Source organism: Macrotis lagotis, chromosome 7, assembly GCF_037893015.1.
Source record: "Macrotis lagotis isolate mMagLag1 chromosome 7, bilby.v1.9.chrom.fasta, whole genome shotgun sequence".
NCBI lineage: Eukaryota > Metazoa > Chordata > Mammalia > Peramelemorphia > Peramelidae > Macrotis > Macrotis lagotis.
In genome coordinates, this window is record NC_133664.1 from 68,211,723 (window position 1) to 68,283,811 (window position 72,089).

The window sequence follows — 72,089 nt, forward strand, 5'->3', positions numbered from 1 at the left end:
GCTAACATTGCAAGTGCTATTCTTTAACTCTGAACAAAATGCTTTGGAACTATTCATTTTGTTGGGTTTTCCAATTATACCATTATGGCTGAGATACTTTTTTAAAATTTTTGTATTTTTTAAGTTATCAGCCACATTTTCTTCTTCTTTCTCTACCCATTGTTTATTTTAGAAAACAGAAGAAATACAGAATCCTTGTATCATATAAGCCTAATAAATTGTTAAAATTTTGTTATAATGGACCCCTTTGGCAATATGATGAAGACTATGACCCCTTTTTGAATAATTTTAAGTGTAAAATGCAAAATAAGCAAGTTATAAAAGAAATCAAAGCCATTGAAATATAATTGGCAAATTATTAAACAAGTTCATGGAACCCAAATTACAAACTTCTGGTCTACAGAATTGTCATGGACTGTGAGCATGAAATTAACATAGCAATTAAAACAAATCACCAACTCCAAAATCACCCTGGTGCTGTCCTCAAGAAGTTGACCTAAAATTGTGGCTTTTGGTAAGATGATTTCACTTTTAAAAAATAAATCACTAAAGTTAGGAAATGTATAGTGGCAAACTAGAATATCAGAGTTCTAACTATAGATCTACCCTCATCCTCTTGGACCATTCATTGGTCCTCTTTAGACCTTTGTTACCTTAAAGGCCTTGGATTTGGTTTTCTAGTTGTAATGACCTAGTCTTCTGGTGACTACAGAGTTCTTGAGCTGCTGCAATGTTTCTGAAACTCTTTCTGTTCTTTGCTCCTACCTGCATACTTTTCTCATCTTTTTCTACATCCTAGCTGAGAAGCTGAAGATGTCTGTTTTCTTGTTATTTTCAGTCAGAGGTTTTATTAAACAAAACAATACTATCCCTATCACTAAAAACCCCATAATAATCCCTATAATATATTCTTCTTCAACACACACACACACACACACACACACACACACACACACAGCCCCTAAAAGAAACAAAATAACATCATTTTCTTCTTTGGAGGATTTTTTTTTTATTTTAAATGTTTGATGCCTCTCTAGATATTTGTCATGATTGACTCTTCCTGTTGTTGCAAAAGGAAAGGAAAAGAGAAAGTGTGTAGATAAGATTCAATTAATCAAATTAGTCAAAAAGAAAATTATTAACTATCTTCTCTTTTCTAGACACCTCCAGAAGGGACATTTTATTGATATTCAGTCACTTTCAATTGTGTCTGATTCATTGTGACCCCATTTGGAGTTTTCTTGGCAAAGATACAGGAAGGGTTTGGCATTTTCTTTTTTATAGTTTATTTAGTTTGTATTATTACAATAATCTTGTAAAAGTAAACATAACCCCCCCTCCCCCAACAAAGATAGAGAAACCTCAAGAGAAATGAAATGAGAGAGAAAAAAAAGTATATTTCAGTCTATGTTTAGATTCCATCGGCTCTGTCTCTGGGTTGAATTGCTTTTTTTTTTTTATCTTAAGTCCACCAGAGAAGTTACTTCGATATCTTTTCCCACTGTCACTATTTCCAGCTGTATTTCCCTCCGTTCTATTCCTCTCCACTCCCATTTATTCTATTCTCTCTCTCTCCTTTTACCCTGTCCCTAATCAGAAGTGTGTTATATCTGATTATCCTCTCCCACCTTCTTCCCTCTCTTCTTTCAATTATTCCCCTTCCTCCCCTGTTCCCCTTATCCCATCCCTTTCCTCTCATTTTTTCTCTAAGGTAAGATATACTATTAAGATATACTATTATATATATATATGGTATTTCTTCACTAAGCCATTTCTGATGAGAATGAAGACTCACTTATTTCTCCTTGCCTTCCCCCTTCCACTCCATTGCAAAAACTTTTTCTTGACTTTTTTATGTGAAATATCAGCCCTTTCAACTGCTCTTTTCCCTTCCTCCCAGTGTTTTCCTTTATCACCCATTGACTCCATTTTAATACTTTATTATAGCATTATATTCAACTCTCTCCTCTGCCTTGTCTATATATACTCCTTCTAACTGCACTTATAAATGAGAAGTTATCAGTATGAGTAATCAGTATCTTCTTCCTATACAGGAATACAAGCAGTTAAGCATCATTAAGTTCTTCAAAATTAGTCTTTATTGTTCATCCTCTCTGTCCTATGCTTGGAGATCAAACTTTCTGTTCAACTCTGCTTATTTCAACAGGAAAGTTTGAATGTCCCCTGTTTTATTGAAAGTTCATCTTTTCTTTTAGGTTTTTGTAAGGCAAATGGGGTTAAGTGCTTTGCCCAAGTCCACACAGCTAGGTAATTATTAAGTGTCTGAGACCAGATTTGAACTCAGGTACTCCTGACTCCAGGGCCGGTGCTCTATCTACTGTGACACCTAGCCACCCCTGAAACAGGATGTTCAGTTTTTCTGGGTAGTTGATTCTCGGTTGTAATCCAAACTGTTTTGCCTCCCAGAATATCATAGTCCATGCCCTGAAAGCCCTTAATGTAGATGCTGCCAAATCCTGTATAATCCTGACTGAAGAGCCATGGTAGTTGAATTGTTTATTTCTGGCATGTTTTAGTATTTTCTCTTTGTGTTTTGAAATTTGGCTATAATATTCCTGGGAGCTTTTCTTTTGTGATCTCTTTCAGGAGGTGAGCAGTGGATTCCTTCAATTTCTATTTTACTCTCTGCTTCTAGGATCTCCGGGCAATTTTGCTGAATTATTTCTTGAAAAAAATGAAGCCTATCTTATCTTTCCTGGATCTGTTTTCAAGGTCAGTTACTTTTCCAATGAGGAATTTCACATTTTTTTCTAATTTTTGGTTCTTTTTGTATTGTTTTATTGTTTCTTGATTTCTTACAAAGTCATCAGCTTCCTTTATCTCCATTCTATATTTGAAGGAATTATTTTCTTCAGAAAGCTTTTTTTTAATCCTCTTTTCCAGCTGGCCTATTCTGCTTTTTTAAGGCATTCTTCTCATTTGCCTTGTGGGTTGCTTTTTCCAATTGGCCTAAACTAGCTTTAACATGTTATTTTCTTAAGTATTTTTTGTATTTCTTTCACTCAGCTGCTAACTTCATGATTTAAGTTCATCACCCTCATTTCTCCTCTTATTAACTTTTTTTCTCTCTACTTCCCTTATTTGTTTTTCAGTCTTTTCTAAACTCATTCACAGTCTGAGCCTGTTTCCTATTTCTCTTGGAAGTTTTGGATACAGAAGCTTTGATTTTGTCATCATCTGAGTATATATTTTGATCCTCCATGGGAACAAATTAATTTTCTATAGTCAGCTTCTTCTTTTTCTGCTGTTTGCTCATTTCCTCCTCCTATGAGTGATTTATTTTACTTCCAAGGCTTTGGGGGAGGGTTTGGGGACACACCACTGGGACCTTAATTCCTCCAAAGTCTTATGAGAGGCTCTCTTGCCTGTGCTCTGGTATGTGGATGACCACAGGCCTTCTCCTCTGCCTTGGACCTGTGAGAAGGGTCCCTGCTCAGCTATGGTAGTATGGGGGCCCAGACTGTAACCTGGATCTGAATGTGGGCTAACAGCAGAGTCCTGCCCCAGGGAGAGCAGAGAGAGCTCTGCATTCTCTCCCTACCTCCTTGCAGTCTGTGCTCTGGAAGTTCTGGGTAGCTCTGCAGGTTCCTGCCATAGGTTCCCAGCACAGGGCTGCTCTGAGGCTGGGGCTGGCTGGGGCTGGCTGGGGCTTTGCATTCACTCTGGTGTGGCAGAGTTCTCTCACTACCCCATTCAAGTCAACCCCTGGCGATTCTTGGGCCAAGAAGTCTGGAAACTTCCTCCTCTGCCATGGACTCAGGTGCCCTGTGGGCTGTTTCTGGAAGGCTGGACTGGTTTGCTCCAGCCTGGCTGCACTGCGACATTTTCCAAGTCCAAGTCCTGGTGAAACAGACCTTTCCTGAGGAACTTCTGAGTTGTCTTAGACTGAGAAATTACATGACTCAGTCTTTCTATGGGTTCTGCCCATCTAGAGTTTGGCTAGAGTCATAATTTGATGACTTTTGGAGTATTTTTTTGGGGGGGAGGGGGTTTCTAGGAATTCCTGCCTTCATTCTGCCATCTCAACTTTGCCACTAGGTTGCCATTTTTTTTTCTCCAGTTTATTTTACAGAGGAGGAAACTGTGGCCCAGGGCCACACACCTACAAGCCAGATTTGAACTCAAGAAGATTAAGTCTAAGTGCCTTGGATCCTGGTGTTATACTCAGAAGGAACATTAGTGATCAGGAAGTCTTGATCCCTCTTTTTACAGACAGAGAAAGTGAACCAGGAAAAAAAGAATGAAATTATCTCTCCCTTCAAGCAACTTACTTTCTAATAAAGGATATATAATATACACATATCTAGGTAGATATAAAACATATTCAAAGCAGACTGCAAGTGTAGTAGTAGAGTAGACAATTAGGATGAAGGCACCTTCCATTCTTCTTATTCCTATCATATCTCTCTAGGGCTATTTGGAGAGTAATTTTGAATCTATGATTCATGATTTAAAATCCTATGGTAACATGGAGAAAAAAACAGTATTAGATTTTTTGGAGGGACAGGATTATTGGAAGTACTACTCAATTTCTCATCAGAATAAATGAAAATAATGATGATTATAATGATGGCAGTGGTTATAAATGGTTATAAAATGGAGGGCCTCATTTTTCTCATTTGTAAAAAAAGGGGGTTATATTAGTTGACTCCTAGGATTATATCCAGCTCTAGGTCACTAATCCATTTATATTATGGTACAGTAGAAAACCTGATGGATTTGGAATCACAGAAATTTTGACTCTGGCATTTACTCTCTGTGATCCTGAACACTTCAAAATTGCTATGTGCCTCAATTTCCCCATCTACAAGATGAGAAATCATTTCCAGTCATAATTCTGTGATCTAATCATTTACTCCCATGTTGCACAAATAATAAATGGAAGAAATTGGACTTGAGTTCATGCCTATTGACTCTAAATACATCCTTTTTTGCTGTTCAGGGAGGCAAATTAGCTTGGGTGGAGTCAGGCAGATACCTGGGAGAGGCCACAGCCAAAAACACATGTGCACAGTCGTCCCCGTGATGGCACAAGGTCCCTGTGATGAGGCTGTGCAATGAGCCATGAACTCCCAAGCCACGAACTCATGGAAGTTGGAGAGGCAGCCAAGTTGGCACTGGATCAGCACCCAATATCCTGCTGCTATTCAAATGGAACCAGTCCTCAGACCTGTTGAAGAGGATTTAAGGTTGTTTTGAGGCAAGAACCATCTGATGAGGCTGTGCCCCCAGCCTTCCAAGCTACAAAGAGGGAGAGTAGTCTCCAGGCAGGCAGAACTGCCAGAGATCCTATCACTGCAGATGGATGATAGGCCAACCATGAAAAACAACAGCCCCCCAGTCTCTGGCCAATGCAGATTGCAGGCGCTCCATTCAGCTGGACTGTGGCAGGGATCCTGGCTTGGCCCTGAAATGCTTGCTTGTCCAGGGACTCAATACTCGGGTGATAAGAACTGGAGAAATCCCTAGCCATGTAACGTGAGGGTGACCTAAAGATACTCACAGTCGTTTCATAATGGGTCAGTGGCATAAAAAGAAAACCAAAACAAATAAAAAACAACAGAGAGAGACACACCCAGATACATAGAGAAAGAGAGACAGAGACAGAAAGATAAATACAAAGAGAGATGGAGGCAAATAAAAGAAAGACAGAGAGACAGAAAGACTGAGACAGAGACAGAGATCTGGAATGATGGAGAACAGAGGATCTTAACTGAGAGGGATTTGGGGCTATATTTCAGGAGTGCCATGATATTGGGGGGGGGGGAATTACATCTTTTTTTTACTATAATTTCTTTCATTTTTAATTTCAGAATAAAATGAATAATACTCATGCACTTTAAAACATCATTCTTTGTTTTTTTGTTTTTGTTTTTACAAGGCAATGGGGTTAAATGACTTGCCCAAGGTCACACAGCTAGGTAATTATTACATATCTGAGGTCACATTCAAACAGGTCCTCCTGACTCCAGGGCTGGTGCTCTCTCCACTGCACCACCTAGAATCCCCTTACATATTATTCTAAGAAGGGGATCTATAGGCTTCACCAAATTGCCAAAGGGGTCCACAGAACAAGGAGAGATGAATAATTTTTGAATTCTAGAACATACTGCTCTCTCTTCATAATTCAACTCAAAATAAAAAAAAAGAAATTCTATCACGAACAAATGTTTCTGAAACAAGAGAGATGGCACAGGGCTAACAAGTGCTCATTGTTTGCCTCATCAGTTGGCACAGGAGCCCATTGGGGCAGGCATTGGGAATCATTGAGTGATAATCTGGGCAGAGTTTTTGCTTTCCCACCAAGGCCAGAGAGAAGCCAGCACAGTGCCCGGGAACAGTCTTTATCTAGGTAGTCATGTTTCTCTGATTGGACTGACTTGGGGTGGGAGGCAGGGAGGGGAAAGAAATGGAGGCTTTCAGGCTTCACTGGGAGCAATTCTGGGAGCCTGCCTTCATCTCAAACTCCATCAGCATACGCTTATATTCATTTTGATTCTTTCTTTAGAACTCTTTCAGTACACTGCAGACAAATGTGGACTAATATTACTTTTTGGCTAGAAGTAATGTGGGAAGCCCAGTTACAGCAGGAAAAAAATCTTTTCCTTTGGGACACAGAAGATAGCTGGCTGAACCGTAAATGGGCAACTATGAAACCACTTTACCAAGAAGGAAAAAAAAAATTAAACCCACATGCACACATGTAGTCAGAATAACCCAACCTAACCAATTTTAAACTTTTGCTTAATTTCATCAATATTGTATCACTGGGATATGCAATAAAAGGTATTTGTGGTCAGAGCATCATTATTGCCCCATCCTATGACCTAAGGAGGCATGGAGGTTCTCTAATCTCTACTAGAATTTTTTGAATCTCTTGTGGAAAAAAAAAGAATTAGATGTGAGTTCACTGCATTCCTTTGGACACATTTCCAATGTTTTTTCTCTATCAGAATTAAAAGAAATCTGGAAATGGGATTGGGTTGAGACTCTCATTACCATCTTCATGAGAGACATAGGCTAAACAAGGAAGATTCCCCTACTTATCCTGAAGTTTCATTTCTTCTCTCTGATTCTGGTGACTTGGAGAAATCATTTGACAAATCTCTACTGGGTTTAGATCCATCAGATTCTCTCCTTAAATTAAAACATGTGATCCCCTTTAAATCATGGGGAAGCCCCTGTAGCAGGAGAGGATGAAACTTTTCTCAGAGTAGGAAGACTCTTAATACCCTCCAATCCACTCTCATTTACTGTTGAGTTAATGTTAGTCTCCTGGTTTACAGTTCTTTAATCTCTTTTCCCTTGCAATTCTCCTGGGTAACCATTAAATCTGACCTAGATCCTTAAGCCTGTGAATTGCCTCTCAATTATCCTGGAACTCCTTCTTTTTGAACCCTTTCTCTCTTCCCACATTCAATATGGTAGTCTACTCCCCACCCACAAAGTGTGTCTTTATCTCGGGCCCTGAGATTTATACAAGAATAGTATAGTCTATTATTCTTTTGATGTAAGAGACCAATTGATACACCATCAAAGAATTGAATGTATATATCTAAAAATATACCTGACATCTGTATATATTCAGATAAAATATATCTGAATGCATATATCTGATATATTAAAACAGTGACAATTATCACAGTAATAGCGTATCTCATACTGAGTTCAAATTAACCATTGCAATTTTGTTCAGAAATAATTTCTGGAATATTTTGGATTTTAAAAGAGTACTATTTAGTTTCTAGATATTTCTGAACTTGCAACAGATCTGGAGAGAGTTTGCTTGGATCAAGAGAGAGAGTTTTCTTCATGGATTTCAGGGGAAATTTTGATGTTTTCCAAGAGATAATAGTGTTAGGGTTAGAGTTGAAAGTAGAATTGGAATTAGGGTTACATTGTTGGGAACATCATGGCATTTGAAAGTATATTTCAGGGATATATTTAGTGTTGGACTATATAATGTCCTGGATTGGGAAGTACTATCTTCCTATTTTTCTACTAAATGTTTTTCCTTACTTTTCAATCTATTCCATAAGCCTGGAATTATCATAGTCTTTTTTGTAATAGTCCACCATGTGCTAGATCTATCTAAAGCAAGGATTTGAAACTTCTCTGTGTCATGGACTCTTTGAACAATCTGGTAAAGCCTGTGTACCTCATCTTAGACTAATGGTTTGTTGCTGTTTATAATAGAAACACTAAGTTTCAATCAAAGATTAGTGAAAACAAAGATGCCATTTTCACCATCCTAGTTTGTGGATCCCTTAAAACTGTATAGGAATACCAGGTTAAGAACTCTTGATGTAAATGATGTTAAGTGTAGAAACAAATCTTCCCTTCTTTTAATGGTGCAGTCATTGCCTGTAAGTCTCATGTCAGGAAAGATGGAAGGCAAAAGGAAAAGGGGATGATGGAGAAGTAGATAGATAAGATCATGGAAACAACGAACATGAGTTTGGACACACTTTGAGTGATAGTGGAGGATAGAAGAGCCTAGAACGTTATGGTCTAGGGCTTTACAAAGAGTGGAATGTGACTGAGCAACAGAATAACATCAATGTAAATGTCAGATAGATTCGAGTATTTAACAGGAAAACATACTTTGCTAATTGTATATGTTGATGGAGTGGGATAATGAGAAAGCATAGGAAAGTCTTGTCCCTAAGTCCCTAAGGATAATAGTTCATTTATTACACTCTAAATGTCATAATTCAGAAAGGTTGATACAAACACAATGGCCCATGAAACAAATGCTTATCTCCATGACACCTGAATAAAGTCTAAGGTTAGATGTATGAGTCTCTGCACACAGTTGTTTCTCAAGAGTTCCATCAGGGAAGCAAATTTATAATAAGGAGAATACAGCAGACCCAGAAACCACCCAACACCTCCATGGTAGTTTGATTTGAATGGACAAGAAACCAATAATCAGGCATGGACAATGGCTGAGTTCTTCAACTCAATCTTCTGAGGCTGCTGAGGAGAAAAAAAATCTAGAACAAGATTACTACAGAGAGGCTGCTACAAGGAGGAGCCCAACTGAAATGAGAGAGAGAGGCCAGGGGCCTCCCAGAAGGTCATTTGGTCAGATCTTCTTTCAACAGAGCCCGTTTGCGCCTCCTTAGCTTTGCTTTGTAGTTCTTTGGCTTAAACCCCAGCCTCTCATAAGACATCTTCCAAGACAAATAGCCATGACCCCTACATGCTTGGTAAGTTTACTAGGTAAGAATGTTTTCTTGAAAGATTATTTTGTGCCCTTCTAGCCAAGAGTTTGTTGGCAACCCCTGAGTCTTCTTAAACACTGAAATCTAATGAAGACTTAAGGTGGAAGCACATGGTCTGTCCAAATAGCATAGTTTAAAACAATAACCAAACCCCTGGCATTTAAAAATGACCCCTCTTTATGGATTATTTATGAGCTCTAATTAATGCATAAATTTTTGTGTCAGTGAATTTGTTCATTCCTTCCCAATAGTTATTTTAAACATGATTTATACAATGGTTCTGGCTGTACCTTCTAAGGGTTTACAAAAGAAATATGTTGTAATCCTTGATAGAGAAGAGTTCTTGGTGATGACATTTGAGAACATGAATTGAGAGGAGATAGATGCTTGAGCATTAATATATGATCCCCATTACCATTTCAAGAATAAAAGAACACTCTGTAGTCAAAGATTTGGAGATATTTTATAAAGAAGAAATGTAATCAATTCTCCACCCTCCAAAGCACTAGAGTAGGGAAAGGTAGAGCACAAGTTTGGCAATCCAAAATGGCAGAAATATTCCCAAATCTCCATGAATTTGAATTTGTTTTGTACTTAGACTTGAACATGGGTGTGGCTTGTGTTCTGGGAACTGTCTTCAAACCAAATAATGCAGCCACACCACAAAGACCTAATTGAGGAAGAGTTGGGAAACTTTCCAAGATGTTTCTTCACTGGAACCCCCATCTTCACTCTTAAAGCTTTCTGGTAGGGAAGCTATTTCTCAACACTAACCTAAGAAGGGCTACTTTTTTTTCCCCTGAGTTCTTCCCTAGAGTCAGAACTGGTTGGTTTCAAAGGGTTTCCCTGAAGTATATCAAACTCTTAACTGTTGATTGAAGTTGATGTTTATCTCCTTCTCCAACAAAATAATTAAACAGAACACTATGGTGCTGTCAGGGTACTTGTTGTGGATGCATTCAACTATATTCATTCAACAAGCATTACTAAGTCCATACAATATATATGGTAGTCACTATACTTTAACTGAGCAAGGGAGGCCTTGATCCCAGTTCTTCTTCTCATTCTCCAGATTTTTCCACTATGGTTTTTTTTTGTTTGTTTGTTTTTAGTTTTTGCAAGGCAATGGGGTTAAGTGGCTTGCCCAAGGTGGCACAGCTAGGTAATTATTAAGTGTCTGAGGTCGGATTTGAGCCAGTACTCTATCCACTGCACCACCTAGCAGCCCCTCCACTATGTTCTAAGAACCTTTTTACCCTAGAAGATTCTCATGCCCTTGGAGCCGCATGCTTCAATGGATTGGTTCCTCCCAGAATCTTATTTTCAGGAAGGTGCCCAGGTTATCTAAGCTTACTTCTTCATTCATCTCTCAGTTCTGCCCCTGATTTGGAGTTCATCATCTAAAAGGAGAATTCAACATAAATTATATACAAGTATGACTTATGGTATTATGAAGGTACTCGAAGCAGATGTAAAAACAAAAGGTTATGACAAATCCAATTAATTAGCAAATAAGTTTTTTAGGTGCCAGTTGATGTTCTGGAGTGTCTGACTCTTCATGATTCTATTTGGGGTTTTCTTAGCTAGGATCCTGGAGTGGTTTGCTATTTTTTTTCTCCAGCTAATTTTATAGATGAGGAAACTGAGGGAGATAGGGTTAAGTGACTTACCCAAGCTCACACAGCTAGTAAGTATCAAAGCTAGATTTGAACTCATCCAGTATATACTAGATAAATGTCAACAATACAAAAAAAGAGGCAAAAATAGTCCCTGACTTCATTGAATTTACTTTCTAATAAGAAATTTAATAGGAACATTATCTATTCATATGTACAGAGTAGGTGAAAGGATGTTTTAGAAGGAAACACACCTGTATCTGAGAAAGGCCTGCAAAAAAGTGATATTTGGGCAGCATCTTGAAAGAGGCAGCAAATCTAAGAGATGAAGGTGAGGAAGGAGAATATTATAAGCATGAATAGGATGGGATAGGAATTCCAAAGATATATGGGAAAGGAAGAAGATAATCTCTAAGACATGGATAGCTGAGTTAGGTAAAGGAAAGATTGTAAAGAAAACATAATAAATTTAATTGTATCTCTCTGGCATCATCCAGTATTACTGAATCTTCAGCAGCATTGTCACCTCATTATGTTCTATGCTAAAAATTAGGCCATGGTCTTCTTTCACCAGAAATAAATAAATAAATACTTTCTTGTTAAGTGATTTCAGCTAAAGTAGGCAGGGGAGCCTGGGGGATATAGAATCAGGAAACCAGGTCTGAGCTATATTTATGTAATTGACTGAAATAGTTATAGAAGTTGTCTGAAGAGCAAATAGACTTTTTCAGATCGTTGACTTATGGGTGATTATGTCCTTTCCCCCTTATATATCATTTAGATTTAAAAAATGATGTGTGAATGTGTGTGTGTGTATGTGTATGAGTAGCACTGTTAAATTTCTCTGCATGGTCTGATACCCAATTGGAACCAACGTTATTCAAAGTTCTAAAATGATGAATAATATACTTGAGTTTTTCTCTTGATTTGCCTAAATCCTGAAGCTCTCTACCCTTCCAAATTCCAACTAGCAACTAAGGGCAAAGACCCTCAGCAAAGACTGGTAAACAAGTTTAATTTGAATCTTCTTGGGCTGTCTCATTGGAATTGAATGGAGCTTCACATTTTTGTTGGCTGTTTCTTCTCTCTCTCTAGGACTGAAAGAGAGCTCTGCTGTTAGCCCTGGCTTCTGAATTATTCCTTCTCTGCTCTGGTTGCATCTGAGAAATACTCTCTTTTGTCTTCAGCATGGATTCCAGTTGCTCAATAGTCGAAGGCTTTATTTTACTTAGACTCCCCCTCTCCTAGGAATTATATTGCTCCCTGGATTTAAACAGGTTTGTCAAGTGTAAGTTATAATAAAAGGTTCAGCCCTAATAACTGCACTGGTAATTATACCTGGATAATGAGGCTGGAGGTCGTGACAAATAAATCCTATTTGAACTTCATGTGCTTCAGGAAAAGAATTGACCCACTGGAGAGGTTGATGAGAAATATAGCATAGCAACCTGTCCTGTAAAGACAAGAGAAACATCTTGTCTTCCACTTTTCTTCTTTCATTTCAAAGAAAAAATCTGCAGGAAATATATTGAGAAACTGAGGTGTAGAGAAAGTATATGATCATATGTAATTGTATAACTAATGAATGTCTGAATCAGTATTAGAACTTGGATCTTCTGGTGCCAAACCTAGTATCGTGTCCAGAAAACTTATTTGAAAAAAAAAACTTATTAAAAAAGCATAATAGAAAAAAACGATGGCCTCATTCACTCGAGTGACCAACTATCTATTTTCTTGGAGTTGATATTAGGTGTTTCTGGTTGTCAAGGTTGTTAAAGTTGGATTTTCTACTTGTGAACAGATGGTTTGGGGCTTAGACCACAATGGTTTACCCTTTGCATTGTATTTAATCCAAGAATTAAGGACATTTCTATCTCCATTTTACATATAAGGAGAGAGAGTTGCTCTGCAATTTGTTCCAGGGAAGTAAAACCAATGGAAAATTGATCTATAGGTTGAATTGAATGGGCCAGTAGGGTTTTGTTCCTATACTGGATTAGGGGGTTGGTGGAAGTGTTAATGACATGGAAAGAAAGGTGAACTGAGTGGGAGCTTGGGATCACTGAAAGCAGAAAGGAACTTTCAAGACTATCTATCTTCTACATATGAGGAAACTCAAGCATGACTCAACAAAAGTCACACAGAGTTATATGGAACAGGTGGGAATTTATCCTAGGTTCTTTCATTCTAGTTTTGGTCCTTTTGCCACTGTTCTACGGCCTCTATCTTATAACCACCAAATGCCCCATTTTGTAATATCAATAATTTTTCAACTTTTTTTTTTTAGCCCCATTCAAAGAGCATTATGGTTTCTCTAATTTTAGTTTTAAAGGGAGGGAAACAATCCAGTTTTACATCCACCTCCACAGAGGTATGCAAGTTGTATCTCTCAACTTCTACTCATTGTTACCCAAGAAAAAATTTCAAAAGTTCATCATTACAGTATTCAAATAACCCCCTCCTCACTCCGAAAATTGCTCCCATCTTAAACTGTCCTATCTTACCTCAGAGTCGCTCGCTACACAATGTTTGATCCCATTTGATCTAAATTCTCCCTGAAGTCCTAGTGAGCTCCAAGCTCTTCAGGTTTCACCTGCCAATGTTGGATGACTCTCAAAAGGCCTCCTTTGGCATTTGATTAAAATGCAACCCTCACCAGCTGGCATTTCTCCTTTAGGGGCCCGTGGCCAGGTGTTGGGGTCCTTTGTCTGAAACACCTGGCTTTAGCCAGCTTGCCAGGCAATCACATTTTGGCAGGGAAAACAAGTGGCCTCCCCTCAGACCTGAGTCTTTCAATGCCAGAAGGAGGGAAATAAGGGACAATGTGACTCTCAAATGGAAATAAAAACATTCCTAATTTCCCATTCTAAACCAAGAGGAGGTACCACCTCTCTCTCTCTCTGCCCCCTCCCAGGGGAAGAATAATGGAATAGTAATAGACACCCCTTGTTCTTCAACATTTACATTATGAAGATTTTGTAGAGAAAAATTAAATAGTGATTTCCTCACTTAAAAATCAATTATATTTATTGAACAGCTCATAGCACAGTAAATTGTAACAGAGCTAGAAGAGACTAGATAAGTCTTGTCCCATCTTCTTGTTTCCAAAGAGGGAACTGAGGGCTAGCGATCTGGGAGGGCTTGCCTAGGCTAGTTCAGAGCAGAGTTGGATCCAAAACTTGAGTTCTAGGTCAAGTGGATCTTCAACTGGTGAATAATAATAATTATTATTATTTTTAATAATAATGCCTAACAGTTATATAGGACTTATTCTGTGCCAAGTCCCTTACAATTATTATCTCATTTTATTCTCACTATAACCCGGAGAAGTAGGTGCTATTTTTATCCTCATCTCATAAATAAGGACACTGAGGCAAATCTTTAGTGACTTTCCCAGGGTCACATAGGTAGTAGATCTCTGAGGTCAGTTTTGAACTCATGTTTGTTTTTTTACTCCAGTCCTGGAGCTCTAGCCTCAAATACCAAACTAGACTGATATAACACAGGGAGACAAATTATTTCAATTTAGAATCATAGAAACATAGAGGTAGAATGACCCTGAGCATTCATCTCAAGCATCCCCTTCATTGGATGGGATGAAACTGAGACCCAGGGAATTTTTAATGACTTCTCAAAGTTAAACAGATCATAAGCATCAGAGAAGGGGGTTGAATCTGGATACTCAATGAACTTTTAAATTTGCTAAGCCCAATGGGTGGGAATTCAAGAGGGCAATGATTTTATTAAATAGGAAAAAAAGAACTTTCTAACAATTTGCTGATATTATCTGATTAGGTAATAGGCTGCTACCTAAAACAGGGGGCTCCCCATTCTAGAAAGGGTTTGAACATGTGGCACAGGATTTGTAAAGGGGTTTAGGTAGAGGGCTGGATGGACATAATGGTTTCTAAAATTTCTTTCAACTCAAAGATTTTGTGGTTCTTGAAATATTTTTGAATTAGTAAACATTACTGTTACTATATATATATATATATATATATATATATAATTATAATAATATATGGCATCTTCAAGTTTTCATTTCCCATTTGACTGTCACAAATAATCTGGGAGAAAATGTTACACCCCCTTTTACAGATATAGAAACTTAGACTAAAGGTCATGTAACTAGAGTCTGCAAGCAGAATTTGGATTCAAGTCTTTCAGTTTCCAAGTTCAAGAAACTCTACTGTCCTAAGGCCCTCTAGACTGTAGGGAGCATATTAGAGAGAGAGTTAGAGATGAATAAAAGAATTACTGTGTAGCTGCAAGGTGAGCTTTGATAGCATAGATTTGCAATGCACTTAGTGGGGACCATTTGGTGACTTCTAGTGGTACTTAGCAAATTAGGGCTAGGAGTAGATGGGGGTTGGTGACCGTAGGTTAGGGATTAATAAAATAAAAAGAGAAGGAAGAAAAGGCGAGCAAGTGCTTGAAGCATCCTAGGGCACATGCTACTACTTCATTATATCTTGGCTTCTGGGTCCAGATCAGAGGCACTCCTAGGGAGAAATTTGGCATCACAACAGAGAGCAGGAGGCGGAGAGCTATAGATGCAGAGAGAGAGAAAGACAAAGGAAGACCTGCAGAATCAGGCAAGAATTAGGGGGTCACCACAAGATCATGGATCAAATTCAAGGAAATTTAACATATTTATTTAATCTCTGCTGTGCATATGGTACTGTATTTTGCCAGAGCCAAAACCCTCATAAAGGCTCCAGTCTTTAGGAGAATAGGAGACATACACAAAAGATCCAACTCTCCAAGATGATAGAAAGAGGGTAATTCTAGCATCCTAATTTTAGAAGACACCTCTGAGAGCATCTGGGGTGCCCTTTCATTTTACAAATAAAGAAACAGAGGCCTAGAAAAGTTCAGATTTATCCAAGGCCAGAAATGATAAGTAGAAGAGCTTAACATTTGAACACGGATCTTCAAATTCCAAAACCAGGGCTACTTTTCCTACACTGAACCAATCTGTATTAATACTGATAGTTTTTTCACTCATAGTTTTCTATGCCAATGAAACTCAGAAACCCAAACCAAAACCAAAATAAAATAACACAAGTTAAAATACACAGAAGATAGAAAAACAAAGTGGTAGGCATTTGGCCCAGGCTCCTTCCTGGAAAAAGGTCAGGACAAGTAAGCAGGGCAAAAATTAGGAGGAGAGACAAGAAACTCATTTTAGAGGTCAGAGCTTTGGAACATGCAGACATACAGGAAAATGAGCTCTCTAGGAGCTTAAAAGGCCAAGTCAAATCAAGCAAAGATGAAGTCTGATTCAGAGCAACAGGACTAAGGCAGACATGCTTGGCAAGGCATATTTTATATGACGTTAGGGCAGTAATCAATTCCCAAACATCACTAACTGTGGGATCTATATAAAGGATGGATACTCTTGAATGGAGTACAAAGTGAAGAGACTATGGGGCAGCTAGGTGGTGCAGTGGATAAAGCACTGGCCTTGGAGTCAGGAGTACCTGAGTTCAAATCCAGCCTCAGACACTTAATAATTGCCTAGCTGTGTGGCCTTGGGCAAGCCATTTAACCCCACTGCCTTGGGAAAAAAATCTAAAAAAAAAAAGAAAGTGAAGAGACTGAGAGAAAGCAACTTCCAATACTTATCCAAATATTAGGTAAGTAGCAGTAATGATGAACATTATCCTTCTTAATGTGATATTTCATAAATATATGCACAAATAAAAGAACTTAATTATTCTTTTTAATTATTATCAATGGTTAATAATTAAATATCTTAATATTTTATATGCTATATCTTTATGTATAGCTTAATAACATAAGAATTCATATTTGTATAATATTTAATATGATAAATTTGTATATAGCTTAATAATGATAAACATTCACATTTGTATCATTTTAAAATAGGAAAAATATTTTCCATAGACTAATATTCATGATAGTGCTTGAAATCTATAAAAAAGTATAACATTATTGTTATTGCTTGCATTATTATTGAACTCTACTACCCATTCAGTCCTTTGTGAATTCAGATGTCTGGAGAATTGTCATCCTGGAATCTCTCTGAATCATCCCTCACTCTATTTGCAGATATCCCCTTCTAGGTTTATAAATCAAAAACCCCTGGATGGAAAAGAAGGAAGGAAATCAACATTACTTTAATGTTACTTTACTTTAAAATTACTATATGCTAATCACTCTACAAACCAATTTACAATTGTTTTTTATATGATCCTTATGATAATTTTGAGAGATAGGTACTCTCATTATTTGCCATTTTAGAGATGAGGAAACTGAGACAGAGGGTCATTCAACTAGTAAGTATCTGGGGATTTGATTTTAATTTAGATCTTTCTAACCTTAGGTAGAGAAATAGAGAGAGGAGAGGGCAGGGAGGGAGAGATTGTTAGTTTATTCAAGAGGAAATTCCTTAACACAAAATTTCTAGGGTAGTTATCTGGAGATAGAAACACGATACAGATTGATAGCTTCTCTATTTAATACTTTTTTTCTCTTCATGAACTTGAAGAGAGATTGGAATCATGCATCTTCTCTCTCAGACACTAGAATCTCTCTTCCTTCCAGTACTCCCCAACTTCATTCTTCCCAAAGACACATTGATCTTCACTGATAAGAAGAGAGTTCCATATAATTCACATTTTTAGTTAAGGATATCATTATTGTACCAAAAAATGATCTCAGAATCAAACTATTTATAGCAGAAATAGCCAAGGATGGGCATAAGATTGGGCTGATGATATTTGCCCTTCTCTGATTTCACCTCCATCCCCCTACAGGTATCAGGCATGGAACAACAATTGGGAGTGGCTACTTTTGCACACAGAAAACCCATTTTAGCCCGTAATTAAAGTCAACATTGCAGGGAAAATTCAACTTCTCAGCTTCAAGATTTCAAGTGCTGAAATTTCATAGAATCATAGAAGATCTGTTGGGGAGCAGCCAATCTGGTGAGTCTGAATGAATTAGAATGGAATATATATTGGTCATTATTTCATAGATCAGAGGTTCTTAACTTTTTTTTTTGCCATGGTGCCCCTTGGTAGTGTGGTGAAGTTTGATGGTTTCTTTTTTAGTATAATGCTGTTGAATTCATAAAATAAAATATAAAGCATTACAACAGATAATTATAAAATACATATATTTTTAAAAATGGTGGACCTTGGATTAAGAATCCATGCCATAGACATTAGGAATGATTATCTGTAATACCCATACTAAAACTTATTAAGATGAGGCACCACAGCTCATTCATTGCTGGTGGAATTGCAAACTAGCAGAATCATTTCATAGAGCAGTCAGACACTATGTAGTAAAAGACAAAAGTCATCATACCTTTTGATACACTGTCATTATTGGGCATACTACCCCAATGACATTTTGTATTAAAAAAAGAAAGACTCCATATTTAGAGATTTTCATAGCCTCAATATATGCGATTGTCAGAAAACAAAACAAAGCAAAAAATCAAAAACTGAAGCAACTTAAAAGTCCCACAATAGTGGGAGGAGAATGTTTCAAGAAACTGTGATATAGTAATATAATGGAATCCTATCATGAAAGGTGAGGAATGCAAAAAATAATTGGAAATATCTTTATGAAATAATGCAAAGAGAGAAAAAATGGAATGAAAAGAGCTTGATTGTATTCAGAAAAGAAGAATTTTCTTGGAGACTTAGAGTACGAAGAGACTGAAAAAATCTTTGATATTTTATGCATTGATGGTGCCTTTTTTTGAAGAAGGTGATGTTAATATATAATTTTATGTGTATACTATGGAGAGCTTCTAGGGGAAGACACTCCCTTTTTTCAATTCCCTTTAGCAACTATTCTGCAACTTACACTCAGAGGTTTGGAACAGTCAGAGGTTAAGTTGCCTGGGATCACAGAGAAAGTAGAGCATATCCTAAAAGTCTCAGTGCAGTTTTAAGCTTGAAAATTGCCCCAAGATTTCTGGGACATGCCATGCATACAAGGTGTAGGACATGAACTCAGGAAGTACATAGAGACAAAGCTTGATCTTTCTTTGTGTTGCAAGCACACTTTATTCCCTCCACTACACTGCTTTTCATTCAGTAGCATCAATAATTTCCATTAAGCAAGTTTAATTATTTGTTTTGAGTTTAATGTTAAATGTCTAAGTAAACATTTAAGATTTTTTTTTGAGGCAGGCAGGGTTAAGTGACATACCAAGAATTAAACAATAAGTGTCTGAGATCAAATTTGAACTCAAGTCCTCCTGACTCCAGAGTTGGTGCTCTATCCATTGTACCTTCTGGTTGCCCAATATTTCATTTTTTTTAAGAAAAATTGTGTGATTTTGGACAACTTTTATATACCTTTCCAGACTTCAGTCTGTCCATTTCTAAAATGTGGATCCCAACATCTCTTCTAAGCTCCAAAGTACTATTGAATCTAGGATGGCCACCCTAAGGAATACTTTCCTACCAGACATTGCCTTTACCCATGTTAGATGAATACCCATATTAAATGAACACTGTTCTCCATAGATTGCAGGTGGGCACCAGGAAACCTGGCTCTGAGACAGGTGGCACAAACAAATTTCACTGGCATCTCACTGCAAGTCCAGTAGCCTACTTTTAAGGTTATTTGATTCTTGACATTGTATAATACCACATGTGTTTTTTTTGCATAGACTAAAAATAGCCCTAATAAGACCTCAGCATCCAAGACACTGTTTTTTGTTATTTCTTTTTCCAGAACTAGTATTTGCCATCATATTGCAGAGTCCCATGATGAGCTTGTTACTAGAACAGAGTTGTAATAGTAGCCATGCTAGTTTTGTCTCAGCTGGGCAGGGGGATTTATTCTGAAGAAATCTGTTTGAATGGTCCTTGGTGTCACCTACTTGATTAAAACCTTGCCAATTTTGCAGGTATGCCTCTTGTTTTAAAGGGCTCAGGTTTATTTTGGGGGAATTTTCACTCTCTAATTCATAGCCCTAATCCAGAAAATCTGGTCATTGCCCAGGGTTCTGATACCAGCTCATATTCAGAGAGTCTCATAATTAGAAACTATCACAGGGACTACCCTGTAGGCTAACTTACACCTGAGGAAGGATATCCTTCTGTATCACACTTTATATAAGTTCATCCCATGGTGATGATCAAGAACTCACTATTTCCCATGGTCCATTCTATTATTGGACAGCTCTACTTACCAAAATCTGTATATTTACAACTTTCACCTTCTAATTTTATCCTCTAAATTAGTTGTTCTCTAAGTTTGATCCAGGTACCCCTGGGGGTTCTTAAGATCCTTATAGAGAACCTTCAAGGTCCAAACTATTTTCACAATAATACTTGCATTTTATTTTCTAGTATGATAAATATAGATAGCTAGAACCCCCACAAATAAAAAGACTTCTGGGAGGGGATCCTCAATATTTTTAAGAGTACATTGGAGTTCTGAAGCCAAAAAGTTTGATAACTGCTATTATAGAACCAAGTAAAATAAAACTAATTTCCCCCCTCATTTAAGCTGTTAAGATTCTCAAAGACAGCTGTCATATCCCCTGAAGTCTTTTTTCTTCAGGTCAAACATCTTTTGTTTCTTCAACTGACAAGATTGACGTATGACAAGATAAAGGTCCTTCACCATCCTGATGACCTGCCCTGTATTATCTAGTTTCTCAATTTCCTTCCTAAAACATGGGGTTAATACCAAATACAGATATGGGAGTGACTTAAGGCAGGGATGGTATAACTATCACCTCCTTATTCCTAAAGTCATTCTACTTTTTATGAATGCCATGTCATACTGTTGACTCATATTGAATGTACAGTTCAATATGCCCTCTCCCCTGTTTTTTTAGATAAATTATTGGCTAGCTATGGCTCTCCTATCTTATACTTGTGAAATTGATTTTTTTTATATTTATCCCACTTAAATCAAATCCTATTTACATATTCTAACTTTTCAAGATTCTGACTCTAGATATTTAGAATTGGTTATCTCAAGTATATTGGGATAATTAGTTGGCACATTGGATAGAGTCCTGGGTCTGGAGTCAGGACAATATCTTTCTGAGTTCAAATCTGGACTCAGACAACTACTAGTTTGTGACTCTAGGCAAGTCACTTAACCCTGTTTGCCTCAATTTTCTCATCTGTAAAATGAGCTGAAAAAGGAAATGGCAAACTACTTCAGTATCTCTGCCAAGAAAACTCCAAATGGAGTCATAAAGAGACAACAACCCATGCTATTATTAACTGCATCCATAAAACTTTGTTTCTTTGGTTGTGATATGTGTTATTTATGCCTTTTGCTAAGTCCATTGATAAAAATGTTAAGTGACTTAGTCAATCATTTCTGCATTCTAACTGCAACCCATATCACTCCTTTAGCCTGAGAGACTTTGTCAAATGTTTTTCTGTCTAGTCTAGTAACCAAAAAGAGAAATTAGTTTAGCCTGGCATGATTTGTTCTTGATCATTATGGTCACTGCTTCCCTTTCTAAATCTTCATGAATAATCCCTCCAATAATATGTTCTTGAATTTTGCTAGGATGCCCTTATATATACTCAGGTTACATAATCAATTAAGGGTAAAAAAAACATGTAAAAGAAATGGAAATCACAATAAAGATTTTGGTAAATTAAGGCACCTTCCAATGTGCAAATTTCCCTTGTTTTTTACTTCCAGTCACAACTAAACAGACTCGGTAGATATCACCTTCTACAATCCCTTATCAACTCCTGTGGTATCCACCATCTTATATGGATGCCATATCACTGTTCACAGATAATGAACTCTCCATGATGGCTTTTTCCTGTAGTTCTACACAGCTCCTATGAGTAGCATCACTCCCTATCATGACTCCTTTTGCAGTTTTGCACAACTCTCAGAGGGTGTTGTCAGCTATTGATTACTCCTCAGGTCCTGTCTGTCACTGTTTGTTGTTCCCAGCAATTTCAGAAAGGAATTCTGAAAGGGTTTTCTCAGTCTGTCTCCTTATGCCCCAGTGCTTGGGAGGTAGGGTGGTGGAGATAAGAAATCATTTCCTAAACCCTTACTCTGTCAGACCTGTGCTGAGCTCTGCCCATAGAACTACAAGGGAGCCAGATGGAATTTCTCTAGTCTTTCCAATAAATTTACCTTTGATTGGTGGAAAACACAGAAAGGGGAGCTAGAAAGTTGAGTGGGGAAGGGTCTAGGATGCCAGATGCTTTCATGTGGACTCCTCTTTCAATAAGGCTATTTCCCTGTGCCACTACCTAAAACTAAAACTTTTTCAAGATCAGGAATCTCCAAGATGGCAAATCAGTTGCCAGCACCAAGCTCATATAGGGTGATTGCAAATTTGCTGCCCTTTCTTGGAAAGGAACTTTTCTTTTCAATTTATTTTTCAAATGAATACTTTTTTCCTGTTTAAGAGCAGTTTTTCCAAAATTATTTCTTCCATTCAGAAGAAATTGGATATACTAGGTTGGTTTAAATCACCCTAAACTATTACCAACCTTTCTCTGGTATCCTTTGAAGTCCTAAAAAAAATCTTACCTTCTATAAGCTTTTCCCAACCTCTCTGGATTCTTCTGTTATTTCCGATTTATGCACTTTGTATTTTGCTTTCTACTTGCTTGCATGTTGTCTCCCCATTAGATAATAAACTCCTTGAGGGCAGGGATTGTCTTTTGCCTCTTTTCCCCCACAGCCCTTAGCAAAATGTACAACAAATAATAGACATTTAATAAATATTGACTAATTTATTAAGTTCCTAATATATGCTAAAATCTACTTATTGTACTAAAAATCTTGGGATATGAAAAAAAGACAAAATCAGTTTCTGCTTTTGAGGAGCCCCATATGATGGAAAGGAAAGGAACAGTCAGTTCCCAGACCTTTACTAGACTGGTAAAATCCAGGAAATTGATCTGACACCCTTTGGAACTTTTAAGTATTTTTTTCAGTCTCTTATACAAGATTTCCCTGAAATCTGTTTTAACAATGGCCACGATACCCTTAAAATCATGGTAGAGGAAGTCAACAGACCTGAGAAAATATCACTACTCTGGTATTTTTTAATCTATGCACAGAGTCACTCATTTTTAAATTTGCCATTTTAGATGGTCCCTGAGAGCTTTGAGAACCCTAGTTCTCAGTCAATATGATCTTGGTTAAATCCTTACAGGCCAATCCTGCCCACATATATTGCAGATTTCTCTTTGCTTCTTTTACAATTTTTGTGGGTAACACTTCAGTCTAAGGTCACACTGTATCAGAGTTTGATAAAATTAATAAATAAATTATTCAACATATTTGGACAGAGACTATCATAGAATGGCAGCATCATGGTCCAATCTATAAAGAGCTGATAGTAGATTCAGGAAGGCTTAGATTCAAGTCTCGACTCTGACATATTCTGATTGTGTAACTCTTCAGTCTTACCCCCCTCAGTACTCAAAACCATCTTTGAAGATTATAAATTGAAGGAAAGTGCTGATCTCCATTAAAAGAGGAAACTTTTCTCTGGGATCTCATTTCATCCGTGAAATAATGGTTTCAGTTAAACCTAGAATGAAGGAATATTCTTATCTATTTATAAATAGATAGATAAAACTAGATAGCCAGTCTCTGCAGAGGTAATCACTTATTTTAAAGTCATTAAAAAGTGAACATTTGGGGCGGCTAGGTGGCACAGCAGAGAGAGCACCAGCCCGGGAGTTGGGAGTCAGGAGTACCTGGGTTCAAATCCACTCTCAGACACTTAATAATTGCCTAGCCGTGTGGCCTTGGGCAAGCCACTTAACCCCATTGCCTTGAAAAATCTTTAAAAAAAGTGAGCATTTATATAGTCTTGTCATTTCATTTGATCCTCATGATAACCTAGTTATATAGGTGCTATTATGAATAGCTAGATGGGTAAAGCAGATAGGGCAGCAGGTCTGGGGTCAGGAGAACCTGAGTTCATATCTGGCCTCAGACACTTATTAACTGTGTGACCCTGAAGTCATTTAACCCTGTTTTCCTTAGTTTCCTTCTCTTTAAAGTGAGATGGAGAAGGAAATGGCAAACCACTCCAGTATCTTTGCCAAGAAAACCCCAAATGGGATCACAAAAATTTGGACACAATTGAATGATAACAATTAATAGTCTTATTTTTACAGATGATGAAAATGAAGATAAGGAAGTTTAAGTGACTTGCCTAGGGTCATATAGAAGAAAAGTGTCTGAGCCAAGAGTCCTGACTCAAAATCCAATATTCTCTCTACTATACCATTTAGCTGTCTTAGATTTTTGAACTATAGTGGATCTCAGAGGACATCTATTCCACATAAATATAAAATATAAGTATTGTGGTTTGTGTTTTTATAGTTGAGGAAAATGAGGTCCTCCAGATTAGCTCACTTGATCTGTTAAAACATACATATCCAGATCACATCCATTGAACCTCAAGGAGGTGAAAAGTTCATGATGGAACCAATTTTTTTTTTTTTTGCTTATCACTATCATTATCTTAGTCTGAGGCCTGAGTTAGGAATCCCTGGTATTTGCTACTTAGAGTTCAGTAAGCTCCTACTTTGCTATTCATAGTGTGGTACCCTGAATTCTATCAGGGTGGCTAAGATCTAGGGGTGTGTTTGGCTCCCATCACTGATACAGGTACAGTGAAAATGGATATTGTCAAGATTAGATAACTAAGCTCTTTGTTGAAAAGCACAATTGCCAGGTCCATATGGCAGCAAAAGTAGATCATATTTAAAAATCCACATCCTGGTGGATTAAAATTGAGTTCTATTTTGGACAGTCTACATTCCAATATCTCTGATTTCAAATAGTTCTGTACTGGTACTTGTGCCCCCACTTCATATTATGAAGATGTTATGACACAGTCAGCCAAAAAGTGAATTTATATAGGATGAGTTCTTTTTTTTATTAATTTCTATTACAAATTTGAATAGATGTTCCTAGAGAAAAGAAAATGTACCATGAAACTCCACACTTCAGTTGTGGACAACCCTATCCCAGTCAAGTCTAGGATTCTTTCTTTGCCATTAACTTTTTATTCTATGCCCCTCTATGCATACACACACACACACACACACACACACACACACACACACACACACAAACACACACACACACACACAGAATTTGTCTAGGCCTCAGAATCTCCTATCTATGCACTCAAAACTCTTAAGATTTATTTCTTCTTTCTTCTTTTGTTTAAGACTTACTCTCTAAGTATTTAAAATGTCTGCTAGAACTACACAACTACATCTCTCCTTACTAGGGCTCTTGTCATCTAATGCATGACACGGGCCAGGTTAGGAGGAGCTGGATTGGTCTACTGAAATTTGAAAGTGTCTTACATTTGAACTGAAGGTTAAATCAAATTAGTGTCCCAGTGTATTTCTAATTGTGGAATTCTGTAACTGGACTTCCTTGAAAACATAAACACCTATATTCCCAAGTCATCGTCCCCAAGGTAAAAATTGCCCATGGGAGTCTTTGAGAAGAAAGCTCTTTCCAATAATGTTTGAAAAATAAGGTTATATTTTATATTTAGCACAATATTACCAACACTGCTTTACTTGCCCTTGTCCTCTTCTGAACTTCTTTCTTCTCTGTTCTGTGTATTTTTTCCAAATGTTGCATCAAGAGTTATTTCTCTTTAAATTAGCAAAACAGAGGCAGCTTCCCCCCCCCCCCCCCAAAGCCCAACCTTTTGCTTAAGGTCCAGATTTTGAATTAATCACCAAGTTTTTCCCACCAAGTAGAGCTCTAGAGAGCAAGTCTGTACCCTCTGATCTTTTTTTCTCTCTCAAATCTATTTCCTTTTTCCAGCCATGGTTCCATGGATGTAAGTCATACTGATCTCCTTGCAATAACCTTCATCTAAAGATGAATGAATGATACTCTCACCTTTCCCATTTTTTTCTCCAATTCCCATTTCTGTATGTTCCCCCAAATCACTTGTTTGTTGGAAAACCTATCTCTCTAAGCTTTGTTTTTTTTTTCCTAAAAAACCCAAGCAAAACAAAACTCAAATCAAAATGAATTTCCTAAGTTTAGGAAAGTAAATATAAAGCTCTCATAATTAAAGATATAAGAAGCAAGTAATTCAAGATAGTTCTACATTCTTTAAGGAAATACTATTGGGGTAAAAGAAGATGACACCTTCTGAGCTAAAGATCAGGAAAAATCGAGTTAGCTCGATCCCAAATTGCACAGGGACAAGTCACTGGCTCATCTATGAAGGACTTTAAAGGTCACCAAGTCTAAGACTCTCATCTTACATATGAAGAATATAAGACTGAGAGAGGTTAAATGATTTCTCTGAGTCAGCTAGATAGTACAGTGGTAGAACTCGAGGCTATGTTTTCTTGAGTTCATATCTGAACTCAGATTCTTGCTAGTTGCATGACCCTGTAAAAGTCACTTTTTAATGCTGTAAAAAGAGCTCTATTTGCCTCAGTCTCCTCATCTGTAAAATGGAGATAATAATAGCACCTTGTTTTTCAAAGTTGTGAGCATAAAATAAATATTTATAAAGGACCTTATAAATTTTAAGTGCCATGTAATATCAGTTTTATTATTGTTGATATTATTATTGTCTTGTCTAGGGTCCCATAGCTAGTAAGCATCCGAGGTAGGATTTGAACCCTGATCTTCCTGATTTCAAGTCTAGTGCTCTGACTTTGATTACAAGATGCCTTTCATTAGTCCATTAAGTGGAACTAGGTCAGAACCTGATCTGAAACCAAGCTAGAATCTGAGCCCAGAAACATTCAGAGTAAATGCAAAGTGAAAGTAGAGGCTTTGTGGGATAAAATTAGAAAAGTCCAACTGGTTTATAAAGTGAAAGTTTCAGAAAACATTAAGGAAGACTGTTATCTGCTCAAAGGGAAGTGTTGCCTACTCTTTCATGGGTGGTAAAGCTGTTAATGTTTAAAAAACAAGGATGATGAGTGTTTCCTTTTAAGATCTCAGTTTTAGCCAAACCTAGAAACTGAGATAAGGTATCCAGGGGACCAGAAGATATAGATATAATAGTCACATAGGTAGTCTTTGTCAGGTTTGGGGGTTCAGTAAATGAGGATGTTGCACTTTTGCATCTTTCCCCATACTCCCACTAAGTAAGGTTCAGGATGAGATGGTTGATTGGACCGGTTGATTTAGGGGTAGCTAAACTCAGCTTAGAGACCTAAAAATTTAAATTTCATCTTGGAGCTTAAAACTGGATCACAAGTGAGGTAACCAAGATGAAATAAGGCAAAATAGTGTTATACATTATAGAAGCTAGTGTAGAAGTGACTTGCCCAGCATCACATGTTATGATTTGAATCCAAACCTTATATTTTCATACCTAGTTCTTCTTCCATTGCACTAGCTACTTCCTGTGCACTGCATCTCTTTCTCTTGAGCTTTCTCTCTCTGTCTCTTTTTCTTTCTCTCCTTCTCCCTCTCATTCTCTTTTTCCTTCCTTCCCCTATCCCTGCCCCACCTGAGAAAATGAAGTCCAGAAAGGTGACATTATTAACCTAAAGCCATCCAACCAATTAGCAACAGAGTTCAGACTAGAAGCAGATCTATTAGTCCCATATTATTTTACCTGCAGTGAACTGACTCTTGATTATTAAAACTCTACTAGGTTAACTTGTAAATTTAGAAAAATATTGTTAAAAAGTCTTTCAGGGGGGCGGCTAGGTGGCACAGTGGACAGAGCACTGGCCCTGGAGTCAGGAGTACTTGAGTTCAAATCCGGTCTCAGACATTTAATAATGACCTAGCTGTGTGGTCTTGGGCAAGCCTCTTAACCCCATTGCCTTGCAAAAACTAAAAAAAAAATAGTCTTTCAGATCAACCAAGATATACAAAAACAAAACAACTCACCTACACAAAACAAACCAAAATCCCGCTAAAGATAAATCCTTAAAAATACAGCATCCAATTACGCAAGTTATTTCTATGCCTGACTCAACAGATGCACTTCCCACTCTGTTATTCTTGGAACCAGATGTTGAGGGGAGAAGTGTCACAGATAAAGAAAGATGTGATAAAGATAAGGGACTGCAGGTAGTATTAGCAAATGATTTACATGTTTTTGTATGGAATTGATTAACCTTAATATTAAGGATTCATGAGTATGTTGCCTTAGTACTCTTCTATGAGTGCAGTTAGCTGTGATTTCTTTTGAATAGGTAGAAAATCTTTGAATACAAAAAAAAATGATCATCTTGATACCAGACTGGCAAAGAGAATTTCCAAACTCAACTCATTTGGTGTTAGGATGACAGATGTCCGCGGTCAAACCTGTCCTTGGAACTCTACTTGATAGGCTATGTCTCTTCCAACTTGAATTCTTCTGTCAGAGCTTTCAGGAACCCAGGATCATCTTCATGTTATGTTGTGAAAAAGGAAAAGAATGGAAGGGAGAGGAAAAGAAAGAGATAAGGGAAAGGATAAAGATCAGGTGAGGGGGTGACAAGGAAAATGAGGAAAGAAAGAGAAGAGGAGAGAGAAAGAAATGAGGAGAGGATATCAGAGAAGAGGAGAGGTGAAGAGAGGAAGTGAGAGGAGGGAAAAGAAGAGAAGATATAGAAACATGGATAAACAATGCTGAATGATGCTTTAACAACTTTACATAAATATTATTCATTCATATTTACCTGGAAAATGTCTTTCTGGGAAGAGATTAGAAGTTGTACTGAAAGGGACTATTTTCTCTTCAGAAGCTGAGTTTTCAGAGCTTATTCCTTTTAAAGTTTATATTATGATGCTTAAACTATTCATGCAATTTCTGATTTTTATGCTATCTGAAACTTATTCTATTTCTTTTTCTTCTTCTCTGGCAGGAGGAAACTAGCTGAACCTTCCTAGATATTGTCCTTCCCATCTTAGTAGTCTTCCCTCATTTTCTCAGTTATAACAAATGATCCTAAGTTGACTCCAAGAAAATATAGGCAACTTTCTCACCAAGATGATTTGACTAGTGGGAGATCAATTCTCCCATCAGCTGTAATGAGCATCTAAGTTATATGTGGTTGGATCACATTGGTGGCTCTCTTAGCTGATGCTGATGCAAAGGGGTACCCATTCCAAGTATTCAGTATGTGATCATTTCTTTCTCCTCCTCCTCCTCCTCCTCCTCCTCCTCCTCCTCCTCCTCCTCCTCCTCTTCTTCTTCTTTTTCTTCCTTTTCTTCTTTCATTTCCTTCTTCCTCCCCCTCTTTCTCATTTTTCCCTCCTCTTTTTCTTCTTCTTCTTCTCTCTCTCTCCCTCCCTCTCTCCCTCTCTCCCTCTCCCTCTCCCCCATCTCTCTTTCTCTGTCTCTCTCCTATTTCTCTTTCTCACACATTCATAATTATATAAATGTATATATTTACATGGTTTTGCATATACATATATGTGCAGGCATACCCTGTTTTATTGCACTACTTTTCAGATACTGCATGTTTTGCAAACTGAAGATCTGTGGTAACCGTATGTCAAACAAATCTCCTGGCACCGTTTTCCAAAAACATGTGTTCACTGCTCACATCATGTCTCTGCCACATTTTAGTAATTCTCACAATATTTCAAACTTTTTCATTACTATAACATCTATTATGGTGCTCTTTGACAAAATAAATAAACAAAAAAACTATGCCTCTTTGTGGAAAAACTTGTAACGCCCCCAGTGGCCAGGGGTCTTATAATTATTCAGTGAGCTTTTATTAAATGTCTATTATATATTGGATACTATGCTAAGGTCTGGGGCTATAAAAAAAGGCAATAGACAATGCCTACCCTCAAATATCTACTGGGGGAGACACTATACAAACAACTATGTACAAACAAGCTATATATATAGGATAAATAGGAAATAATCAGTAGAAGAAAATGGGCTGGAATTAGGAGAGATGTGAGGAGACTTCATTTAGAAATAGGACTTAAGGAGATTATCTATTCTATTATATACTAAAGGATGATCATTAAAATAAAAAAAAGGAAAGAAAATAATCGCTCCAAATTTCCTGTGTCTTGGAAGACAAATTTAGCTAGTGATCAGAATTGTACCAAATTTGTAATATTATTTCTTATTTGTGGCAAAATATATGATCCAAAACAAACCCATTTTTTTGCAAGTCAATGGGGTTAAGTGGCTTGCCCACGGCCACACAGCTAGGTAATTATTAAGTGTCTGAGGTCGGATTTGAACTCAGGTACCCCTGACTCAAGGGCTGGTGCTCTATCCACTGCACCACCTAGCCACCCCCAAAACCCCATTTTTTAGAAGACCCATTCTGGTTGATCAATTCAACAAGTAGTTATTTTGTTATTTGGTTCTTAGTTATTAATTCCTAATTCCCCTTTAATATCCTTCCCTTTTCTTCCTCCTCTTTTAGTTTGGATCTATGATTTTATTGGCATAGGAACCTCTCAAGGAGGAAACCTTCTGTCAAGCAGACCTGAAACTATTCAGTTACTTGCTGTCTTAGAGTTTCCTTGGGACACCAATTGATTAAGAGAGTTTTCTAGGTTGTGGGTAGAGTTGTGTCAGAGGCAGTAGTCTGAAGCACTCTTGTCTTTGTATTTTGTTATTCAGTCCTTTCAGTTGTAACCTATTTTTATGTGACCCCATTTCAGATTTTCTTGACTAAGACACTTGATGAAGTGGTTTGCCATTTCTTTTCCCAGTTCATTTTATAGATGAGGGAAACTGAGGTAAATAGGGTTAGGTGACTTACTTACCCTAGGTCACACAACTAATAAATGTCTGAAGCTGTATTTGAGCTCATAATTCTGAATTCAGACTCAGACTGAGACTCCAGACCCAGTGCTCTATCTACTACACCATCTAGCTATTATCTTTGTACAATTCATGTTTAATTAGCTTTATACATGTTGTTCCCCTCTCCCAAATAGACAGTAAGCTTCTTGAGGGCAGGGATTATTTCATTTTTGTCTAAATCCTAATCATTTCTAGTTCCTAGTAGTGTCTAGTAGGTATTCAATGAAAACTTGTTGAATTGAATTGAATTATTATTCCTCTAGTATTTTTAGTCTATTCTTTTAGGTTGAGATTCACCCACAATCCTCAGTATCCTGATCTTCATAGATAACATGATGCTTTTCTTTAGGCATTGTGGTATTGGAAAAGTTTCCCTAATCAAAGAGTCAGAGGACTTGGTTCATTTAGGGATAAACCATTTAGCTTGGGAAAGGACTTCAGAGATCATCTAGTCCAATCCCTACCTGAATTCAATTAAATTCAGTCAATGCTTAATATGCACCTACTATGTACAAAGTCTCCTGAACCTCAATAATCCCCTCCATGGTAATAGTTGACAAGCATTCACCATTCCTTCTTCTGAAGACCTCCAATGACAAAGAACTCACCATTCCATGGCTATTCAAATGATGGTTCTTTTCCTAACAAGCTGTGGATGATCCTGGACAATTTATTTCACTTTTCCCAAGTTTCAGTTTCCCCATCTATAAATTGGAGATCATAATACTGCAGGATAGTTATAAGGATCAATTTATTTTGCACATTTATATAGTACCATAAAGTGACATATAAATATAATCTTACTATTGTGGCCTAAGTTTCTCCCAATAGGGTTATCAATCAGTTAGTCTATACTTGAGTACTTTGATTCTTCAATGGATTTGGTTCAGAATACATTAGATTTTTAAGAAATCTGGAATTCTTTCCAGAAACTAGCATCTTCCATTTGAATTGACTCACTTCTTTATCTGTGCTAAGTTTTCAAAAAATCTCTTTCATAAATTCATTTACTTCTGAGGGGCACTTTCTTTGCAAATGAAAAACTAGTACATAGTTTTTTTAAAAAAAAAAGCTAAAAACCTAGATACAGCCTAGTTAAATTTCCATTCCCCAATAACCATCTCTGTAGTCAAAAACTGCTGCGAGTTGGTAGAGCCCCCCCCCCCCAACCATGGGAAATTAGCCTGGGAGGTTTAGGCAAACATGACCTATAAACTGGGGGGATTGTCTGAGTGTCGAGTTTCCAACACTTACCCTCCCTGTAACCACAGGTTTTCATAGAACAAGTGATGACTCAATCCCTAACCCTCTCCAGCTAGATAAATTGAGTTCCAATTACATTGGTACAAGTGCGTTGTCTGGACGGGACTTTAAAAACCTGTCTGCCCTTTGTGGAGACAGAGGGCCCGGCTTATCTTTTAATGGCCTTAGTCATCCTATGGAAGTTACGTGAACTTGGTTGGCTTTGAATGTCAGACTTGATTCCAATCTCAGAGTTGGCACCATGTCATGCCTCTGAAAGCCATCCCTCGGGTGGGTGGTTTCCAGAATGGGAACGGGTATGTCGGAACAGGGAAGTGGTACGTGTGAGACCAAATCCAATGGCCAGGTTGTTGACGACAAGATGGCATCATGCATAGCTTAGATCCTGAGATACTCTCTCACAACAGTCCTGGGAAAGATTTTATTTCTTGGAATGCCCCAGTTCCACTTAAGGCAAAATATACTGACCACTTCCCACGTAAACTTTTTGCAGAGAAGCCATTCATGTACTTTTCAGTGACTGGGAATTGAAAACGGACACACTGAATGAAAACCAGGATTCTGGATCTCTTTTTTACTTGTCAGGGAAGCCAGGGAAAATAAACAAGCTCTGAATAATCTAATATTGCAACAAAATGAACTGCATCCTTTCCTTTCTAAGATGTCAGAACTCAGAAAAAGAAGCACATCTTTTCCACATGGAAAGCTCAAATAATTCCAAAGCTCCCAACAATATCAGTTTCTTCATCCCCATCCTCCTTCAAATTTGGACTGCCTCTACCATGAGCACATACAAAGTGATTCTATTTCACATATTGGTGTGGCCATCATTATGTTGGGGTGTGTGCATAATCACCCTAAAGGTAACCATTTCCATGGAATAAATTAACTAATAGCAAGTAGACTGTTGAAAATGTAGTCTTGAACCAATCTTCCCCTCCACCCACTTAGTCATTGCCTTGCAGGCAAAAACCTGCACAAACACAGAAGGAGGGTGCTGCTCAGGCCCCCTACTTATGTGACTTGGCCCTGTCACCTTGTCAGTTTGTTGGGGGACCCCCCTGAGCCGGCAGGATTCCAGCTGCTTGGAAGACTCGCTTTAAAAAAGAATGTGCTGGAAAATTCCAGCTCTTCTTCCCTGAAAAACAACATCGGGATAAGTTCTCCATCTTGGCAAGTCCTGAATCTTTCTCCTTCCCCGTGAGAGTCAAAATTATTGTGTTAGGTCCCCTGGAAGAGGTTCTCCAAGCCCCACAGGAGTGGAAGGAAAAAAAAAGGTTTAGGAGGCCCCTGAGAATTATGGTAGATGAAGTCAAGAAATGAAGTATTGCCATGGCAGCATCCATCAGGAACGCAGATGGAATGATTTATATTTTCCACAAAGATGCAATGGGCCACAGTTTAGGATCTTGCTGAGAACCTGTCTCTTACTATGACATATAATTTTCAGAGATGCTTGAAATCATTAACCACACCCCATGGCACTGTCAACTTTTAGATGCAAGGCTTAAAAGAGAAGTATTCCATGGAGGGGTGGAGTGGGTTAGGGAAGGGATAGTATGAAATGGTCTCTCTATAAGACAGTCAGAGTTCTATGGTATCCGTCCTTTAAAAAAATGATATTGAAATACAGCATTATCTCAAAATATCATGGTATGTCACCATAGACCTGTCATTCCCAGTCCTGTTTTTATAACATTCCTGAGCATCTCCTATTGACTCTTGAGAGACTTTGGAATTCTCAAAAGTAAATATATTTTGCTTACATGGCAGGCTTACAGGTGAACTATGGAGCTAAAGTTATTACACATCAGAACTTATACACATCCAAATAGGTGTTATCCCCCCCCCAAAGTAGTCAACCTGGGAGACTTCTTACCATGATGCCCTCAGCTCTTTGAAACTATCTTTTTGAGGAATTATGTCCAGAGTCTACCTTTAACTGGAGGGTAAATCATTATTCTTCAAGCATAGGGTGGATTTTAGAAAACAGAATTCAAGTCTGGTAAACATATTAGGTGGTTGATACCAAAGACTCCTACAAGGTGGGTTCCTTTGTGTAGCTCTGAAGATGAGAACAAATGGACTTGTTTTAAGTTGGATTGTTTATTTGTTTGTTTTGTTTGTTTTAGTAGTCATTGAAATAAAAACTTAACAATTTAAGAATCCTTTACAATAGACCTCTATTATGGATATCTAAGAAAAATTGACCTTGGAATCAGGACTTTTTTTGCTATGCTAAATATCATCCTACCAGTATACACTGGGGCAACCCCACTATGACCACTACTCATGTGTATGCAAGCACACACACACACACACACACACACACACACACATCTTGATACTGGACTTATAGGCAAAGAAACAGTATGTTTTAGTAATCCTTATTTGGTTTGCCCTCTCCCATTCTGGAGAATAACAACCGAAGAACTGATGGGATCCCAGAAATCAAGTGAAGGTGCTTTTTGTGAGCCAACTGTGAATTTCCTTTCACCCTGGTTAAGAGCTATGTTGATTTAGGAGTAAAGGGTACAGCTGCTCTGACCTCCTGATCTTTCATCTCTAGAGGTCTAGAAGGAATTTAGGGAAAGAGATGGTAAGTATGATCACTATTTATTTTGATTCTTTATTATTTATCTTACATTTCTATATTAACTGTTTCCTTTGCACTATTATGACACCCTATTATTTATATTGTAAATGGTCACAAGGTTCATAGGAGAGAAGAGCTGGAGAATCATTACCTAAGGACTCGAAAGGATCACCTTGGGCCATATATATTTGTGAATGACATATACAACTTTGTGAGGGGAGGGCGTCCAAGCTGTCAACAACATAGTTCTATGAGGCCCAAAAGATTAAGAAAGCTTGCTCAATAGAAACTGTTCCTTACTTTGATAGAATTTAAACTATATAGAATAATGCAAACAAGAACAGAGCAGTGGTAAAGAAAATGTATAATATTTGCTTTAGAAAAAACATCTCACATGGAATTATAATACAATGAACAGGTGAACTGAAATTAGGAAATAGAATTATAGGAATTGGATTCAATAAAAAGCCTTTGTGAGCAATGACTAGAAAAGAATGAAGGTGTTATAAGATTTGGTCTGGTGCTTTTTGAGACCACCATGATGGTCTTGCTTTAAGGGGGCATGTGGCTTATGGAATCAATGCATGGAAACTATTGTTGTAAGATTAGGCTGATGGTGGGTGGCTAGGTGGCGCAGTGGATAGAGCATCACCCTGGAGTCAGGAGGACCTGAGTTCAAATTTGAATTCAGATACTTAATGATTACCTAGCTGTGTGGCCTTGGGCAAGCCACTTAACCCCATTTTCCTCGCAAAATGGTCTTAAGGCCATCAAATATATAAAAATATAAAAAAAAATTTCTGAAAGTTGGTATATCTGTGTTTCCCAAAAAATATCTTGTCTACCACCAGCTTATTTTTCTCCCCACACTGATAACAATTCCCCCAAAATAATGTTTTTCGATAATTCTTGGTCAGCTGAAATCATGATACAAGATCCCCACTCTCAGAAGAACCCCAGTACCTCCCTTCCAGGAGGAAACCTTCTTGCTAGAGTATTCCCTTTCTGCTGAATGGTCCTGTGTCACCATGCTCCTCAAACAGCACAGCCTTTATGTGAGTTATAGACTTTGTGTTAGTGTATATAGTTAAGTTGTGCATTGGGTCTCTTTTCCTCACTTTGCTTTCCTTCTTTCCTGTAGCCTGTGATTAAAACTTTACATTGAACTGATTCTTATTATTTTTGCTATTCTCAGCACCTGAACTCATTAAGGATTGTTTTTCCTTGCATCTTTGACTGGCCTAAGGACCTTTCTTCAGACATAATATCCAGATATCCAGACAAGAACGTAACCTATTGATAGCTACATTAACACTGGGGAAGGAGGGAACTGGGATCCCTACTGTAGAAAGCAAGGACCCATAGGGGAATCCTATATCCTCCCAGATGAGACTTCCAGAGAGTCTCTGTGTTGGTACCAAACTACCAGAGAACTGTCACAAAACACAAGGCCTGGGTTAATATATCACATGCACAAGACAGAGATGATAATAATTAGATCCCTCAGGGCACTATCTATCAGTCTATCCTCTGTCTATCAATCTGTCTATCTATCTAGAATCAGTCACTACTATTTTATTGTTGGACTATTCCAATTGGATGAAAATTTAAAAAATAAATAAATTAAAAAAAATAAAAAATAAACAAAATATGTTTATAGAGCAAACTCAGTGAAATTTTTCATACTCAGGAAATTGGAAGAAAACTGAATAGTGATATTTTTATTCATTTCATTTGATTTTTTTGCTCTGATGTTATTTATTCCTATTGAAGGACAATTTTTTAAACCTCTAAATATTTCAGTTTCTTATAGTAATCATTTGCCATCTTCTTCTTGTGACTCTCAAAAATGTGAAAATATTTACTTAAAGGTTTTGAAATAATACTGTGTGCCTGCAACCTGAGCTATATTATACACAAGACACATGAGGATGAGCATACTGTTATTACTACCTGATATATATATGTATATATATATATATATATACATATATATATCAGTACAAATGCACCATTGTCTTTCTGCTCCCAATCAATCTACTTTTCATAGGGAGCTGGTGGTTTTACTGATGGAGCACTAGAACTGGAGTTAGGAAGTTCAAATTTATTGATTTGAATACTTAACTGTATGACCCTGTGTACATCAGTTTTCTCACTTATAAAATGGGACAATAATGACACCCACCTCCAGGGCTGTTATAAGAATCAAATGAGATCATCTTTGTAAAGCATTATATAAATGATAGATGTTGCTGTTATCATTCATCTCAGAGCTATAGTTTGGGATTTGTGGATCAATATAAGATATTCCTGGATTAAGTAGGATGAAAGTTTCTCTTGGTCAATTTTTTAAGACAAATTCTACTGAGGAGAGGGATATAGAGAAGCTTGAGTGATGATAGATAAGGAAGAATTCATCTGGGATGATACTATTAGGAGTATGGAAGTATCTCCTGGTAGCTTATTATTTTAGTCAATTATTCTGAATGGGATGCCCAAAGACTGTAAGAGCTATTGATCTCCTCTACATTTCATCATCCTGTCATTACCCCATCTTAGCCTTGGCTCCATTCTTCTTCATCCATACACAAACGTCCTCACATCTTGGCATCTACCACAGGACCACTTCCCATTCTACAACCTCCTCTATCTATGTCTATCTCTTCTTTGCATGTGGAGTAAAGATAAATGAGAATTCGGTATATAGTACTGATCTCATTGTCTCTGGATACTGTGTTCATTGGTTTGATTGAGAATCTCATTGTTTATTGTATTTAAAAGTGAAAATATTGCTTCTGTTGTAAGAGTAGAATGAAAAATTCCAATGATGATAATTGTCTCAATAAAAATATCCATTGCAAATTCTTTATCAGTTCTTTAACAAAAAGATTTAAACTTTTACCTTTATGTGTTCAGGATGTAGAAAACCTCACTTAACTTTGCATAGATTGTTAATCTAATTTATCTAACATAAGATTCAGTGAACAGCATACACTTTTAATGTTCAGTTTACTGACTCTTAATTCCTGATGACATTTAATAGTTATACTTGGATATCTTTGTTTTCAGAGAACATTCACATTGATAATCAAGGAGGATTGTGGGGAAGGGTCTCTTTCTGTTAGCAGGTGGTTAGTGTTTCTAGGGATTTTGTAGTCCAGGAAGAAAAGGAATTGGCAGAAATTTCACCATCATTGGAGGTCTTCAAGTAGAAGCTGGATAATCACTTGCTGAGATATTACAGGTGGGATTGAATTAGGGGTCCTCAGAGATTCTACAGTTCTGGACATGATTAAAAGAGTTTAAGCTAAGGGGTGGCTAGGTGGTGCAGTGGATAAAGCACCAGTCCTGGAGTCAGGAGTACCTGGGTTCAAATCTGGTCTTAGAAACTTAATAATTACCTAGCTGTGTGACCTTGGGCAAGCCACTTAACCCCATTGCCTAGCAAAAACCTAATAAAAAAAGAGTTTAAGCTTATTAAGAAATGGATGCAAATTCTCTGTAAAATTTCTAGACTGGGATGAATATTATTAAAATATTAAATTAATATTAAATATTAAAAATTATATTGAAGGTTGGTCCCATAGTAGCAAAGTAAAGACTTTCATAGAATGTAAGGGGCATGGTGAATGAAGAGAAAGGTCAGGGGTAAAAGCATCAGAGGGGATCCAAAATATTACACTGGAGTTTACTCACCAGAAAAAAAAAAGACAAAGCAGAGCTTTAAGTAGAAATTCTGGTGCCTAGGGTAAGTACTATAAAATGATTCTTGGACAAGAGGCATGGAAAGACCCCTCAAATCGATATTTTTTTGTTTTTGATTTTTTTTTCTGTTTTTCAAGATAATGGGGTTAAGTGACTTGCCCAAGGTCAAACAGGTAATTATTAAATGTCTGAGGTCAAATTTGAACTCAGGTCCTCTTGAGTCCAGGGCTGTTGCTTTATCCACTGTGCTACCTAACTGCCCCCGCCCCATTGATTTTTAAGGCAGATATTGGGGACTGGGTGAGGGATCTCAGGGAGACACTTCAACGTGTAACAGGAAGCCTGGAGGGATGGAGTCCACTGAATGTGTAATTCTTTCCATACTTCCTGAGAAAGTGTTCTGCTTTGTAGCTTTATATCTTAGATATATTTTTGATTCTGGGTAATTTGGAATTTGGTTTAGCTGTTTTGTCCTTTTTTTTTTTTTTTAGGTTTTCGTAAGGCAAATGGGGTTAAGTGGCTTGCCCAAGGCCACACATCTAGGTAATTATTAAATGTTTGAGACCGGATTTGAACCCAGGTACTCCTGACTCCAGGGCTGGTGCTTTAACCACTATACTACCTAGCTGCCCCTTGTTTTTTCCTTTTTAAGATAAACTAATTCTGTCAGTATTTTTTAGACTTCAGTTAGTGTTGGTGTTCAGTTGGTCCAATTGTGTATGACACTGGAGTTTTCTTGGCAAAGAGACTGGAGTAGTTTGCCATTTCCTTCTCCAATCCGTTTTATAGATGAGGAAATTGAGGCAAATAGGGTTAGGTGACTTGTCTTGCTGACCCTGCTTAATTGTAGCTATGTGTCTAAATAGGAAAGTGGAAAATCCAACTATCTGGTACTCAGTGGAATTTGATTTGGAAAGGAAGGTTATGAGGAGGGGGTAATTTTTATTGTGTGAGCTAACTATGTGGTGAGATGTTAAAAAAAAACAACCACCATCTTATTTCACTATCAAGTTCTCTTGGGAGATGGATACCATAGTCTATATACTAAATTATCCATGTAAAGGTTTTATCTGTACTCATGAGCACAAAGAATCATTTCTTTGAACTGTTATAGAAGAAGAAAGCCATTTTTGTATATCAGGAATGCATCCTCAGAGGCAGGACATCTGAATTCTAATATTGTCCCAGCAGCCTTGTTTGCAAAAGTGCATTATAACTTGACCATTATTATGCTCAGTTTCTTCATCAACAAAATGGGGCAAGTAGTTTCCTCTCTCTGGTTCAAAGGGTTCCTATGAGAATCCATGAGAAAATGAATCTGAAAGAGACTTGGGAAGTATAAATTTCTATACAATTCACATGTTTTTTTTCTGAGAATTATCATTACTAATTCAATTTCTAAAAAGTTAGTTGAGGGTAAAAAGAATTCAGTTTCCATTCATTATTCTTGCAAAAGATCAAAGTTTAGCTTCTGTAGCTTTCAATTAAAAAGAGTGCATTTCTGGTCTCTTGTATTTTTATTTGCTCTTTCTGTGTTGCATAACACATACATGTGGCAATTTTGTCAAATTAAAGCTGGTTATTCCTTATAGTAGCCTCTTATAATTAATTATGATTAAATGAAAAAATCAAATGGTTAGAACTGCACAATGTGTATAAGTCATTAAAGGCTTTCTTGTTCAATTGTGCACAATAAAGAAACTCTGGGTGATAATCTTTCCCTATCCTCATCTGAGGGGGGGGGTAGAAGAGGGAGAAAAAGAATAAGTGAGGAAAGAAAGAGAAAGAATGAGAACAGAAGAGAGGAAGAAAAAGAATGAGAGTAGAAGAGAAAAGAAAAAGAATGAGTGCAGAAGAGAGAATGATGACAGAAGAGAGAGAAAAAGAATGCAAGTAGAAAAGAAAGAAGGAAAGCAGAAGAAGGAAAGAAAGAATGAGAGCAGAAGAGAGAAAGAATGAGAGCAGAAGAGAATGAGAGAAGAGAGAGAGAATGAGCAGAAAAGAGAAAGAAAAAGAATGAAAGTAGAAGAGAGAAAGAATGAGAGCAAAGCAGAAAGAGAAAGAAAGCAAAAGAGAATGAGAGGATGAAATGAATGAAAGGAAAGAAAAGAGAGAGAAAGAAAGGAAAGAAAGAAGGAAGGAAGGAAAGAAAAATAGAAAAAAGGGAAGGAAGGAACAAAGAAAGAAGAAAGGCCAGGAGAGGAAAGAGAGAGGAGGAAGGGACAAAAGAAAGACAAGAAAGGAGGTTTTTGACAAAGTCCTAGCCACAAGTCTCCACCGCACAACATCAAAAGCCAGGACCAATTTGGCTAATGGTCTCTGCTCTGTTTTCAGTTTTTCTTAATACTTTAAGCACTTAACTAGAGTCTCTCTTCAGCCCTCTGTGTAGTTTGTGGTTTGAAGGCAAAAGAAGCCCACCTGACTCTTACTGCCCTTGTCTGGGAGCTATGAAGACAGCCAGGATCCCCTAAACTCTTTTAAGTGCTAAATGTCAAACTGAAATTGGGCAACAGCCAGGGAACAATGGGTGTTGTTTTAAAACGTCTACTTAGCATGAAGAGGTTTCCAAGCAAGCTAATGCTTGGAGTATTTAAACAGGGTAATGGGGGGATCCTGAAAAAAAATGCCTTTTGAGTTGGCAACTTAATTATCTCCATCTTGTTCAAATATTATTTACACCAGGGCACATCTGATACTCTCTGAAAACTAAACAAGCTATTCAGGAAAATGGAAGGGAGCCGTGACAAGCTGAATGGAAGCCTTAGAAGTTCAAGGGTTTATTTCTAAAGACACGGTAAGAATATACCTTTGTACTTTTGCAAGCATGCTCAGGAGACAGTGAGGAATTTTGCAGATAAACAGGAAAGGGACACACGCCCAAATGGGTCTGGGAGGAAGCGCCATGCACAGGTGAGCAAATCAGTAATAGATAATGGCAGCTGAAGGAAGGGTACTTGCTACTCCAGAGAATGACAAAGTTAGCACCTGCTGAGGTCTAGGGTAACTACCCCTGAATTGAACATCATATTCTTTGCAGCCATGACTTCGAATAAGCCATCCTTCATGTCTGGAATACATACTGCCTCATTTCTGTCTTTCAAAATTCTGATTTTTATCCAAGGCTTCTGGTCAGATCCTTTGAGTAGACCTCCCTGATCCCCTCCACTGAAGGCATTTTGCTTCTCCTCAGACTTTCCCTGAGGAGTAATATGGTTTGGGTCTCTTTTTTTTTTTGCCTCCAATGCTTTCTAAATTGGAAGGGAACTCAAGGTAACTCAAGGTAACCAAGTATCCTAACAAGAATCTCAATGATAAATAGTCATTCGGTCTTTGATTGAAGACTTCTTGGCAACTCCTTCCATTCTTGGATCACTATTCATTTCTAAGAGGACTTTTTCCCCACCAAGCCTAAATGGGCCTCTCTTTGTCTTCTACCTGTTCCTCCTGTGTAAGCCCTATAAAGAAAAACAGAATAAATCAAATCTATATGACAGTCCATCAGATACCTGAAGTAGGTACTTATTAATGATATTTTTATCTAATTATGTATCATATTCCAAAATATGAAGGATAAGATCTGAATTTTTGTTGTTCTTGCATCCACAGCTGCTAGCACAGTCAAATATTTGTTGGGTTGAACTGAATGTTGGGCTGTCCTTTAAGTGTCTGAAGCACATCTCAGAAGCTACCATAAGGATGGTAATTGATGGTAATGAAAATTAGGGCAGCACAAACAAGTTTGGTACCAGAAAAGAGATAAGGACTTGTGCCCTATTTATTTCATTGGAGAAGTGGGAGATTATGAATATGAAATGTTGCCCACACTAAGATGTTATTAATATATTAGCTGGTTTTGCTTGTTGATGTTCAGTTGTTTTCGGTCATACTTTATGAGTTTTCTTGGCAAAGATACTGGAAAGGATCGCAATGTCTTTCCCTTGCTCATTTTACAGATGAGGAAACTAAGGCAAATATGATTAAGTGACTTACTCAGGGTCATGCAACTAGCAAGTGTCTGAGGCTGAATTTGAACTCAGGTTCTTTTGACTTCAGGCCTGGCATTCTATTCATTGTGCCACCTAGCTGCCATGATTTTGCTTCACTGATTTGTGTTTTTTTCCTTTCCTCTTTTATTACAAAGGAAGATTTATTGAAAAAAAGAATAGAGAAGGGCATATCCATGAGTGATATTAAAAGAAAAAAAGATCAATAAAGCTTTAAAATAAATGAAATTTTATAGTACTTCAAATTCATAGAATAATATATATTGTGTATATTCTATATATTTATATTGTGTATATATCATGTTACTTATATACACATATGTGCATGTATATGTATACATATAATATTATAAATATATATATATATATATATGTATATAGCCTGACTACCATTTGAAGAACATTTATTTTGAGCTAGAAGAGACTGTGGAAGCTATGTAGTTCAAACCTGCTCCCATTTACAAATGGGAAAAGTGGTGACAAGAGAGGTTAAGTGACTTGCCCTGGAAGACCCAGAAAGTATATGTAGGTAAAGGCAGATTTTGAAGTGGGTTCCAGTGACTCAACATTATTTCCACTGAGCCATGCTGCCTCCTACTCAAATGACATAGCAATTATGAAAGCACTTCAAAAAAAGTGTCATTATACATGTAATTCATTTTGTGGAATAAATAAATGCATTCTTCTCTAAAATCCTGACTGCAGAGCTGCTCACACAGCTTGCCCTCCACATTCACATCTCCCCCTTCTCTACCAACTCTGATTATTCTGGTATTCTTCCTCCTAACATTGAGTGTTCATTTACAGGTAGAATCACCTCTTCTCAGTGTCACTTGGGATACTGGCAGGATGTCAGAGTAGATGGCCATTCAGTTAACTCAGGATGTCCCTGATTGTGAGGGTACAAGCTCCTCAGATATCTAGTGTGTTTGTCATCCAAGCAGTGACAATGATCCAGGCTGTTTATACTTGACAATGTTGAGAAAGAACACAAACAAAGATGAGGGGCTAGAGCCATGAGGTCCATGAATTTAAAAAAAAAAATGGAAACTGTAATTCAACACTTTCAATTTCCCCTAGAATCCTATGGCTCTTATTTGCATTTAATACACAATTCTGAGGAGTCCATGGATTTCACCATAGATTGCCAAAGGAGTCCCTCTCGTTAAAAGCCTTAGGCTAGAACATCAAAACAAATCATTTGTTATAATCATATTGGCATATGATACTTTTCAAACCACTTTCATGCATACATTTGTGCTAATGAGTTTAAAAATTCAATAACATAAATGGAATGTGGAGGAGACACAGCTAAACATATTTGTATGGAAAAATTCAAGCTACAAGCTTGATATGAACCAATAATATCACAGGACATCAATGTAAAGCTAACAGAGATCTTGAGCTCAGATCCCTCATTTTACAAAAAAACAGGAAACTGAGGACCAGGAAGTGGGCCTACCCAACATCAAACAGGTAATAGGGATTAGAAGTGGGAATTGAGTTCATGTTCTCAGATTCCAAAGAGAGCACTCTTTCGTAAACCAGCCTGTCTCCTATAGTGTGATGTTATGAAATTTAGTAAATATTTCACTGTTTCATGACTCTCTGAGTTCATCTGTGCCAGTACAATTTATACCCAATTCCAACCACCACCACCATGTTTGTTCATTAATTACAAACTCAGCTTCTTCCAGAACTAGGTATTTTAGGAATTGGACAACTGGCATCTATGGGCCATTGTCATGGATAGGCCATATTAGGCCTCTGCTCTAAGCTTTTGCAGGCTTTTGGGTACACCATTTAAGACTCTAGCATCTTTGTGGTTAGGGTTAGGTTCATTTTAGTGGAGAAGGAAATCTTAGGCTGTATTGCTGAAAATCCAGAGCTACCCTGCTTAATGACATTAACTTGTGTTGAAGAAGAATTCTGAGAGCCCCTTGAGCAGCAAGAAAATCAAATCTGTCAATACTTAAAGAAATGAATTCCGGCTATTCACCTGGTGGTCAAATAAGTACCTTCAAAAACTTTGCTCACTTAATGAGAAGATGGAACTCATTAGAAAAGACTTTAATGTTGGGAGAGGTTGAAGAAAAAGGAAAAGGAGATGGCAGAGGAGATGGGGAGATAGTGTCATGGAAGCAATCAGCATGAACTTGGATAGACTTCACAAGCCAGTGGAGAATAGAAGGACCTGGCGTGCTGGATCCATGGGGTCAGGAAGAGCTGTATATGACTAAACAACAACGAAATAGGAGACTTTATGAGGAAAAGCCGCTAAAGGATGAACTTTGCCAGAAAGCTATTGGGTAGAACTTGGTGTATTATGCAATATTCTTCACCTAAGGTGTTGCTTTGGATTCAGATCCTGTTTCTGTGGATTGTTGCTTCAGAAACTTTTCCTGGCCTAATGTCATAGTTCCTAGACTTTTCAGTGGATGTCATTTGATGCTGAAGATAAATGACAGCAACAGCTGCAGGGACAGAAGAGATTTCAAGTTTCTTACATGAGACTTTTTCCTAATATGTCAACTTCACTTCCTAACTTATAAATATAGAAAACAGCAAAATTCAAAGTTGCTGTATAGCAATAATAATGATGATGAAGAAGATGATGATGATGATGATGATGATGATGATGATGACAGTGTACAAGTAACTTTACTAAATTGCCTTGTAATGATTATAAGAACCTATAGGTCAGAGAGTTTGGTTGCTTGGCCTGTGATCACTAAGGGATGAATAGAGACCTGAACTCAAGTCTTGTGATTCATCAAAAAATGCTGGGGGGCTCTTCTCATATCCAACAGCACAGATTTATTGTGAAGATGAGACAATGAGTTTTCCTTCTGATTACATAAAATGATCATCTTTTCTTCAGGGAAGTTGGTTGCTCTCGGCAGGGTCTGTTATTCCTGGCTATCCACCTCTTTATGAGGAGTCCATCATCTTGACCCCAAACCAACTACTGGTCTGGGGAAGTTGTACATTGGTCTTGACTCTGGCTGTTTCTCATACCTGTGATTCACCACCCCTCTCCATCCCAACCCTCCAGAAGTGATGCTTCAATGCATCTGGAAAACATTTTTTTTCAGTCAGCTCTGTTAGGGGTTCACCAAATTTTAACTAACCCTAAAACAACTTGCAGCCAGCCAGCCAGCTAGGAATCCAAGCCAGTACCGCAGGAAGCAGAACAGTAGAATACAAAAAACATTGAGGTCAAAAGACTTGGGCTGAATCCTTGCTTTGTCATCTATTACCTAGGTGACCTTGACATATATAAAATGAAAGGGTCTGAACTAGATGACTTTTTATGTCTCTTTTAAATCCAAATGTGTCTTCTTATGAATACCCTCTCTCAAATCTCTTTGCCAGGAGATCAAATGCATCCCCGAACAGTCTTGTTCAGGAACTTGTCTCACCAGTTGACACAAGGCGGGGTCCAAATGGAACCATTTCAGGGGCTCTCACCATGAAACTCTTATAAGGAGTGCTTTCCATTTTTTAAGATACAGGAACACGATGAATGCAGTTGAAAACTCAGAACATCTTTGATTCATTGCCCCGATGATTCCCCTTGGCCCCAAAAGTTGTTTTGCTCATATTCAGTCTTGAGCTGGAAGTGGGATCAGCATCACTTTCCATTCATTCTATTTCCTTGGTCTCAGCCTATGCGGCAGGAAGGCACAATGTGTCTTTTATAATTTTCTCTAGTGGCCCTACTGCTGCCAGCAAGAAAAATTATAGCCTACTTCGTCACTGAATCCAAAAGTCTAGTCCAATGACCTTTGCATAAAGACTACATTTCTAGCCACGGCACCAAAAAAAAAAATCCACCAAAGAGGGCTTTGATCCTAAAAAGCATTCAAAGAAAACAACACAGAAAACAAACAAATAGCACAGTCCACTCGGGCTTTGGGAAAGGCAAGGCTTTTCATGTGGTTTCTTTAGCTCCCACATGCTGTGACAGGTTCAGGATGTCTCAAGTAGAAGAACACTCAAGACTGGATGTTTTAAGAGAGCGAAGCTGGAGGCCGAGGCACACTGCTGTAATTCAGAGTCCCTTCTCTTGGGGATATGGGCCCCCCACACCACCTCAGACCTCTGTGGGTTGGCAGTCTCTGTCTCTTTTTGAGCTCATCATTCAAGGCTCTCCTTCAGAGCCTGGCAGTGCCACCCCCAGGATGTGGGCACTGCAGCATGGGCCAAGGATTGTCCATCTCTTGGACGGCCCCTGTTCTTCAACTGTCTCTTCTGCTGAAGTGTTTCGAGTACTACTGCAGACTCACAGTCTTTTCTTCCTCCCTGCTCTCAAATAAGGGGGTGGGAAGGGTAACTGTGTTTGGCAAAAGGGGAAAGGGAATGGGGAGAATGGTTGCAAAGAACTTTTTTGTTTAAGGAATATCACTGCAATCTGGAATGGGAGATGGAGGAGGTGGTAGCAGGCATGATGCCAGTTCAGATAGTGCATGCTCCCCTTCCTCTTTGAAACTCTTAAGATTGTAGTTATCTTGGTACTGCTGGTACACTTCAGCTGAGACCTGTATTTGAATTTCACCTCTGGCACTTAATAGTTCTATGATTTGGTCAAGTCACTTTGAGGCTCAGTTTCCTTATCCCTAAATTGGGGGATAATAATTTCACCCCATAGGACTAAAGTGAGAATCAAATGAGATGTCTGAAAAATGCCTTGCCAACTTTAAAGCATCATATAAAAGTCATTTCTTAGGGCCAGTCCAGCAGATAAGAGCACTGGGCTCAAATCTGGCTTCAGACACTAATTAGATGTGTGACCTTAGGCAAGTTATTTAATTCCAATTGCCTCAAAAAAACCCCCACAAAAACTAAATTATTGACTCTTCTTGGCTCCAGCTCCCATTATTTTATAGAGGAAACTGAGACTAAAAGAAAGGAATGACCTATCCAAGGTCACAAGGCATGATTATTAGCAGAACCATAATTTGAATCCAGATCCATTTCCATTCAGCTGCTCCTTCTGCTTTGCTAACTTGAGAAAACACTGTAGGGGGGAAAATGTCACATAACTTGAGTAAGTTATTACTCATTTGTTCAACAAGTATCTGTGCTCTTTAAGATCAGGGACTGGTTTTTTTTTTTTGCCTTTCTTTGTCTCCCTAAACTTAGCAAAAGTAAATGGTACATAGGAGACACTTTAAAAAATGCTTGTGGATTTGATATTTAAGTCAGAACTATGGGGAATTATTATTATTATTGCCCATAGTTCTGACTTAAATATCAAATTAAATATCAAATCCACAAACATTATTATTTATTACTATATTTTTAATACTTAGGAATAAAGTTATCCAATAAGCTAAAATCAAAGAGGCAGTATAAATGGGATGAACTAAAGAATCACATTAATCTTAATAAATCCCTGTTCTATTTTATTGTATTATCACATAGCAAGTTGTTCCTGGATGGTCCAATCCACATTAATCTCTCCCTTCTGTCAGTTTCTATCACATTTGGGGTCTAAATGACACAATTTGCCATTTGGATCTATTACTGTCTTTTAATATTCATTTGCTGTTTCTTTTGTTCTTTTTTTTCTTATTTTATTTATTTAAGGCAATGACATTAAGTGACTTGTCCAAGGTCACACAACTAGGCAATTATTAAGTGTCTGAGGTCAGATTTGAACTCAGGCCCTCCTGACTCCAGCACTTTTTTCTCCCCAAGGAGAGACAGACAAGGATTATGTTCATTTTTCTCATCTCACCAAGAGTATATGGCTGTGAATAGGGCAAGAGTTCTAGAAGTGTTTGTGAATAAATAAAGGAACAGACAAACATTAGATGCCCACTGAATGATTGTTGGTTAAAGATGTCCAAGAGATACCCTCACTGTATTCTGCTATGAAATTTGGTCTAGCGGTCAAATCTTCTTGCCATGGTCTTGTACTTTCTGACTGCCAAGGTCACATAGTCTCTAGTGAAGGGATGAGGTTGAAAGTTTGCATTAAAGGGGTTATTTTACTGACCTTATGACACAGGGCTATCAAATGATTAAGGCCTTTGATATATTCTGTGCCTACAACCTCCAGCCACTTACAATCCTGCCCAATGTACTATACCCATGTACTATAGGAAATGATTAATGTTTGCAGGAAACACACAGCAAAAGTAAAGTCATCCATAGAGTCCAATGTCCCAGTTTTATCACAGAGTCCTTACCTCATGCTGCTTTAACAGTACCCTTAGTTGTACATTATGAAGGTCAGTTCAGAAAATATTGGTCTAGAAGCCTGGATTGTTTTTTCTTTTACCAGCTACCTATGGAAGGCAAAGATTTTTGCCCCCTGTGAGGTTATTAGGATCACTTGCTATATTTCTAGCTCACTTATCAATTGTTTTACCTTCCTGGTTGTGAAGGATGAGCAATGACATGGTACCATTAATTGGGAAGCATTCAGGCCTCTTGGGAGGGATTCTGTAGTATTCCCAGTGAACCCATGACTAGTCATATTTAAAAATAAACAAAAAGAGCTCCTTTTGACTCAGAAAAAAACCACTCTTCAAATAAATAAAACTTGGATAGCATAGGAAGAAGCTTTTAACTGAGAGGAGGGAGCATCATGACCATGTATCAGTCCCACATTTGGTGCTATTGTTTGACATTGGTGTCTCTATGCAGGAAGAATGGAAGAGAGTGGAGGATGGAAGGAAAAGAGTCAACAGCTTGGCTAAAGGCTTAAACTTTAAAAAATAGTTCCGAAAATCTGTTGAAGTATTTATAGATCTCCCTAAAGTCACTATTTTCCTAGTAATACATTAAAATGTATATTACTATCATATTCATCTTGAGGTATTATGGTTAGAGAGTTGGGCTCAGTGTCAGTAAGACTTTGGTTCAAATATTCTCTGGTATCTGTGAACTTGTGACCCATCCCTTTAAATGACCAGTCTGCCCCAAGGGGCCATGATACAGAGAAAGTTAAGAACCCCTACTCAAAGACCCCAAGTACAGAGCAGTTGCTTGTTTTCATTAGTTAAGAATGATCCTCCAATAAAACTGTGCATATCCTTGGATCCAGCAATACTACTACTAGATCTATATCCCAAAGAGATCACAAAACAGAGAAAAAGACCCATATGTACAAGAATATTCATAGCAGCTCTTTATGTGGGGGGCAAAGAATTGGAAATTAAAATGCTTATCCATTGGAGAATGACTGCACAAGTTGTGGTACATGAATATCATAGAATGTTATCACTCTATAAGAAACAATGAGCAGGCATATTTCAGAAAAACTTGGAAAGACTTATATGAAATGATACTGAGTGAAGTGAGCAGAACCAGGAGAACACTGAACACATGAACAACAATATTGTGCATTGACCAACTTTGATGGAATTAGCAATTTAGTGATCAAAGACAATTTTAAAAGACTTGATATGGAAAATATCATTCACATACAGAGGAAGAACTGAAATCTGAATGCAAATCAAAACATACTATTTTCACTTAAAATTTTTTTTGTTTTTTTTTTCTCATGGTTTTTCCCTTTTTTGTTCTGATTCATCTTTCACAGTGGAAATATGTGTAACATGATTTTATTTAACCTGTATCAGATTACTTGCTATCCTAGCATGGGGGGAGGGAGAAAATTACAAAAATTGTTAAAATTATCTTGGAAAAAAAAGAAAAAAACAAACAAAAAAGGAAGCAAAAATATCCTCATATGGAGCTCTCAGTATTAATAAGACCACAGGTACAGCAAATATGTATATGTGTATATGTGTGTGTGTGTGTGTGTGTGTGTATAGATAGATAGATAGATGATAGATAGATATAGCTACAGATATAGATCTGAGCATACATATGTGTATATATGTGTACCTATGTGTATATAACTATATGTTCCTATACTCCTTCCTCCAATCCACCTAAAGGCAGCTAGGTGGTATCATACATAGATAGAGCACTAGACCTAAAACCTGAGTTCACATCTAACTTTGAACACTTATTCACCTGTGTGAGCCTGGACAAGTTGTACTTAATCTCTATCTACCTAAAATAAGATCATACTTATTACATACTTACAAAGAGATATGCAAATCTTAAAGTGCTATATAAATTCTACCTATTATTATTATTCCATAGAATTCCAGAAATTTCTAAAGCAATTGAATTTTTTGGTCAAATTAGGCAAAATGTCTGGTCCCTTTATTGAGTTTCACAATGTTAATTTCTTCTGCACATGCTCCTGCAATGTCTTTGTTTTTCAGAATGATCACTTAATTCTGGCCTACCATCTCCCAAACAGCTCATAAAGGGGAGTGAGCAACAGAAATGAAGAGGTTCTTGAAATCTACCATCACTCTTCCCCAAAGAACTCAGAGCAAAGGATTAACTGCACAAAATTAATAATCAGCTTTGTGGATAGATGTTATTCCCAATTGTTGGTAAATATTATTGGCCATTCACAAGCTGCCTCAACATGTTATTAGAATATTTTATGCTTAAATAATACAGCTAAATGGTATGGGTCCTTAAAGCAAATTTGGTAAGACTTGAGAGGACAGTAAGTTTTCAGAGGCCAAGGTCCTTGAGCAGGAATTTGTAATCTGGGCTCCATGATCTTCAAAAAAATCGATAACTGAAACCAATAGTGCAGTTTTCCTTTGTAATCCTATGTATAGGATTATATGTATATCATATATATATTACAATGAAATACATAGGATTATATTTTATTTGATGCACTTAAACCCATTATTCTGAACAGAGGTCTGCCAGACTGCCAAAAGGGAACATGGAAGCCCCTACTAGAGCATCAAAGAAGGTGAGTAGCCTTGAGACAGACGTATTAGTAATTAGAAATGTTAAGTCACTTGTCTCTCTGGATCTCTTTCTTTGACTCTTTAAAGTGAATGTTTGGACTAGATAACCTCTAAGCTCCTTTTCAGTTAATATATTCTTCCTTAATATGTTGATTCTTGGCTGGAGATTGTGTGGAAGAAGAGATGAGATCTTTCACTTACCAGAGAGCTCTGGGACCATGGGCAAATCATTTAAATTCTCTGAGACTCAGCTCCTTATCCATCAAATTTGATAATAACAACTCTGGCACCTTCTTCACCTGCCTGTTTGATGGCTAAAAATTAGATTGTGTACAAAGCGCTATAGAAGGGTCAACAATTATTTTTGTTGTTGTCATTATTATTATTTCTTGAATGGGTGATCCTGAGTACCTAGGGTTTATTTCTTTTTTTAAAAACCATTGAATTTTTTGATTTCCCGAATCTTCACACCAGGATTATTTCTTAGTCTCTTAAGTAGAATTCCTCAACATTTCTATGGCCTTTCCTGCTCTGCCCTCTTATCCAATTGGTCTTCTATGGCTGATATATTCAGAACAGAATCTCTGGTGGTTTAAGGATAAAGATTAGGAAGACAAAAGTAAATCAACTAAAATTAATTCAACACTCAACCTATAGCAATAAGGATTAAGGATGATCTTGAAAAGTAAACTCACTTTAAATGAAAAGCCCATGTTCTTGTTCTCTACAAGGGAATCTTTTGATCTGCAGAGGAGGTCAATCAACTGGGCTTTCCAGGATGGAAAAGGAAATTTTACTTTATTCTCAGATTTCTGGAAGCTGTTTCCTCTTGTCTCACCTTCTCTCTGTTCTGGTTTGTCTTTGGATACTAGAATCCCCTTGTTGCAGTTCACTTGTGTTAGACATGTCCAACTCTTTGTGACCCTATTTGGGATGTTCTTGATACTGGAATAGTTTGCCATTTCCTTCTCCAGCTCATTTGTCAGACATGAAATTAAGGTAAACAGGGTTAAGTGACTTGTTCAGGGAATAAATGTCTGAGTCTGGATTTTAACTCAGGTCTTCCTGATTCTAGGTCTGGCCTTTTATCCACTTAGCCACTAAATCCCCTTGGTCAAGACCTTTTTTGACTGGTTCTGCCCTCAATGGTCTAGTTACCTTTTACATACACACACACACACACACACACACACACACACACACACATATATATATATACCATGAAGATTGCAGCCCTATAGGGACTATATATACATTGAACCATTATTCCACAATCATTTGTCCAAGACTGTATTGTTCTCTAGTTCCCTGCCAGTGGGTGAATCAGTTTTATGCACATAATAGAAGTCCAGTAGAGACTCAACAACTTTTTCCTTCATCTCCAGCTATAACTCAAATCATCTTCCCTTCTGAGAGTAGAGAATCATTGAACATCCTATTGTTCTACCTCTGGGCTGAGATCCAGAAGTAATTCTCAAAGAGCTATTTTTAAAAAAAATTTATAAATAGAAAAAAAATTTTCATTCTCTTTTCCTCCTTCACCTTCACCATGAATTGGCAGGAATATTTCATCACAATACAATTTATCAATTTTTAGGAATAAATTACTCTACGTATGGGCTTCCAACCTAGAAACTCAAATTACTTGTCCTCTTTTACAGATCAAATGATACCCTAAGGCCATCCTTTAGTTTTCTAAGTTTTCTGTGAGCTGTTATTTTAATGAAAGGGATTTCTCTATTCTCTAGCCAAACTTTTCTATTGATTTTCTGTTAGAGATGGTTAATTCCCTTTCCTTCTCCCAAGTGCAAACAAAAAATGACTCCATTTATGACAGACAATCTGGACTATTGGACTGAGAGTCAGGAAACTGATCCATGTAGAACCAGATCTGTATTATTGATTACCTTCTAGGATTCTTTTCAAAATAATTTCACCAGGCTATTCAGATTAGCATAACAAAATTCTTGCCAATAAAAAAATGGCATTGAAAAGTATGTCCAAGGTAGAGACTGCTTGCCAAGATCTCATATCCATACCCTCAGATCAACATTAATTTAGCACATTAAGGTTTTCAGAGAATTTTACATCATATCCTGTCTATGTTATTATGATTTCTATTTACATTTGGGGAAACTGAGGCTGAGAGGGTAAAGGAATTTAACCTAGGGATCATGGGAGTAAGAATTTGTATTAAGGAGTTCCTGACTCTTTGCCAAACTGGGGAACTGGAATAAAGGATATTTTCAAGCTTCCTTATCTTTCAGCAGAAGATTTCAGTTGTTTTTTTTTTTTTTAACCAAGTAGTCAGAGCTGAGGACAAATAAACCAGGAGGCTTGTAGATCTTTTGGAGGGGTAATGTTTCTCTGTCCAGTGTGACTATAAGAACCCTTTTCACCTCATAGCTGGGAAGAGAAAAAAAGCTTTTCCAACTTGCTTAGATTCTTCCTCATCCCTAGAGTATTTGAGCCAGTGTGTGCAATGGTACCAGGTGACCTGCGTTTGAAATCCAGTTCTACCAGACTCAGTTTCCACATCTGTAAAATGAAGACTTTGGAGTTTTGGGTCTCTAACAGCTTTAATTCTCCTTTTCTTTCCTCTACTTATCCAAATGCAACCCATGCCTTTGCAAGAACTTTCCAGACATCCCATCAGTCAATGATTCTTCCCTCCCTTCCTCCATTCATTAGTTCATCTATCCCTCTATTCTTCCTTTCCTTCTACTGAAAGCATTTCTTTGCATAAGCATTTACTTGTGCTTAGCATCCTCTCCTGGAAGAGAGAGTAAACTCTTTTAGGGCAGGTATCAATGACTTTGTATCTTAATTCCTGTAACCTGGTAGATAGTAAATAGATGCCTAATAAAATGTGTTGATAGATTCATTGAGACATTAAGAGCCTCTTGAGGGACCCTAATCCTCAGAGTGGATGACAAAAAGATGCTTCTGATGTATTTGAACTTTCAGCTATAATGAGCAACTAAGGATAAGCAAAGTAGGCCAAGATGCCAGAAATGAAAGGAATTAGAGACAACCCTCAAGTCAGGAAGGGGGGAAAAAGTGATATTTATAGAAGGAATTGATTCTACTATTGAAATACTAATTGGCATATTTCATGGCTCATAAATAGAAAAGGAAGCTAATTCATTCGTGGGCTATTGTCTAAATAATTTTATAGAATTTTATAAAAAGCATGAATATTAAATGAGATTGTTCTCTTATTCTTAGTTCCTCATGCCTAGATTAAGTCTAATTGCTCTACTGTAGCTATGATGAAGCATCATTAATCACTTGTTAATTGAAGGCAGAGTATCTGGGAAGCATAAAAAAACTTCCTAGGACTTAACTCCAAAAACTCAGTATCTCCTAATTGATAAATATATCACATAGAGACAGAGACATCAAAGTTAAGCAAAAGGCTACAGATAATCAAGAAACTACATTTTAGTAAGTGATTTTAATTTATAAGATCTTCCCCCCACCACCACAAACCTTGTTTAGGAGTAGCAATGTGGCACAGTGGGAGGTGAATAAGAATGGGTAAAGGTACTAATTATAGTTCAGCCACTAACTGCATGGCCTTGGGCAAGTCATTTAACATTTCTGAATCCCAGTCCCCCTTTTGTAAAATGACAGGGTTCAACTTGATACTTTAGTTCTCTTCCAACTTGAATGTTCTTTGATTCCATGAAATACCAAATCTCATTTTAATTTCTAATAAGCTTCTGTTTATTTGAACTTGTGACAAAAAGTTCAAATAACCGACTGCCCCCCCCACTCTCTTTATGAGAAAGAAAAATTGATAAATAAACAAACTGGTATTTTGATATTTCCATGGATCTATAATCTCATGGGCGTCAGTAGTCTCTCTGTGAGTTCAGGACCTAACTGCTGTTTATCTTACCATCTTCTGAAATTCTTGTCTAAGCAGATACAAGGGATTAATTGTAGAAAAAAAAACATATTTATTGGAGGAGGGAAAAAAGGCATGTCCAATACCTAGAAGTAAAAGTCAGCTTTATCTGAATTTCAGACTGGCCCAATCTGTCAATTAGGCCATAGAAGGGAGTTCTGCCTTGGGCAATTTACAGAAAAAACAAAAACCAAAACAAAACTGAGGTCAGCTCCCTTTTGTCCTTGTATTTCCATCTCCTTTCATTCATTGGCCTGTCACTATCTCCTCTTTCACCCTTGTCTCACATGATTAAGTTCCAATCCTGTCTTCTCCTGTCTTTTTTGCTGAATCCTCTTGCAGAATCAACCCCCTATCTGGAGGTGTCTCTCAGGGCTCTATCCTGGTCCTCTTGTCTTCTCCTTCTAGTAGTACAATGAATTAGAGACCCAACCCTGGAATCAGGGGGAGGACCTGAGTTCAAATTTGACATCAAACACTTGATACTTACTAGCTGTGTGACTTTGGGCAAGTCACCTAACCCTCACATACAGGGCCATCTTCAGTCATTCTGATCCTTATCTGACCACTGGACCACCCAGATGACTCTAGAGGAGAGTCTAATCCAACTCTAATCCAATTCACTTGCTTGTCATGATGTCACTTCCCTGATGTCATGGTTTTGGAGAATGAAGGACAAACACTGTCATCTTCTCCCTCTGTATTACTTCACTAGTTGACCTCATCAGCTACCATGGATTTCATGATCATGCCTATGCTGATGATTCTCAAATATACTTTTCCTGTTCTCATCTCTCTGCTGACCTCTAGTTTCTCATCTCCTACTGCCTTTCAGACATCTCAAATTGGATGGTCTTGCAGATATATTTAACTAAACCTGTCCAAAATGAAATGTCATTATCTTTCCCCCTAAACCCTACCCCACCCTTCCCTATTACAACACCATTTTCCCAGGTCCTTGGACTCAACAAGCTAGGGGGTCATCCTGGACACCACCACCCATGTCTAAGCTGTGCCAAGGCCTGTTGATTGTACTTTTGCAATTTCTCTCAAATATGCCTCTTCTCTCTTCTGACAATGGCAGGCCTCATTCATCTCACACCTGGATCATTTCAGTAACCTGCTATGGCATTTACCCCAGTCCATCTCACCCACTCCAATCCATCCTCCACTCAGCCACTAAAATGATTTGCCTAAAGCACAGTATCACCTCCCTACTCAATCAACTCCCCTGGCTTCCAATTGCCTTCAGGAGCAAATACAAAATGCTCTGGTTGGCATTTAAAGCCTAGCTCCCCTCGACCTTTTCAGTCTTCTTACACCTCACTATTCAAACCAGTGACTGGCCCTCTGGCTGTTCTGCAAACTAGACTCTTCATGTCTTAGGTCTGGGTAGTTTCTCTGTCTTTGGCCTCTTCATCTCCCTTTGTTGGCTTCCCTGTCTTCCTTCAAGTTCCAACTAAAAACCCATCAGTCACAGGAAGCTTTTTTTTAAATTTCAGGTCATTCCCTTTCTTCATTATTTCTATTTATCCTGGATGTAGTTTCCTTTGTCTGTTTGCATGGCATTTCCTCCATTAGACTGGGAGCTCCTGGAGAGCAGGATTTAACCTGTGCATCTTTTTTTGATATCCCCAGCATGTCTCTCTTTGATATCTCCAACATGTCTTATTGATTGAGTTCAGAAACTACGTAAATGTTTACAATAAAGAATGTAACTCAGCTTTCTTATAAAAATAATGAAATACTAGTCTTAACTGCCCAAGAAACATTGCCCAAGGTTACCAGAGCATGCACTCATCCTTCTTGGGGCTGTCAGAGAAGACAGTGGGGCGCCAAACTATTAGACTCCTCCCTTATTATATTTGCAGCTGTCTCACCTTCCATCTCTTTCTCTGATACTTATTACTGCTGTCACTTGAACCTTAGTTTCCTTCTCTGTAAAATGAAGAGGTCATACTAGTTGGCCTCATGAAGAATTTCTAACTCTAAAATCCCCCCTCTTCTCTCTTCTTACCTTTCCTCCCATTCCTTCTCCCCTCCTATCTTCCCTTCACCTTTCTTCTCCCTCTCCCCTCTCTATCTTGCTTATCTTCTCTCCTACCTTTCTTTTTTTCTCTCACTGTTCTTCACTCCCCTCATCTCCTTTTCTCCTCTCCTTCCCCTTCTGTCCTTTCCTTTCCCCTCTCCTTCTTCTCTTTACCTCCTCTCCTTTCTCCTCTACTCCCTTCCTCTCCTTGCCTCTCCTCTCTTCTCCTTCACTCCCCCTTTCTCTTCTCTCCCCTTTCCTCTTCTCTGCTTTCCTTCTCTTCTCTCCTCTCTTCTCCTCCCCTCTCCTCCCCTCCCTCTTTGTCTCTTCTTCTCTCTTCTCCTCCACTTCTTTTTTCTTTCTTCTCCTCTCCTCTCTTCCTCTCCTTCTTTCTTCTCCTCCCCTCTTCTGTCCTCTCCTCTCCTCACTTTTCCTCACTTTTCCTCTTGTTTCCTCTCCTCTCCTCTCCTCTCTTCTGCTCCTCTCTCCTCTCCTCCTCTTTTCTCTCCTCTTCTTTCTCTCCCTCCATCTTTCTCCATCTCCTTCACAGTCTCTCTCCTCCTTAAGTGGGCTCCTATTTTCCAACTAGCACTCTGTTTCTTAGAAGGCCCTCCACCCACCCAGGGGCTAGTTTCCACCACCACACCTCTAACACTGGCCAGAAAAGGATGTTTTCTTTCTTCCTAAATAAGCCATGGTTATAACTGGCCAGTGGGAGGAGTTACATGTCCCTGCACAGCTGCACCTCATTTACTGGCAACTCACACTATAGTATTGGACAATGAAAATTAATAGCTATAATTTTATCTCCATCTAGACATGAAACAAATATTCATTGAATACCTACTGGGTGCCAGATGCGGGAAAGAATATGAATAAGATCTAACGTAATTCCCACTTTCCTGGAGCTTTGTTTTGGCTTACTGATAGAAGACATATACACACTCATAATTCTGATATGAGATGCTTCTGAGTGGCAGAAAAAGAATTGCCCCAAGACCTGCTGAATGCCAGGGTCTTCTGACTTGAGGGAAGAGATGGAGGGATTTGGTGATAAGGGTCAGACAAAGCAAAAGAAAACCCTCCCAGGGGAAACTGAGGAAAATGTCTTTGGAAATGAGGGCAGGGGATTGACAATGTGTCTTTCATAAAAAGTCAACTCAGTCTCCTTTTAGGAAGACCAGCCCAGCTGTGGCCTTGGACAACTAACTGGAGCTTTAAAAAGCAAAATACAATAACAAAAAGTCCCCTGAGGCTCTATACACATAATCACCCCATAAAGGCCCCCCATATGACATCAACAAGGCAAATGAGGTGGGAGTGCCATCCCAGCAGGCAACCTTTTTGAGATTTCTTTTCCTCTTAAAGTCTTCTTTTCTTGATCATTAGAAGCTGATTTTATCTAAATAAATACATTTGAGAATGGAGACCAGGAAGTTTGTTTGGCTGTGGAGCATTCACTGAGTGGCAACATGGTAGAAGGGAAAGAAGGCTGAATTTGGAGTTCTGAGTCCTCTTTTAGTCTCAGTTTCCTCATTTGGAAACTGAAAAGGTTGGACTAGATGACCTTTAATTACATAATGTGGGATGAGCCCACATGACATAGGGCAACCCTGCTGAGAAGTTCAATAACAGGGCTGAGAGTCAGCCTGGGACAGAACATTTCACATGAATGATACACAAAATGAAAAGTCACTATTGGATAGTTCAGTCATGGATGAATTTTAAACAGAGTAAATACTGGGCTTTAGTTTTCAAAATTTTCCCAAAACTCTGCTTTTCTGTATTCTAGTATCTAAACACATATGAGACTGGAAAAGTAAAGAATTTATATTCTTGAAAATACCTTGCCAGGCATGGAGGCACATGTTCGTAGTCCTTGCTACTAGGGAGACTGAAGTTCATGCACCTCTTCAGGATTCTGAGCTCCAGTGAAACTAAATCTAATGAGGTGTCTATACTAAATCAGGAACCAAAATGGTGAACTGATGGGAGCAGGAGGTCACCAGCTTGCCTAAAGAGATGCCACATGGAAAACAGAGCAGGTCAAAGTTTCTGGGCTATTTAGATAGAGAAACCCCCACCCCCATCTCTGAAGATGATAATGATGATGATGATGATGAAATAAAAATGAAGAAAATACCTCACTTCTTCATCATGTACATCATAACCTAGTATCAACAAACATAAATTCTGGGCTTTAGTTTTCCAAAAGCTTTTCCTAATTTTTAAGACCATAGACTCATTGCTTGCCCAGCTTTATTTCCCACTCTTTTCCAACATGTATCATTTTTTCAGGTCAGGGATAGGTCTCTTCCATCTCCAGTGTTCATGCAAACATTTGTGTCTTTATTCATGTTGTTCCTCTAACTTAGAATACATTTATTCCACTTCTCTCCTGTCCAAAATTCTTTAAGACCCATCTCCTCCATGAAGATCCAATTACTTCAGTCCACTCATAGCTATCTTTTAGACTTCAAATGTATATGTATATATATATATATATATATATATATATATATATATATATATGTATGTATGTATATTTATTATTTTTTTAGGTTTTTTTTTGCAAGGCAATGGGGTTAAGTGACTTGCCCAAGACCACACAGCTAGGTAATTAATTATTAAATATCTGAGGCTGGATTTGAACTCAGGTACTCCTGACTTCAGGGCCGGTGCTCTATCCACTGTGCCACCTAGCCACCCCTTGATTGCACATATTGACAGGACCCAGTTTATTGTGGCACAGTGGATAGAACGTTAGAGTCAGAAATATTTGAGTTTAAATTTGACCTACTAGCTGTGGGACCCTGGACAAGCCACTTAACCCTGTTTGCCTCAGTTTCCTCACTTGTAAAATGATCTGAAGAAAGAAATGGCAAACGACCCAGTGTCTTTGGCAAGAAAACCCCAAATGGGGTCCTCAGGAATCAGATACAACTGGTCAACAATAGCAACATAGTTTATTGTTTAATTGTTTTTTTTGTGTGGTTCTCTTTTTTTTCTTTTTTTAGGTTTTTGCAAGGCAAACAAGGTTAAGTGACTTGCCCAAGGCCACACAGCTAGGTAATTATTAAGTGTCTGAGATCAGATTTGAACCCAGGTACTCCTCACTCCAAGGCCGGTGCTTTATCCACTACGCCACCTAGCCGCCCCTGTGTGGTACTCTTTCTTGAAGAGAAGCTCTTTGACTCAATCAGGATCCATACTGATTTGTTGTCACCATGCCTTTTGGGGAGATACTGTCCAGAGAATTTCCCTCAATGTGAGAGACTTTCTTAAACTCAAGCTCTGTGGGAAATGAAATCCACAAATACATTTTATACCCTTAAATAATCTTATATTCTTGAAAATATTTCAAAAATGTTATTATTCAATGAAATCCACAAACACATTTTCTACACATATAATCTTATATTCAAGAATTATATTCTTGAAAAGATAATTCAAGAATATAACATTCTTCTGGACCATATTAGACAGCTAAAATACAGGCTGATTGTTTAACTACTTCCACTAAGTAAAAAAAATAAATAAATAAAATGATGGCTGGCCCCTCTAGATCCAAACCTCCTTGTAAGAAGCAGGAACTGTCTTTCCTCTAAAGAAGTAACAGTAGGATTTATAGGTCGAGGGCCTGCTGCTTGCTAAGAGCTTGTCTGACCATGGATAAAAACTCCATTTTTTCAGTCTCCCAGTTTTCTCCTTTGTTCAGGTGTTGGTGATGCTGATGGGACCCTGGGAAGACTAGCTGGAGCTAAAGTCTTTTGTGAAAAAATAAATAAAAAGGTAAAAAATAAAGAAAGTCTTTTATGCTACAAATCAATGAAAAGTTTACCCGGCTGGGTATGGTTCTTGAACTTTATCCAAGGAAATGAGGGCTCTGATTTCAAGAGGCTTTAGAACAAGACTCCCAGAATATTCCTTGCAATGGGGTTCCCCTAAATGAGGGAGCATGCTTTCTCACTTTAATTGTGATGCCTTGGCTGGGTAAGGCAGAGGGTGAAGCTGAGGGGCCCTGGGCAGGGGAGGGAAGGGAGTTCTGGGCAGCCTCAGCTCTGTGTTGTGTTCTCCAGATTCTTATCACAGGATTTAAGTTGCAGAATAAGAATGAGGCTGACACAGAAATGCTCTGTTAAATCACAGCCACGCTTGGGTGTTGGGTTTATGGCCAGTCACTTTGGGGAAAAAAAGATGAATTCACAACAAATCTAGTGTGATACACCCGTGTGGCTGAGATTGTCAGATCCTGTCTCCCCTCTCTTCAGTCACACACAGAGATATGAAGAGATGCCTATTTAAAAAAAAAAAAAGGAATCCCAGTTTTAAGGTAAGAGTGATACCTTAAAAGCCAAGGCTTATCTTTACTTTCTATCAGGTCGGCTGGAAAGAGAATGTTGTCTGGCGAGTGGTTCTCTAGGAAACGGTTTTCTTTGTGGCAGCTGCTGAATATAATGAATCAAGTCAATAACCAATTTTGACAGCATCTGCTTTTTTTCCCCCATTCTCTCTCCCTTCCTCCAACTCCCCCTTTTTTTTTAAACTCAGAGAGACCACCCCCTCCTCAAAGTGGAAATAATTCCATTTTCTATGTAGTTCAGAGCCTGGGCCTTCCTTGTTGGAGTCTGAATTGGAGGAAGGAGTTGGTCTTGTGGCCAACATTGTTAATGACTGAGTCAAAGCCTTAGGGCTATCATTATGTTCTTGAAACCCACTTATTTATTTATTACATGTTAATATATTATATAGATAAATATATAATAATATAATTCATTTATTCAATATGCATTTATTAAACCCCTACTGTATAGCAAATATTAAACAAAGGGAAAATGCCAAAACTCAAATATTTCCTCCCTTCAAGGAGCTTACATTCTATTGTGGGGAGGGGGAATAACGTGCATATAGATAGATACAAAATCGAAAAAGTAAATAAATACAAAATTCAGACTGTATTTAGGATTGGGGGGAGAAAAATTGAGTTTTAAATCATTAGGAAAATACTTTCTAAAAAAGTATGGTAAGAATAAAAATAAAGTGAGAATGTAGTTTTAGAAGTATGTATCCCTCAGGTTAATACTTGAAAAAGAGTCCTCTTTCTTGAGAGGGATATACTTTGGAAGGAATGGCTATAGTGAAAGGTTAGGGTGACCCATATGGATCTATTGAACTTCCATTTGATGGGGAGAATCACTCTATCAGCAGAATATGGGTTGGCCAATTCTTGCATTCTTGAAGATAATATGAGATTCCAGAATTTTAGTGTTGAGAAGGAAGGAAGAAAGGAAGAGAGGGAGGCAAAGAAGGATGGAAGGAAGGAAGGAAGGAAGGAAGGAAGGAAGGAAGGAAGGAAGGAAGGAAGGAAGGAAGGAAGGAAGGAAATGCTGTCTTTTTCTCTTCCTTCCTCCTTTCCTTTTTTCTCAATATTAAAATTCTACAATCCCATACCTGCAAGAAGGCAGGGATTGGGCTTTTTCCTCTTTGGGGCTGCTCACCAAGTTCCTGTTTTCTATCTTAAGGTCCCTTCTAGTTCTGAAGTCATTATCTGTTGACTTATCAAAGATAACTGCTAGTCTCAGAATCCAATGCCTGCTCAGGTTTCCAGGTACAAGTTACAAGCTCTTACTATTTCTTTGCCATCCCTCTCACCACCATCCTCAAGCCCCTCCATTCCTGGAATGTTCTCCTTCCTCTCTTCTCCCTCTTAGATTCCCCTGGCTGCATCTCCTATGAGAGGTCTCTCCTGGTTTTTCCAATTGTTCTCTTCTCCATAACTTACTTCATTTCCCATCAATTTTGTATTAATTTGTCTATTTCCATGTCATCTATCATAGTAGAAAGTAAGCTTTTTGAGGGCCAGGGTTTGTTTCCTGGTGTCTTTGATACTTAACACTATACAGTCTGGTAGATGCTTTGAACTGACTTGTATTAAATTTGTAGATTTACCATTCAAGTGCTCCCTTCAGGGTAATGTCTTTCTAAATTCTCATTAGAGCTTCATAATACCCTAATGATCTAAAAAAGCAGTAAAAGTAATAGGTGTAATTTCTACCAAGGAAAGAAGACTCCTTTCCTTACCCTGCCTACCTTAAATTGAAAGCTTTCTGAATCCAGGTACCAATTTAGGACATACTTGCACATTTTTGGTATAAATTAGTACATTGTGATCTCAATTGAGTGCTAAATAATACTTTATGATAAGAATAACAGTCCCAGCAATTTTTCTCACTCTGTGCTGTTTCCAGGGGCAATGTGACCTCAGGACAAATTCCCCATAATATCTGAAAGTGCAAAAGAAAGAAGACTCCAGTCTTGTTTTTATTTTCATCTACTGCTTTAAAGTATTTTGGGGAAATGCTGACCAAAGCCCCATGTCTGTGACCACAGACTGGTGTCTCTACTGCTTTAATAAATATCTCAGTAGCCACTGCAGTTTACTTTCACTCTAAAGATTTGAACCAATGACCTTGGCACAGCAGTTGGAAGGGTACTCCATCTTCACAGTGTTTGGCCCTTGTGCCGTGTCCTTGAATGTTAGCCCTAGATGGTGCTAATCTGACACATCAGGGTAGGGGACCGCTGTCTCCTCACTCCATCATCTTCTCCTGAACAGACAGGCCAAGTTGACTGCTACCACAGTAGATACAGAATGGAGTCACACTCTAGAATTGGCAATGGAACACCAATTTTTCTCACTCAAACAGTCCACAGATTCTTCTGGAAAGGTGACAGGAACATTTTAGGGACTCCTAAGTGGCAAGGAAACAAAAGAGTGCCCGCATCTATTTGAGCCTAGCAGTGATGGCTACTAGCAGACAAGAAAGACTTTAAAGAAATTATTTAGGCTCTCCTGGCTAGTAAGCTTCAGGAATGGGCTTCAAACCTAGGTCTCTTGACTTCTAGTCCAAAGTACTTCCCAATATTCATTTGGTCATATGGCCTAACCATCCCTGCTCTCTTCTAGCCTCAGGCTACTACTTCCAGGGTCTGGTTATGGCATCATCCCCTTCCTGGAGCCCATAGTTTCTGTCTCCACCACACCTTTCCGTCTCTCATCCTCCTACCAGGGATGGTGGGATTGGCAGCTGACTGTCATTCCTGTTTGTTCCTTTTTAGATTGTTATTTTCACCACTGGAAATGAAATCAGAATTAAGATAACATGAGCCTCCTCTTAGTGCTGAGCCTGGGGTCAGGAAGATCCATCTTTGCAAGTTAATTCTGGCCTCAGATGCTATAGGACCCTTAAGCAAGTCTGTTAGCTGCTTGCCTCAGTTTCCTTATCTGTAAAATGAACTGGAGAAGGAAAGGGCAAGCCAATTCGTGTCTTTGCCAAGGAAAACCCAAATGGCATCACAAAGAGTCAGACAAAACAGAAAAAGGACTGAAGTGAACCTTCTCTGTTATGCTATAAGGAAGGGCAGGAATATTATGAAGTCTAAATATAAATGGGTCTTTTCTCTTGCCTTTTGCCAGTTGACATCTGCTTCAACCTTGATCAGGGTTTGATGATTGCTTCTGGCTCTTTTCCTTCTCAGTCTCTTCCCAGTTATTTTTGGGAAAACTTCAATCTTCCCCTTTTACTTATAGAAGGGGAAAAAAATCCCATGGAATGTAAATATTGTATATCTTTAATATAACAATGTAAATATTTTATAGCTTGTAGAGTAAATGATGTATATATTTGAAACGTCAATGTAAATATTTTATAGACTGCTATGCGACGGAGTGATTTGGGACTTGTGACGTTGAGTAGGGAGGATGGACCAGCAAGACCCAGACTTCAGAAAGTCATTGTGCTCACCCACCTCTAAGGGTTGAGACTGTCTGTTGGATTTCAGAACGTGTCAGTCTGGTGCCACCCTGGCTTTGATCCTTCTTAGCTGTATGATTTTAAACAAGTAGGTTAACTTCTTAAGAAATGCCTCAGTATGCTCAGAGGGAAAATGAGAATAGTAACACTTGTTTCTTCTGGTCTCATAAGTTACTGTGCAGTAAAGGGAGTTGTTCTATTAAGATGCAAAAAAGAGAAAAAAAATATCAATGTGAAGCCCATCATTTTTATGCTTGTGTATATACCTGATCAGAGTTATAACTGGGCAAGGATAACTAAATTTTGTCCCTGGTTACAAACCATAGCCAAGGTTATCCCCCAGAAAGCTATCTTATATTGAGTCTAATTCAATTCATTTCACTGGTTAAAACCTTATCCCAAAATGCAGTGTATTAGATGATCAAATCATAAAGATGAAAAGTTGGGAGTTCTTGCTCTTGTCTAGATGAGAGAAGAGACAAATCCACAAATACCAAAGATATCTATGGAGGCAGGGTTGCCTTGGATTTATGAAAGACCTGGTATCTTAATTTCTCTCCAGGCTGCACTCCTAACTCTGATTTCTCCTAATCAGACCTCTGTGCTGGGAACCTTTATCTTTTCCCACCCCACTCCCCCCTTTTCAGCTCCCTTTTATGTAAAAATTTTCCCCATTAGAACATAAGCTCCTCGAGGGTAGGGATGTCTTTTGGTTTGTGTTTTTATCTTCTATTTTTATCTACCATAAAGTAAGCATTTAATAAAGACTGGTTGATTAGATCTGGCTAACTAGGGATGTAAACATGGAAAAATAAGGTTTTGTTTTGCTTTGTTTTGACTTCTCAGTCTTAAATTCCTTATCTGTATGTTAGAGATAATACCTATAGCAATTAGCTTCACAAAGTTGTAAGGATTAAATGAAAAAAATATATGGGTAAAGTGCTGTTGTTATTGTGGTGGAATTGTTTCAGTCATATCCTACTCTCTCTTTGACCCCATTTGGGATTTTCTTGGCAAAAATACTGGAGTGGTTTGCCATTTCCTTTCCTAGCTCACTTTGCAGATGAGGAACTGAGATGGAGTAAAGTGACTTGCCCAGGGATACCCAGCTAGTGAGAATCCGAGGTCAAACTCTAGGACTGGTGCTCTATGCATAATACCACCTAGCTTAGCAAACTTTAAAGAATTGTATGAGTCAACTTTTTTTAATGAACATGATGTAAGTTAGAATGTGATTAGGAGAGGTCAGAATAACTGAAATTATTTCTATTTGGGGTGAAATCAGTACAAGATTCACAGAGGAAGTTTGATGGAGAAATATAGCTTCAGATGGATTGTCATGAGATTCCATTCCAGACCTGGTGAGTACTACGGGCAAGTAAATGCATCAAGAAGAGAGAGGCCAGATAAAAATCAGAGAAAAGTGGCTAGTTCATTTTGTCTAAAACATGAGACACATGAAGAAGAATAGTATTACATAATACTAGGAAATCAGTTTGAATCCATAATTTCAAATATCAGGCTAAGGCATTGCATTTTTAGGTTTCTGAGTAGGGACATGGCTAGCTAGGGGGCACAGGAGATACAGTGCTAGACCTGGAGTCAGGAAGACATCTCCTGAGTTCAAATCTGGTCTTAGACACTAGCTTGTGTGACCTTGGGCATGTCTTAACCCTGTTTGCCTCAGTTTTCTCATTTGTAAAATGAGCAGGAGAAGGAAATGACAAAACCACTCCATTATCTTTGCCAAGAAAGATAGAAATATATAGATGAGGAAAGAATTAGATGTGGCATTTCATGTTGTCATAGTTCAGTTTGGCTGAAACACAGAGCATGAAAGAGAGCAGTATGAAATAGGATTGGAAAAGCATCCTATAGATTGAGAGCCAGAAGTGACCTTAGGGGTTATCCTAACCTCTTCATTTATAAAAGGTAGAAGTGATGAAGTGATTTGTCCAAGTTCACGTGGCTAGAAAGTGTGTAAGGGGAGATTTGAGGCCAGAATTTGTTCATCGCAAGTCAAGCTACTGTAGCCTATCATGCCATAAAGTTTGTAATTAGATCATAAAGCAAATTAGGAGGCAATTAGATGGTATAGTGAATAAACTTCTGGACTTGGACTTGGACTTAGGAAAACCTAAATTCAAATCCTGCCTTAGATACTTAATAATTGTGAGACCCTGGGAAAAATGACTTAACCTTGTCTAGTCTTATTTGCTCATTTGTAAAATGAGGATGATAATAGAGTCTACATAACAGAGCTAGTATAAATTTCAAATGAGAAATAAAAGCTTTGCAAACATTAAAGCACTATAGAAATATGAGTTATTATTATTATCATATAATGTTATCTATGAATCTAAAATCAGAATGTAAGAGCCAGAAATGACCTTAGAAATAATTTATTTTAACATCCTCATCCCCAAATGAAGAAATGGGCTTGTAGAGGAGAATTGGCTTTCTTCCTAACCCACAACTAGATGATGGATAGTAAACCCAGTGGGGATCAGTCAGCAAATGTGACATATCAACCCCCTTTTTCCCTGGGAGCATGATGGGGGGAAAACGAAGTGGGGAGAGAGACAGAGATAAGATAGAGAGACAAAAGAGATATAAAGAATGAGAAAGAGGGAAGGGAGGGAGGAAAAGGAGTGTGAGAGAGAAAGAAATAGAAAAATTTCTGTTTTCTGATGTCACTGTTATGGCAGCACTAAGCAACAAGGCAATTTGTGCCAGATTTTAACATCGCATTATTTTTCCCATTGAAAAAATCCATTAGCTTTCTCCATCATGGCTCCAACAGAGACCAGTTAGACATTTGTAATGGTATCCAAAGGAAAGAATGATCATTCATCTCTCAAAAGCTGTTTTTGTTCCATTTTCAGTCCAATTATGTCCTGATGTGGTTCTGAGAATGGTTCAGTCCTTTGGAAGCTCACCCACATAAATCATGCTGATGTATGGGCAAACCCATCCTTATGATGGCAAGTTGCTTCCTTCAGCACATGTCATTTTATCCACTTAGAAATGTTAGAGAATAGAATCATGGATGAGCTACTCTACCCCCAATCCTAACCCCATAAAGGATAAGTAAATAGGAAAATTTATTCGTGCCATCATCATTAGTTTTCTGCTTAATATCTCTGTGGCTTTTGTTCTCTCTATTCCCTCTATCTGAAATGTCTTCCTCCTTTTTTCCAACTCTTGTCTGTTTAAGTCTTATCCTTCCTTCAAGGTGTATTTAAAAAGTCACCTCTTCTTAGATCAATTTAATTGTAATTGATCTTTCTCCAAGGCCTCACATAACATTGTCTTTAAATTTTCCTTACGTATCCATCAAGTTTTCTCTTGCTAAATTATAATGACTTCCTTGAGTACGTGCTATTCCTTATAAGAGTAGCTTAACTTTGATATCTTCCCTAGTCATCTAACACACTAGAAGTGATGATTTTGTGGAACTTAATGAATAAACATCAGGGATAGAGGCTTAAATTTGAGGACTCTTGTAACATTGGGAATGGGGGAGGGGAGGTACTAGGTCCCCCTAATGTTCCTGTTTCATTTTTCCATCTCTGCATGAGTGATAAACCATCCCCCCCAGCCCCTTCTCCAGTGACAATAGCAGGGACCCAGGAGATTCTTTAATTCAGCTTCCTACAAACTCCCATCTTTTCAGACAATGTCCCTGGCAAGTGACTGTCCCAATGGTTCTGATGAAGGTTACCAGAAAGGGGAGGAGAAACCTGGGGTAAGGTAGGATACAGAGTCCCCAGCACTGCCAGACCTGCAAGCTTTAAAGGAGTCATGTAAGCTGGACTGTGAGAAATGGAGAAATATTTTGGGTCAGTCATACTCTGTCTGGTCCAATAACTCTGGATCTGGTGGGGAAATAGCTCAGAAGGTAATATTCCTCTCATTCCCAGCTTTTTCTAAAAACCCAGAATGAACTTGTGTTCCATGAGTATATATATATCCCTAGTTTTACAATGACCAAGATCATAGGACCATAGGCTCATTAGTCTTGGGCTGGAAGGGGCCTCCAAGGCTCTCTAGTTCAGGGGCTTCTAAGCATAGTTTCATGAACCCTTTTGACACTAATAAAACCTATGGACCTTTTCTCAGAATAATGGTTTAAGTGCTTAAAATAAAATGCATGAGAATATAAAGGAAGCCAATTATATTGGAATACATTTGTCAAAACATTAAAAAAAATGTTCACAGACTTTGGATTGAGAACTTTTGCTCCAATTTGATCCTTTTATTTACAGTTGGGAAAAAATGAAGCCCAGAAAGTTTAAATAATCCCCAGGACATATTGGTAGTAAGTAGAAAGGTTCAGACTCAAACCTGGGAACTTTGGCAACAAATCTGGAGGATTGCTTTGTTTTGTTTTTCCCCCACTAAAAATCTAATTATATTGGGAAAGTCCAGATTTGAATTGATCCTTATTTTCATGTGTTGTATCTTCTCTACAGAGCAGTACAGGATGTATGTCCCCTTTGTGAGGGTACACAGACTGCTCAAAGAACAGTTTGAAGCTATACTCCATGAATTGATCTAAAGTCTCTTTGGGGGCAGCTAGGTGACTCAGTGGATAGATCACCAGCCCTGGAGTCAGGAGTACCTGAGTTCAAATGCAGCCTCGGACACTTAATAATTGCCTAGCTGTGCAGTCTTGGGCAAGCCACTTAACCCCATTTGCCTTGCTTAAATCTAAAAAAATAAATAAAAATAAAATCTCTTTTGGGTCAAAGATTATATCTCACATTGCTTATGACTTCCTGTTGACAACTTGAAGAGCATTTTACACAGAAGCACTAGTTGAATCAATCAATGAATAAATGAATCCTCTTAACCATAACCAAAATATCTTCCCTTTTTCTTGCCCTACCTCACCCACCATCTATATTGCACTGGGTGGGCATTATCACAGGCATTATCACATTCCCACAATCTCCCTGAAAATACCTCCTTCCTATTCCTTCCTCCCAGATGGATATAGATACCTACCTCCACCCCCATACTAACTACCAGTGGAAAGATATCAGAATCCCCACTCCTCTGTTTCCAGTAGTCATGGACCAGATCATTCCATCTTTATTGTTCTGATTGCTAGGCAGATTTGACTGCTCATACTTCTTGGATGAGCAAAAAGTCATCAACCACAATCCTTTGAGGGAGACAGATGATCACTGAACCTTTCCATCTGCATTTACATTATTTCCCTTAGCTCACCTGCTTTGCCATCTCCTACAAATATGCCCTCCAGCCCCACCCTGGACCTTACTAACCAATCAGCTGCTTCACTCTAAGGATCCCTGGGCTGTCTTAAATGTCCTGTCAATGAACCCCCACAAATGTAAGACTTTTTAATCAAACTTGCATTTGAATTCTCTTATACATGTTATCTCTAACTGTGTGACCTTGACCAAGTCACTTAATTTTCCCCCTTTGTTTCTCCATCTGAAAAATGAGGGGTTAGACTTGATGGCCTTGGAGCACCCTTCTAACTCTGACATTTCTATTTTTCATTTGTTTGTTTCCATTAATAATTACCCTGGAGCACTTAGCTGTCTCTCCCCACCAAATGACTTTCTCATGACCTCAGGATAAAACAGAAGTGGTTCCAGGGGACAGACCTTGGTCTCCAGTTTTGTTTCAAGACTGTGAGGGTGTCCAACATAAAAAATGCTCCAGATATGTTTCCTGATATGACACACCTTGAAAATTATATGCTTTCAACTGGAAACCTAATTATATACAAGAGTCTGATGTCCGGGCCATCTCACGGCATGTTTTTCAGAGCCTGTGGTCTTTTGTTTACCCCACCTCCTTGAGGGCCCAACTGTTTTAGGAAAGAGATTAGATGCTCCAAAGAATAGAATCCTAATCTCTGAGGGAGCAGTTCTAGCTCTGTAAGGCGGGCTGTGTCTGTGGCACATGCTGGATTCTGTTAGCCCGCACCACATTCGTCATAGCAGAGCCCTAGTGGCTGTGTGTGCATGGAAGGTCTGGAGAGAGGAGAGATAAAATGGAGAGACCCTTCGTCTTCCTCACAGGACACAAGACAGCCACCATCTGACAAGGGCTAATCTCTCGTGTTAAGGGCATGGAAGAAACACAACCGCCCTTTGGAAATGAAAACAAGAACCTTAAAAAAAGAAAATCAAAGGAGAGAATTTCAAACAAGCAGCCCCTCTTCCATCATCTGCCTCCGTTGTCTGGGTAATCCTCCATACTTTAGGCTGAGAGCTCACTTGAAATGGTGAGGGCCTTTCAGAAGATTATCTGTATCAGGCAAGGCTTTGAAGTAGGGGACTGCTGGCATCTCATTACTGACAGAGATCAAAAACCTGAGATGAATTTGGTCATGAGTCTGTTGGGCCTCATTCACACATCACACAAGTGCTAAGTTATCAAAGTTCAGCTACCTGCTCAGCTATAAGCCTCCCCTCCTTCTCTCTCCTTCTCTCTGTACCATAGCCCCTCACTCTTCTTTCTTTTTCTCCCACCCCCCTTTCATGTCTTCCCTACCTCCATTCTCTGCCCCCAGTCTAAACAAGCCTTAATGACTACAGACAATTGTTGTTCTTTAAAGAGAAAATTATTTGTGGAATGGGCAATATTTTCAACTCTAGCTTCAACACAAGAAAAATAAATTTAAATAAAATAATTCAGAATTTAATGGAATTAAAATATCTTGAGTACAAGGTCCACACTTCAAATTGGGAAAAATGGTTGGTGAAATGAAATGAACATTTATCATGTTCATCACATCCTTTTGACACCTCATAATCCAGGGACAGAATTAAGATCCTAATAGATCAGGAGTTGAACATGGGGTTAGGTTGCCCTTAAGAGCAACTAAGTCTTATGATAAAGGTATAACTTGAATTTTATTAGAAGCTTTATTAGACTAGGAAAAATCTTAGTGGTTCCTCTTCCACCCTGCCTTCCAGTCCCCCCTCACTCTATACAACACTTCTGAATGGTTTTCCTCAGAACTTTTCTTGGTCTATTTGAAGGAAAGCAGAAAGTTCTGTTTGGACCTTCCTTCCTTCCTTCCTTCCTTCCTTCCTTCCTTCCTTCCTTCCTTCCTTCCTTGGCAACTGGAGTTAAGTGACTTGCTCAGGATCACACCTTTAGTGTCAAGTTTCTGAGGTCAGATTTGGACTCCTCCTACTGACTACAGGGTCAGTATGCTATTCATTGAGCCATTTAGCTTCCCCAAGGTATTGCTCCAGGTGACAATGTTTGGGGATTCTCTGACTTTTCCAAGAGATTTTCCAAGACTAGGGAGAGGTATTTGATGGCAGCAAAGTGTCTGTGTAATAGGGAAATGGTTTCCTTTTC

General features: G+C 38.2%; 1 long non-coding RNA gene across 1 annotated transcript; it reads left to right on the forward strand.

Annotated features, from left to right (window-relative positions):
* Positions 1-17,677: 17,677 nt before the first annotated feature.
* On the forward strand, positions 17,678-50,573 carry LOC141493703 (uncharacterized). The gene is made up of 3 exons (XR_012470294.1): positions 17,678-17,817; positions 40,852-40,963; positions 50,426-50,573. It is a non-coding gene; the product is annotated as an uncharacterized LOC141493703 (long non-coding RNA).
* Positions 50,574-72,089: the final 21,516 nt, after the last annotated feature.